This window comes from Lynx rufus, unplaced genomic scaffold, assembly GCF_022079265.1.
Source record: "Lynx rufus isolate CCGP_SWC_20201006 ecotype Redwood Valley unplaced genomic scaffold, mLynRuf1.p SCAF_3, whole genome shotgun sequence".
In the NCBI taxonomy this organism is placed as follows: Eukaryota; Metazoa; Chordata; class Mammalia; order Carnivora; family Felidae; genus Lynx; species Lynx rufus.
Window position 1 is genome coordinate 184813237 of NW_025814845.1, and position 72089 is coordinate 184885325.

Consider the following 72089-nt stretch of genomic DNA (forward strand, 5'->3'; position numbering starts at 1 on the left):
CTTCATAAGAGACTTGTGTATTGCTTCTGGACTAATTCCTATGCCACATTTTTGCTGTCATTGTCCGTAGTATCCTTTATTTAACGATTTCTAAGCACTATTTGCTTAGAGGTACTAAAGTACTAAAAGTGACTTTAGTACCTTAAGTTTTTTATTCAGCAACCTTGTTAAACCACTTTATTAATCCCCACTTTGTAGATTTCTCTGGGTTTTCTGTTTACTTTAAGATAAAGATGGTGTAGTAGCACACCCTGGAAAGGGTTGGGAGAAATGTACAACCAGTTTAGATCTGAGATGTATGTGATAAGCAGTCTAACAATAATATAGAAAAGTATGAGAACAGTGCACAGGCCACCCAGGCATCCTCAAACTGGGGTGTCTCTGAATGTGCTTGTGTAGAACACATCTCAGTGATTTCTTTCAAGTTGTCCATTTCATTGCTCAGTTTTGAATCAAACGATCCAAGAGCTTTTTCCATAGGTTTGTTACTCTCTGCTATCTTCTGGTTCAGATATTAATGTTGAATAATTAATTAAAAACATATTTTTACCTTATAAAGAGTAAATTAAATATAATAGAACATTAAACAAACATTATACAATAGATATATGATGGCATTTTACATGAATACAAAATGTTTTGAAACCATCCCTACATTAAATTCATTTTTCTGCCACAAATATTTATTGAGGACCTTGTATATGCAAGACACTGACCCATTAAGAAAAGTATTTGTTTGGTCATCCCTGTCCTAGGAAAATTAAGAAGATAGTAAGTTCAACTAATTTAAGCCATCAATCTTAGAAACAGAAACAACCCCCACCCCTATCTTTATTCTGTAATAGGTTTTTCACCCTGATTTATTGGATAATTGCCTAATCCATCTTGAATATGTAGACAAGAATTCATCAACCTGAAGTACTTAAATGTATTCATCTTTGAAGGAAAATTCCAACTAGCTAACCATTATGTCCTAATTCATTAGTTATGGTCATCACTCAACACTTTCTAAGGAAAAGCCATACAAAGAAAATACTCATGAGAATTCTTTTTCTTACTCAGTGAGCATTCTCTATTTTTCAGTTCATATATAAAACATGAAAATACTATAGTAATGTGTAGTCAACCCAGAACCAGAGAGTTCTTGGGATATAATTTCTGACTCTACCTCTTATAGTATGTGAATTCCTGTAAGCCTAAGAAACCCTTGTATGTAGTGTGGATCTTCAATAGTTGTTATCTTCTCACTTTCCCTCTCCTTTCTTCCTTTTAGTTGAGGGTGCAGGTGGGGAAATAGTTTTCAGAGGAGGTAATACTTTGAAGACTCAATTAGATGTTAGGTATTAAAAGATTTGAAATGTTAAATATCCTTCCATTTAATTCCATATTTATTTGAGTTATTCAAGTCTTTTATACTTGTTACCTTTACTAGTAATACAGGAATATGCTTATATATAATAAATGCAAACAGGGGGTGCCTGGGTGGCTTGGTCGGTTAAGCGTCTGACTTCAGCTCAGGTCATGATCTCACGGTCTGTGAGTTCAAGCCCCGCGTTGGGCTCTGTGCTGACAGCTCAGAGCCTGGAGCCTGTTTCGGATTCTGTGTCTCCTTCTCTCTCTGCCCCTCCCCTGTTCACTCTCTGTCTCTCTCTGTCTCAAAAATAAATAAACGTTAAAAAAATTAAAAAAAAAATGCAAACAGTATTATTTGTGGAAAGTTTGAATTATTTTGCCATGTTAGAATTTTGTAGATATCTTTCTCTAATATTTCAGTGCCAGTTATCAAGAAATTATTCCTATTTTGCTTGTTACTTTCCCTATTTTTACCTACATTTTTAACTCATTCTTAGGCAATTATGCCCACTCTTTCATTTTTGATAGAGAAATATTAGAGTAACTCAAATGTCAAACTAAAGTGGTGAAAGAAAGAAAGAAAGAAAGAAAGAAAGAAAGAAAGAAAGAAAGGGAGGGAGGACAGGGAGGGAAGGAGGGAAAGAAAGGAAGACAGGAAGAAAATGAAGGAAGGAAGAAAGGAAGAGAGAGAGGAAAGAAAGAGGAAAGAAAAGAAAGAAAGAATTAAGCATACGACTCTTGATCTTGGCTCAGGTCATGAACTTGTGGTTTGTGAGACTGAGCCTAGAATCAGGCTTTGTGCTTACAGCACAGGGCCTGCTTAGGATTCTCTCTCTCCCTCTCTGTCTTCCCCTCCCCTGTTCATGCACACGTGTACTCTCTCTCTCTGTCAAATAAATGAACTTTAAAAAAAGAAATAAAAAAGAAAGCAAGCCATGTTCCATTTTACCCTTGCACAAAAAGGAAATATACCCAGATAAGCAGAATAGGCATAATAGGTTTTGAATTGACATTTTTAAAGTAGAAAAATCCCATCCTTCAAAGTTTCAGTTCTTTTTTTAATTAATGATTATGTGCTTCTCTTTCTACTTTTCCATGTTGGAAGAGATATTTGTTTTATTTTAAACATAAAAAATATGATTAATAAAATAGGAGCAGGAAAAAAACTAGAATTATACCTTTCTAAACTTTCCATTAACTTTTTTATTATCTCAACTTATGCTTTCTAAAGTGTAAAGTATGGTTAGTATATGTTATATAAATCTATGCATCTTACTTGTCAGCAGAAGTGAGATCACATCATTATTTTGTAACTTAAGATAATTTATTTAGGCACCTTATTAAATGTTAGGTATTTATTTTATTCTAACATCTTTATGAGTGTGCAGGAATAATTTCTATATCAATTATAAATGTAAAAACAACAAGGTAAGAATAAAAGAAATAATTGGTAAAACATGAAAAGAACATGACTGAACATTCTATTAGGTATTAAATGGCAAAAGTAGAAAAATACCTCTATATTGGAAAAGAATATGTAATGATGTATGAAGGTCTTCAGAGTGCCCCATGGTCTACCAAAGATGACTAATACTAGAAAAACCAGTGTCTAGGAATTTTCATTTAAACCCCATCATCACTTCAGCCAAAATGACCTGTTGACCAACTTGCTTTCAACTAAATTGCTTTCAACAAATTATGTTCTATGAAATTGCATTTGTTCAAGTTGTTTTTCTAAGGTTATTTTTAAGTGGTTATCAAATCATATGCTGCTATCAAGGACAGAACTAGAAATCTAGAAGCAGTTTTTGTCTCATGCTTAGTTCCTTTTTCTAGCTCAGTCTCCGTTGGTATTTCTCTCTCTCTCTCTCTCTTTCTCTCTCTCTCTCTCTCTCTCTCTCTCTCTCTCTCTCTCTCCTTTCTCTGATCATCTTTATCCGTATATTTCATGATGAATCAATCCCTATCCAGGGCCATGTGGTTATTTTTGTGAATGTGGAGACCCTTTGGAAGATGACCTTCTTCACACCATATCTTCAGAAATACTGTAGAGTATTTTGGCTTTTTGACCATACTATGTCTAAGTCCAACCTTCACTTTATCTTCTAGTTTGGAGGCATTCCTTTCAGTAATATCAAACTAAATTTCATGTATCGTATTTTTGTCTCTCCTTATCAGATAAAGACTAAAATTTCCAGTAAACTCTTGAATACAACTTCTGGTGCTATATAACCAGTGAACAAAATCAATGGACTATTCCATTGTGCATTGCAAAATTTTATGATAGCACGCTCTTTCCACATATACCCAGATTTCTCCATTGTTATAGCTTCATCCTCTCGTTCCCAAAGCTATCTGCACAATGTGATTCTCATGATAGCAATGTAATAGAAAAAAAACAAGTTATTCACAGCTTTTCTCCCCTCAATTCCAGGGATTCATGTTTGAAAGGTCATTTATTGGCTTCTTCACTGTGATCCCAGATCCAAATAGCAGGCCCCAAATCTCAGTAGTGTCTGAGACTGCACTGTCCAGTGGTTGCACAGGGCAAGGCAGTGGTGTAGTACGATAGTCTGGAAGAGATATATTGGACATTGTTCATGAGAGTGTGTTGAGTGAGGGTTAAGAAAGAAGTAGGAACAGGGGTGCCTGGGTGGCTCAGTTGGTTGAGCGTCTGACTTTGGCTTAGGTCATGATCTCACGGTCTGTGGGTTCGAGCCCCACGTTGGGCCCTGAGCTGACAGCTCAGAGCCTGGAGCCTGCTTCCGATCCAGTGTCTCCCTCTCTCTCTGCCCCTCCCCCGCTCTCACTTTGTCTCACTCTGTCTCCCAAAAATAAAGAAATGTAAAAAAAAAAGAAAGAAGTAGGAACGAGTGAAAAAGTATTGAATGGCATGAAGGAATAGGAAAATATTTTATTATATGTATGCATGATGTTCTTGAATGTATGATACAGAAAGAGGACATTTTGTCTAGAAAGCAGGCAATGTGAAACTTCCTGTGTCATACACAGAGCAAAATGCCTGGGCTAGAATTCTTCAGAAGGTGGAAAGCAAAGATGATGCCTCACAGCTTCTGGAGTCAGACCTGTGTTTCCTTTTAATGTGACTCTGCAGAGACTGGGTGTCTGTGGCGACATAGCTTGTATATATGATCACCTGGTCAAGAGCTGAATAACATGTCCTGACCACTTTCACACAAGTGAAATTAGAATAAAAACCACCCTCAGGGCATCTGGGTATCTCAGTTGGTTAAGTGTCCAGCTTCAGCTCAGGTCATGATCTTATGGTCGGTGAGTTTGAGCCCCGCATCAGGCTCTCTGCTGACAGCCCAGAGCCTGGAGCCTGCTTCAGATTCTGTGTCTCCTCTCTCTTTGCCCCTCCCCAACTCACACTTTATCTCTCTCCAAAATCAAATCAAATAATAAAATAAAATAAATAAAATAAAATAAAATAAAATAAAATAAAATAAAATAAAATAAAATAAAAATCAACCACTCTGACCTGATGACAAGCTCCCAGGGAACACTCCAGTACTAAGGGGCAAGTCTGGCTCCCTTGCCATAAGTTTTGCTCCATCCATCTAACTAAAATTTGCATAGCAAACACCAACTATATTCTATCTCAAATTCCTCTTAACTCTAATGTAATCCCGTATCATGTTTTGCATTAATCCATTTTAGCCTGACCACAGCACCCTCAGCATCTCATTTGACTATGGAACATAAGTCTGTCATCTGAGCAATATTAAAGTCTTGTCACAACAATGCTGGTTACAGTATTTATGAAATTGCATGGTTCTTAAGAGAAAGCCTGAGAAAACATGATCCGTCTATAAACTCCTCTATATCTCATGACATCCTTTTACCACCACCATGCCAAGAGCACCAGAACTCACCCTGGCAGGAGAATGAAGGGGGTAACCCTGGAAATATAGCAGATGTTTAATTCAAATGCTATGATAGTGGCAGCAAGATTTGCACATATTTTCAAAAGAAACCCGGGGGTAATGGGTTATATAGGTGATTGAGGGGATTGAGGAGGGCACTGGTGATGAGCACCAGGTGATGTGTGGAAATGTTGAATCACTAACATGTACACCCGAAACATATTACACTGTATGTTAGCTAACTGGGATTTAAATAAAAACTTCGAGAAAGAAGGCTATTTTCAAGAATTCCCCTGGACCTGCTATGTAATCTCCTTGTGTTTCTCACTTTCCTTGACACCCTTGTCTGCTTTTATCCCTCAGAAGGATATCCTCATGTTGACACTTATTTCATTTGCTGTTTCCTATCTTGTGAAGATTGGACTGGTCCCTAACTTTGTGTTTCCCCTAAGTGTGCCTGTTTTGTTCGCTGTTGCATTCCTGACACCTAGAACAATGTTTGGTATATAGCAGGTGTCCACATGTGGCCTTCTGTATCTTTCTGACTTCTGTCTCTGTCCCAATAGCTCAAACTGTGCATCTTAAGGAGGCATAAAGAATCTGCACTGACTTGAATCATCAGAGGAGAAAAATGTGTTCATAGTAGTCGAGTTAAAGATAGGAAAGATAACATCTTTGGAAAGAGCAGAGAATCCTTTTACGAAAAATGGCTAAGAACCAAATGATGTTTTGTAATTGTTTGCAGTGTTCTAGGAGCCAAAGTTTAGGAAGAACCCAAAATTGTGTGTTTTTTGAAAATACAAGTATTTTATTTATTTGTTTGACAGTTCTGATTATGTACCTGGCCATGTTCTAAGCACCGGATACAGTGGTGAAATGAAGAGATTGAGTGTCTTTCATACAGCACATTATTTAAAAAGCAGAAAACAGAAAATAGATACGCAAACAAATAAATAAGACCATTTCTCATGGTAGTAATTGCTATGAAGTGATGAAAAGGGTAACTTTCTAAGAAGGGAGGTTGCCTGTGTGTGGTCAGGAAAGGCCTGTCTGAGGGTATTTTGGTTGAGAACCAGATAGTGAGAAACAGAGAGCCATGTGCAAACCTGAGAGATCATTCCAGGCACAGGAAAGGGAGTGAGTTCAGAGGCCCTGAGGCAGGAAGGAGCCCAGCATGTTCTAGGGGTAGGCCCAGGAGATGAAGTGACAGTAGAAGGTAAGGGCACCAAGTAGGCAAAAGTCTGACAGATAATGTAGGGAAGTGTATGTTGTAGAAAGCAACGTTTTCATCCTAACTTCAAAAAGAAGTCGTTAGAAGGTTTTTAAGCGAAGAACGTTATGCTCTGATTTACACTTTTAAAGATCAGCAAAGTCACTTTTGAAAAGACTCAGTGGGCCCTGTCTGTCTGCAACCCAAAGTCTATGCCCAATAGTGTGGGATTCCCTAATAGATATCCAGCTGTACAGGAGAGTTACGATGAATGAGAGAGACTCTCATTTTAGATAGCTAACATTTTAAAAACTCATACAGAAATGTAAGGAAAAGGCAGACAACTCAACAGAAAAATTTGATAGCACATTTCCAATAAATGGATGGCACTTCACAGAAATGGATATCTGCATGACCAATAAATTTATGGAAAAATGCTGTACATATCTGTTGTCGGATAAATCCAAATTATAACCGTAATAAGTATCACTATATACTCACCAGAATTGCTAAAACAAACAGAACAACAAAAACAACGGTAAAAGCCCTTGTCAAGTGTGGGAGTAATCAAAATTTTCATACAGTGCTGTGCACTTCTTTGAAAACTTTGGCGGTATCTGTAAGGTATGCTGAAGCAGACTTAACTGGCTTGTGAGACCCACCACTGATTGACTGAAACTGACAAAGGTGATAATATTTACACCACAGAAGTTGACAAATGCCACAAATCAGAGTTTGCTTGTTTCCCTCACCCCAGAGACCTAGTTGTTTAATATTCAGCACATCATTGACTGAAGTTAAGCATACCTGTTACTGGCTGGGAAACTCATACTCATATTCTTGGTCCAGGAATTTCTATCTATGATAAAGTGTGGAATATTCATAAAATAGTATGCTATATAGCGATAAGAATAGCACGAGGCAATGACATGGATGGATCTTACAAAGATAAGACTGAAGAAACTAAGCCAGAAAAAGAAGAGCATATAATATATGATCAATGTATAAAAATTCAAATTTAGCCTGAACTCATCTGCGGTATTCTGTCTATAGTAGTCAGAAAGGGAGATGGCAGTGACTGATAGCGGGAGAAAGTGTTCCAACTACGTTTTCTTTTTGATATGTGTGCTGATTACATGGATATGCTCACTTTTGAAAATGTATTGAGCTTACTCTTGGGCCTTGGATACTGCTGTATATGTATGCTATCCTTCAGTATGTGTTTTAAAATATCAAATTAAAGAAACTCACATATCGAGTCATGCTCACTTATATATTATTATAGGTAAAGGAACTAAGTTTCTTTATTTCAAATCTCGGGGCAGAATATTTAACAACCTTCATTATTGGTGTAGAAAAATAATTTCTAATTCATCCTTAAATATTTCTTATTTTAAAAATATTCTCTAATTTGGGTAATACAACTCTTACTATATTTGGCGTTGTTGAGATTAGAGAAGGAAAATATCTAGAATCTTGGTTTTCACTTTTTATTGTATATGAGAGTCCCCAGGGGGACTTGTTATGAATTCAGATACCGGAGGCTCCACCACAGAAACTAATTCACGAGGTTTGTTGGACCCACATATCTGCATTTTAATAACCATCTCATGTGATCTGAAGCAGGTAAATGCATGGGGAAAAACTTCAAAAAAACTGATCTAGATGGTTAATGTTTACCCCAGGACTATCTAGAGAGGGAGAGATGGAGAGAAAAAGAGAGAGATGGAGAATACTCTATTTTGTTCTGGTGGGTAGTTGCCAGTGAAATAGAGTCCCAATATTAAGGTTAATGATCAAAAAATTATAAGTTCTCACACTTGAAAAGTTGTACACTTAAGTGTTTATGCAGTTGAAATTACCCTGGTATAAAAATAATTTTTAAAATATATTTTCATGTAAATTTTGAAAGATACATTATAATGGAAGGAATAGTACAGGAATTACCAAGTATAAATACAAACAGAAACATATAAATTAGTAGGGATATTTATTTATAAATTTCCGATTAAAAAAAAACTTGCTTTAACTCATTTTCATTGGACAAAATACACCCTAGAAAATGGCAAATTAAGCCTAGAGACGTCAGGATTATTTGTAACCATGGTGGGAAAGTACGTTACTTCAGTTTATTTTTCTCTGTAGATGACTTTCTCATGTTACATGGAGTTGCCCACACTTCTGTTTTGATAAAGGCCTGTGTGAATGAGGAAATAAGTGCAGTATTATTAAGAAAAGTATCATCAAAGGAAATATCGCCAATGAATGTTTAGATATATAAAAATGGAACTAATTCTGATAAATTATAATAGGGTAATGACACCTGTAAATGACAGGATATATGTCAAATAGAGCTGATAAAAGCTTGATCTCAAACACATACGCACACACACAAATATATAAAGTTACCAGGCACAATCTGTTGAATAAGTAGTCGTGATAGTTAAAAACAAAACAAAACAAAACTTACCCATAAGGAAATAGAAATCACAAGCACTACCAAATAAAATGCACAAAAACATAAAAACAATTTTGTTACCATTTCAAATTGCAGTAAGAGTTAAAAAATAAATTTCAGTGTTGCCTAACCCTATAGCGCTCTGTACTGGCTCATTCCTCCCTCAGAAAAACTATGCATTTTATCACAACTATGCATTTATTATAACTATGCAATTATCACAACTATGCATTTATTATACTGTTAATAAGGGAAGCAATTGCAGTGGTATTTCAGAAGCTATATATTTTTTAAAATGTAATATTCGCTCATAGACTCTAAACAGTATTTTAAAATATACAATCTCTCCGAAAGAAAATATTCAACTAAAGATAAGATAGATAACTTTTAATGTAAGTAAATGTTACAAGATTTTAAGATTAAAGTCATCATCAGATTTTCCACAACACAATGTACAGAAATTTGCAAACTTCCTGTACACAGCAGAATAACCTTTACTCTTGAGCGAGGCGTTCAATTACACGTCGGTAATCTTCCACAAGTTCCTGAAAGCTTTCTTCCAGCTGTTCATGTTGCATGCTTATTTCTATTTGGTTCATCTGGTTTGTCAGTTCTTCTGGTCGGAGACATTTTCTCATTTTAGCAAGATCTCTCTGCTTTTTCTTATATGGGCTAATTAGTCTTCTTTTAATGTCCAGTCTATAGCTTCTGTACTGTTCAGCATCACTCATGTCAGTTACCAGTAGTCGAAGAATTTCATAAACTCGTCTAGCATGTTGCTTATTTATTTTGAACTTCTGTTGTGCCTCTATTGCCATCTCTTCATTGAATCCTTGCATCAACTTTTCCCGGGAAAAACAGGGCAAATCTTGACAGAGCTTCACAAGCACAAAGTCTCTTAATTTCACGTAACTTTTGGATGGATCTTCCGCTGTAATATCAAGAACAGAAGGAGATGCAATGTAGTATCTATGAACTGTTTCAAGAAGTTGAGCACCATGGCCTTGACCTTGAAATGGAGTCAGTATCAGCATCTGACTTACACGTGGCCGGGTTTTGTCTGGGTACACATAGTAATTATAGACTGTCATGTAGCCTACGGTCGCAATAATACTGTTGAGGATCAGACTACATGAATCATATAATATTTATATTAAAATGCTTTATAGAATTATGCTAGTATTTGGAAGCATAAATATTTTGTGAATTGCAGAAGTCACAATGAGATAAGAAATAACAAGGAAACAAAATAATTTTAACAAATTATAAGTGTGTAAAATGAATATTAGCAAGAATTGAAGTAGAAATTAATATTTTTGCTTTTCATGTTCACAAGTGTTTTGTTTTTTTAAAGTTTCTTAAGCATCTTAGGCAATAGATATTTTAAATTCCCTGACACACTTGTATCAATAGTAAAAGGAGGCTTATCTTAGGTAAGGAAGGGTTATTTTTGTTTCTCTCTGTTGATGAGCCCAGAATCAGCTTCTTATGACAGTTTATGTCTCTGTGAATGATACAGTCTCTCAAAATAACTTTTACTTCTTGTCTTCCTGGCATCTCAACCTAAAATCTAAGGTGATAAGATCACATTTCACCATTTCTCTTACTAAGGATTGTATTTAAATGTTTATTTATTTATTTTGAGGGAGAGAGAGAAGAGAAGAGAGGAGGGGAGGGCAGGGCAGTGCAGGGCAGAGAGAGAGGGAGAGAAAGAATGCCAGGCAGGCTCCGTGCTGTCAGCACAGAGCCCAACACGGAGCCTGACCCCACAAACTGTGAGATCGTGACCTGAGCCGAAATCAAGAGTCAGATGCTTAACCAACAGAGCCACCCAGGCACACCAGGATTTTTTATTAGTCAAGGCACTTGCTGTTTTCAAAACAACTAATGACACTAGGTATGGAATGCTGTCCACCATTTTCCGGATTTGGGAGTCCCATTCTGCTAGCTCCACCAGAAGCTGTGCTCTTGCCTTCACTGGACTTACAGACCTATCCCCTTACCTGTTGATTACTCTTAAGTTCCCAAAGGAGAGGATAAAGAATATGCCCCTACAAATACAACTATTTGTTCCTGGCTGGGCTCCTGCCACAATCCTGTTTGCCAAATGTTCGTTCAGCTGGCCAGCTGTGGAAGCCTTAAGAACTGCACCTGTTCTTTTCCTTAAAGCCTAAAGCAGAGCTAACAAATCTAGGCTTTTCCTTCACAGTACTTCTACCCCAACCTGACTTTTCTAAATTTTCCGTAAGGAAAGAGGCCTCAAAAGCAAAGGAAAAAAATTTTTTAAATGTATGATCTCAGGGATGCCTGGTTGGCTCAGTTGGTTAATTGTCCAACTCTTGTTTTTGGCTCAGGTCATGATCCCATGGTTCTTGCGTTTGAGTCACGCATCAGGCTCTGCATTGACAGCTTGCACCCTGCTTGTGATTCTGTCTCTGTCTCTGTCTCTCTTTCTCTCAACCCCTTGCTTCCTCTCTTTCTCTCTCTCTCTCTCTCTCTCTCAAAAATAAGTAAAATAAACTTTTAAAAATTAAAAAAAAACAAATAAAATGTATGATGTCAGATAATCTTTCAAATTCTTTCATTGTTGCCTGATGACCTGGGGCTCTCCAAGGGCAGGGTCGAAATAGGACATTGTTCAATGACCAGACTACCTAATATTAGCATTTTAACTCACCCTGAAGATATACATGTGGGAGAAAGTATGGTCGACATTTGAAGTCTGAAAAATATTTTCTGAACATATGTGTAAAAATGCCTGTTAACTAACTGAGCTGCATCTCTAAGTTTGTGTCCAGTATTTTGCTTTCCCCCTTTTCTTGAAAAAACAATTAAAGATATTCAAATAGTTTCTTTTTTTAATGTTTATTTTTGAGAGAGAGAGAGAAAGAGAGCGAGCGAGCACACAAGCTGGGGCAACACAGAATCTGAAGCAGGCTCCAGGCTCTGAATGGTCAGCACAGAGGCCGATGTGGGGCTTGAACCCACGAACCATGAGATCATGACCTGAGCCAAAGTTGGACTCCCAACTGACTGAACCACCCTGGTGCCCCAACATTTAAATAGTTTGTTAGTGTGCTCTAGTTTATTAAGAAACATTTAGACTTGAGTAAGGGGAAAGGAGGTAAAACACAATATTGTAAAATACCTGATTGGGAAAGTCACCTAGAGAAAAAAATTTAAAGTACATGTGCAGATAACATTTATTTGAAAATTTAAAAAGACTTTCATCATTTTTCCAGACCATTTTATTGCTCAGATACATAATTTCTATTGGAACATAAGGAAGTGGACAAGCAGAGCGAAAACTTGAAACTTGAAAGGTAACTTATAACTTTGCACTGATAGTTTTCAAGAGGAAATTAATTATGTCTCTCTTAACAGAGGGATAATAAGGGGAAATAGAAGTCTACAGAAGATAGAGAAAAAGGCTATAAAATTTTTGATACTTGAATAAGGTATTTTAACTCCCACATGAGGAGCCAGTGATAAGTACCATAAAATCAGTATGACCGAGTAAAGACTAGGGATGAGCTAATTTTCCTCAAGAATGAGAGAAAACCTGCATGAATAATAATTGAAGATTAGGGAAAAATGTATTTAATCACACTTAACGTAAAAAAAAATCTGACCTAAATTATGTATTATTCATTTAAATGCACATTATTTAAATGCACTAGATAATAATTCTAGTAGACACTAAGTATAGCTCTTTAAGCACTCTTGGTGTTTTAAAAGACTAGAAAAGGAGCATTGCTTTAAATCTTTCAGTTAATCATTCTTACAGGAAGTCTAGAGGTTAATATGAGGTCTTAGCCCAGCTATCTCCATACACCTGGTAGACAAATGTAGACATTTGAAATATACTTCCCATAAGATAGTTTTTTTAAAATTCTTGAGTTGCTGCCTACAAAACACATAAAGATATAGCTTTTTAAAAATATCAGTAAAGGGGCGCCTGGGTGGCTCAGTCAGTTAAGTGTCCAACTCTCAATTGCAGCTCAGGTCATGACCCATGAGCCCACATCAAGCTCTGTGCTGGGCCAGGAGCTTGCTTAAGATTCTCTCTCTCCCTCTGCCTCCCCCCCATTTGCGCGCTCTCTCTCTCTCTCTCTCTCTCAAAATAAATAAATAAAAAATATATAAAATAAAATATCAGTGTAAGTATATCCAAGCTGTTCTTTCAGTTTTTAGCTAGGTCAGTTTTGCCAACTGGTAACTTTGGAAAACTTAGAGAAGGCTACCTAATATTTGCTATTATTATGTGTCTTCATCTTTGAAGCATATTTTTCAGTGAATAATATACTAAGCTTTATGTCAGATTGGGAGAAGAAAGATGATTGCATTCTTGAACCTTCCTGCATAGATTCAGATGTTACAATCTTTTTTTTTTGCTTCATTGTTGGGACCAGAGAAAATCAGAAATATGTTCTCTGTGAGCAATTGATATCTTTCCAATTTCTATTTTTAATAATGTTATTAATACTAAATAATAATTGGCCTTCCGGTATGCTCCCACATATGTATATGCAATTTTTCTCCACTTTGCAGCCATTTTTCATCTAGAGTGTACCCCATGCTTCGCTCTGTAAGTGATGTTTCTATGCATTACAGCTGGAGTTCTAGTCATAGAGCAGAAGCCTTGTTTTCAGAGAAAGGACAACCAGCAGTGAGTTTATTTGCCTTGTGGTGTGATTTTTTTTTTATAGAAGAATCTATCTTCCCTTAGAGAACATATCCTATGCATACAACACTAAACATTTGCTAATTTCAGAGGATAAAATCTTCTTAGATAATCCACATACTCTCCCCTACATCTTGTGTCCATTCTTCTACTTGAAAACCTGTGCTTTCATATTTACTGTTAACTGTTCGGTTATAAATTGTAATTTCTGCCATGAAAATACCAAAGACAGAATTTCTCCTGCACTTTGGACTGCATTTAGGGTGTTACTACTCTCCTTTTAGCTGAATTGTGAAAGTGTTATTAGCAGGTTTATATTGAACTTTGAGTACTCTGGGATCTTAGTAATCAAAATTATGTACCCCCGTGGTCTGACCAGAGAATTTAGTTTCGTTCTTTTATTTTTTTTTTAATTTTAAATCCACATAATAAAAAATGTGCATTTATTAGTTTCCGTTGATAAGTGATTGAGTATATTTGGAATCTTTCTTTTAGATTTTTTTTTTTAGCAAGATTTTCTTCCAACTGTAAAACCAGACAAAATTCTAATCCAATTCCATTTCTTCTATTTACTAACAGTTGACTCTTAAGCAGTATTTGAACTCTCTCACTTTATTTTCTTTTTTAAAGTTTTTATTTAAATTCCTCACTTCTCTCTGTCTTAAAAATAAATAAAACATTTAAAAAAATTAAAAAAGGGGGGGGCATCCAGATAGCTCAGTCAGTTAACCATCGGACTTCAGCTCAGGTCATGATCTCACAGTTTGTGAGTTCGAGCCCCGCGTCGGGCTCTGTGCTGACAGCTCAGAGCCTGGAAGCTGCTTCAGATTCTGTGTCTCCCTCTCTCTCTGCCCCATCCCCACTCATGCTCTGTCTCTCTCTGTCTTAAAAATAAATAAAACATTAAAAAAATAAAAATAAATAAATTCCTCACTTTCTTAATCTGTGTAATGAATACAATACCAATGTCATGGCTGTTACAAAGATTGAACGAGAGGCTATGCTCAGTACTACTTCCCCTTAATCTAATTTTCTCATAATTAAAAATTTTGAGATAATTGTAGATTCCCATGGAGTTGTTAAAAAAAAAGGATAAGAAATTTCCACATAACCTTTAACCAGTTTCCCTCAGTGGAAACATTTTGCTAAACTATAGTACAATATTACAACCGGTTTATGATGTTGATACAATTTATTGCTCTTCTTCAGATTTCCCCAATTTTATCCATACTTCTGTGGGTATATCTAAATTTTTATTTAAAAATAATTCAAAACTTAAAAAAGTTGACAGAAAAGTACCAAGTGCTTTTTTATTTTTCTTTTTCCTAAATCATTTTATGTTAAGATTCTGACTTGATGCCCTGTCACCTCCTACATATGAATTTCTCACAACGACATCATTCTACCTAACTAAAATATAGCCATCAAAATTAGGAATTTAAAATAGATACATTTCTACCACTTAATCCATAGACTTCATTAAACTTTCACCGTTTTCCAATGATACCCCTTATAGAAAAGGATCCAGTTCTATTTAGTTGACGCGTAGTCTGTTTAGTCCAGTTCACCTTGGATCCATTCCTTCATCTTTACTTGGTTTGCATGACTTAACTTTTAGAAATTACAGGCCAGTTGTTTTGTAGTATGCTTCTCAATTTAGGTTTGTCTGATTTTTCTTCATGTCTAGATTTAATTTAAATATTGTCAGGAATATCAGAAAACAAAGATATAGCAATATTCTCATTGTACCTCAGCAAATTATAAGCAAGTTATAAGCAAATTCAGTTTGTGACATTCCTGGTGATATTAAACATAACTACCTGATTAAGGTAGTTTCCTCCAGGTTTCCCCATTGTAAAGATTCTCTCTTTTATCTTTCTAATTAAGTGTTTTGTGCAGACGTTCACCAAATCTATGTAAAATTCCTGTATATCATCTAACTTTCACCCGAATGTTTGACATGCATTGATATTTTTGCCAAGGTTACTATTACTGTGATGGTAGTTCTTTCTGTATTTATTAATTGGCATTTGACTATTAAAATCTTTCACTTCTCATTCATTCATTCATATTTGCATGTACTTGTGGATTTCTTTTATTCAATTGGTTATAATCAGTTACTATTTATTTTGATGTTTAGATATCCCAGATTAGACTAGAAGGAGTCTCACGCTGGTTCATGTATCCTTTTGACATTTGGTTTCATCATTTATGGAACATTTCCTTATTTTATGGTACAACAAAATATTCCTTCTCTTTCTTCTCTTCCCCAGCCGAAGAATCAGAAATTTCTCCAAGGTACCCTGGTTTCTTTTAGTGGAGAATGGTATTTATAAAGCAAGAGCTGAGCGAGAGATATGCTTATTGCCAGTGGGGTATTTCTGCATTCAGACTGTTTCAGGACAGAGCTAGGATATATATATATATATATATATATATATATATATATATATATATATATAATAAATTACATATAATTATATTATCTGTCTATATATCTACATCCATATCTATCTATGATCTATCAGTTGAAAACTATGAATTCACATTAATATTTGCATTTCCAATCCAACATTGCAGAGTCTATTCTAGTTTTCCCTTTTTCCACATTTGTAACTTCCTTCTCCCCCAGCAAAAATCTGACTCAGTTACTCTCAGTGTATATAATTGATTATTTCCTTTCATAATGTACCCAACTCTTATTATAGCCATCATCATTCTCCTATCCACCCTCCTCATCCTCCATGACTGCTGTAGACAAACTCCTCAATCTGCTAGGTTCCTCAGTACCTTGTAACAGCAACTAATTTTGTCATTCTCTCACATGGAAGACATCTTCACCCAACCCAGTCTCTAATATTCCACACCAGATTGCCACTACCCACTTCCCCTGTCAGATATCTTCCCCAAATTGGGCATGCTCCACTGCTCAGTGCCAGGCTGCCACCAGTGCACCAACTCTCCCAGACACTCTCTTTACCTCATTCAAATTCTGGAAGCCCCTGCCAGGTTGCTGTTCCTATAACTATGAGGATGATAGTTTTTCACATCTTTATCTAATGGTTTGTCTACTAAATTAGGAAGAAAGGAAAGAAGGAATGGAGGGAAGAAAGAAATGGAGGAAAGGTTGGAGGGAAGGATGGAAATGAAGGAAAGAAGAAGCAAAGAAAGGAGGAAAGGAAGGATTTTGTTGTTTTAAATCAAGGAATTTATGGACCCTTCTTTTACACTACACACAAAAATCAACTCAAATGGATTAAAGACTTAAACGTAGGACCTTAAGCCATAAAAATATAATGAAAAAAATGTAGGGAAAAGTCTCCCTGCGATTGAGCTTGGCAATGATTTTTTGGACATGACACCAAAAGCTCAGGCAAGCAAAGCATAAATAAACAAGTGGGATTATGTCAAATTAAAAATTATCTGCAAAGCAGAGGAAACTATCACAAAATGAAAAGGCATTCTATGACATGGCAACCTATGGGATGGAAGAAAATATTTGAAAACCATATATTTGATAAGGTGTTAATATCTAAAATAAATCAGGAACTCATACAACTCAATAGTAAAACAGACAACCCAATTTAAAAATGGACAAAGAATCTGAATAGGTATTTTTCCAAAGAAGGTATACAAAGGGCCAACAGGTATATTAAAAAGTTGTCAACATCACTAATCATCAGAGACATGCAAACCAAAACTTAACGAGATATCACCTCATACCTGTTAAAATGACTATTATCGAAAAGACAAAAGATAACAAATGTTGGTGAGGATGTAGAGAAAAGGGAACATTTATACACTATTGAGAAGTTTGTAAATTGGAAAACAGTATTCAGCTTCCTCAAAACATTAGAAATAGATCTGCCGGGGTGCTGTGGTGGCTCAGCCAGTTAAGTGTCCAACTCTTGGTTTCAACTCAAGTCATGATCTCACAGGTCATGAGGTCAAGCTCCTCATTGGGCTATACCCCGAGCCTGCTTGGGATTCTCTCTTTCCGCCCCTCCCCTACTCATGCACGCTCTCTCTGTCTCTCTCTCTCTCTGTATGTGTGTGTATGTCTCTCAAAATAAATAAACATTAAAAAAATAGAACTATCATATGATCTAGCTGTCTGTCTTCAGGTTATATACCTGAAGGAAATAAAATCAGTACTTTGAAAAGATACCTTTACTCCAATATTCATTATAGCAGCCTTCACAGAAACAGTCTGTCCATTGGCAGATGAATAAATGAATAAGAAATTTGGGTATATACATACAGTGGGATATTGCTCAGCTTTTAAAAAGAAGGCACTGCTGCCATTTGTGACAACACGGATGAAAATGGAGAACATTATGTTGAGTGAAATAAGCCAGGCACAGAAAGAAGAATACCGCGTGATCTCGTTTTTTTTTTTAATGTGGAAATCTAAAAAAAAAAAAATTGTTTGAATACCTAGAAGCAGAGAGCAGAATACTGTTTACCAAGGGCAATAAGGTGGAAGAATGGGGACACGTTGGTCAAACCAGACTGTAGTAACCATTTTACTGTATATGGGTATCAAAACATCATGTCACACACCTTACATATATACAATCTTTATGGAAAAAATGAAATAAAAATAAAACTACCATGTGAAGTAGTAATCCTGCTTTTGAATATTTACCCAAAAGAATCAAAATCAAGCTCTTGAAGAGATATTAGTGCGCCTGTGTTCACTGCAGCAATAATCACAACGGCTGTGGGAACAACTTAAAAATCCATCAGCAGATGAAAGGACAAAGAAACTATGGTATATACATATAGTGGAATACTACTCAGCCTTAAAAAGTCAGAAATTCTGCAATATGTGACAGTATTGATGAACTGAGGACGTTATGCTAAGTCAAATAAGCCAGTCACAGAAAGATCCTGAGTGATGTCACTTATATATCTAAAATTGTCAAATTCGTAGAATCAAAGACTGGAATGGTGGTTGCCAGAGGCTGGGCAACGAGGTGGAAATTGGGAGATAACTAAGCAATGGGTATAAAGTTTCAGTTAAGCAAGATGAATACGCTCTAGAGATCAGCTGTACAACATCATGTTTATAGTCAGCAATAATATATTGTACATTTTATAAAATTTTTAGGAGGTAGATCTCATGTTGTTTCCACAGTAAAATTTAAAAATTAAATTTTAAGAGTAAGTCAATTCTAAGCTTAGTGTCTTGCACAGGCCTGCATGAATTGAAGACAAGTTTACAAATATTTGATGAATAAGAAAAAATTAAAAAATAAACCAAGGGATTTATTTATCACCCCTCCCAGTAGAGATATGACAGAGAAATTGTTCTCCATTTAACTGGCAGTGTGCCTGTATCAAGAAGAAAATGTGGTAAAGGAAAATGCTAATTTGGGATATTTAAAATAGGCCACAAGTCATTCCCTGAAAAGTTTACAGAATGGTTAAAGTTTGGCTTTCATGCCCATGTCCTCCTCATTTTGTGTTTTTCTTCTTTTCTCACATATTGTGGGCACCCAGTACTGTCATAGACTCTCCTCACCTCACATCCAGCAAGGATCTGGAACTCATTCACATACTGTAAACAAACAAAAGACAGTTTCTTCTTTGGTAATCAATCCCCAGAGACTAGGTGCTAAGTATTCTTCATTTACTTCAGATCCTTTTCTAAACAAATGGCTTCCCTAGGCACTCAGTAATTCAACCTTGTCGTGCTTGCTTCCTCATTGTGCTTAAAGCCCAGGTCATGACTCAGCTCTTGACCTATTTAATCCCATATGTAATTCCTCCTTGTCTTGACCAGACCATGGGCTTGCTCTAGATAGTTTCCATAACTAGTTCTTGCTTCTCTGTAAATAAGAAGATAGAAAGAAATGGCTTCTCACTTGCTGATTGGAAAAACTGATTGATTGTAGATGAGATGAGAGATGTATGGAAAACCGAATCAACCATAGGGCCATTTGTACTCCTTCTTTCTGACATTGAAGAGGTGGGCAGACTATAGAAGCCGAATGCAAGTAAGACGGTTTGTGTGACAAGGAATCAGAGTTGCAAAAGGCAGCCGAGTTTTTACACAGAGACTAAGGGGAGACCCTAGAGAAGTGTTTTTCAGAAACCTGAGTATATGCTCCTGCCTGCCTTCACTGATCATTGTGGTGAGCAGACGCTCAGAACTTCTGTCAGACTTTCTTTAGATTTTCCTTGCCTCATGCTTCCTACGTGGTGAGGTGTTTTATTGAATGTCTGGAGTAGCAGCATAGGAAAGTGTCATAAAAACGGAGGAAATTAAACGAAACATGCCCAGTAGGAGCCGAGCACGAAAGCGCCAGCTCCTGTTCTTCATTGCTGTTCTTTCCAGATGTGCAGAATTTTCTTGAAATGGAAGAAAAGAAAAAAAAAAGAATGGTTAGTAGTGTCTAAAAATATATAATTGGATTCGATGACTATTGTGCTGGAAAGGTGTTTTTCACAAGAACTTCCTGGAGGGAAAAGTCAGAGGAGAAATTATATTTTGGCTTGCCCAGCGACATTATTTTCCATCTGAGGGTTGTGACTGTTTTATCTGGCCATCATCCGCTTTGCTTCACTGAGTATTAACCCTCGGAACACATATTAAGAACTCGGTTCCAAGGTAGCTGTTCAACATCTCCACCTCCACTTCTAGGTGGCTGGCAATGGGCTACATGTTAAAAAAAAAAAAAAAGATATATTGCTGTGGAATACGGGAGAATATTTCCCTTATGGATAGAGCTTAAGTGGAAATGTGGAAAAGAGTCACTAATGTTTTAAAAAGCTTTTTCTTTGTGTTTGAGTTGCTTGAAATCTTCTTACCTTCCCCACACTTGGTGTGTTGACTGAGGTTTACCTCATGCTGTTGACAGGGTTTGCCGTTCTGAAGGAAAGTCATTTTCCCAGTACCTTTCTCAATGGTCTTGTTTTATTGCCTTTTGTGATGAGTGACTGAACTTCACTTGGCCTTTTCCCTCTTTTCAATGCCACTCACACACTGTGCTCCTTATCTGAAAGGGGAAAAAATTGTAAGTTGATCTTTAAAACTGATATTTCATGAAGTTACATGTGCCCCTGACAAACTTCCCAGCTCTGTACCCCTCGTATTTTCTCAATTCTGTTGTTTTCCAGCACAAAGTATGAAATAAAAGAGCATGTAGGGGAGATCTTAGGAATGGGATGGAGGTGTCTGCAGCAAGAAGTCAACTTTGCCATTTTCCCTCTATACAGAACATCCTGTTCATTAACCCATTCGTTTAATATCTTTTGAGATTTACTAGGTTTAGATAGGGAATTACACACATTAGGTGATATAAGGATCGATTAGACACAGTCTTTGTCCTCAAAAATTTAGATTCTAGTAGGTGAGGGAAGATATTTTTAGAATAAAAGTAATAAGTACCTGCTAAGCGCTAAAACCAAATAGAGGAAAAGACATATGGGAAGCATGTAAGAGGAGATTATGGTGTTTATTTTATTTTATGAATCAGTAAATTACTTTATGGGGGAAGTCCCATGTGACTTAGGACAGGAAAACATGAATTTTCATGGGTAGAGAGAGGGTGGGAGGAAAAGAATTCAAATGAGGAAGAACGATAAACACAATCCCTGACGAAGTCCTTATGGGGACTTTTGTTTGTGCCACGTGTTTTTCTCATGCAGGGAAGACTGCAAGAGTTTCCCACACCAGTGATGCTCACTGAAACATTTATGCCTTTTATTTTTCCTCCTTGTTCCAACCCTGACTCCTTGAGAATGCTCTATGGAGTCAAAGAGCATACGAGAGCCTCCACTTGTCCCCCTCAACTTGTCTGCGTCAAGTGAAGTGTAAAACCAATTCATTGACCCTTGAGGCTGGAGAATCACATGCATGACAAGGATGTATACAACTTTAGCCCCCAAATGAATTTTCAGAAATACAGACTCTTAGTACTGGAAAGTCACTGAGGCCTTATGAATGCTTTTACAATTGTTTGTTTGTTTGTTTGTTTGTTTACAACTACCCAACCCCTGCCTGAATACCTCTAGTGACATGGAACTCACTATTTCTGAAGAGTCCACACTTCCTTCTGAAATCCTCACTACTAGAATTTTATTTTCACATGTTAAGTAGAAATGTTATCTTCTGCTGCCTTCTGACTTTTCTATCCAAGAGGACTGCTCCCCATAGCAGTGAGGCAAGGTGAAAATCCTCTTCTGCTACAGTGGCAAACTCTATTCTCCTTATATAAATTGGCTTCAGGTTTCTCTCTGTAGGGTGACACACGTACAAAATGCTTCCTACTCTCCAGCCCATTATTTACAATATCAGATGGATTATTTTCTGTATTTGCTACTAAATTCCAGGAATCTCAAAAATATTTTCTGGAAATAAAACTCTTCCCATTTAGAATGAATCATGAGGAAAGAAAAGAATACATTCAATTATCTTGGCCAAAAAAAAATAATGCCTTTATAAACCTTTTCTTTTTTAATGACATGTTCCCTTATGGAAGCCAATAGCTTGGGTTTATAGAGTCTTCATTTCAGAATGTTTACAACATGAGCTGGGAAGATGGCAAAGCAGTAATTGAGGAGGCAAGAGTGGCAGTGGTTATTACGCTTTCAGGAATTGTTTACCACAGGCTGGCTGCAGGAGCCTGGTTTGCGAAGGGAGATAATGTTAGCTAGGACTTGGGGGAAAACCACTGATTGTCAAAAGTACTGTTGACTCTTTTATTAAACACAAAAGTAAACCTAAGCTCAGAGACCAAAATCCAGAATGGTTCCAAGTTTTGCTTTGGCTACAGGAACATGTCTGCGTCTCCAAATAAAATTAAAATAAACAGCATTTTTGTTTTTCTCAATGGCTTGACGAGAAAAGCTTGTTTGTTGCCAAATGTTTGGTGAAGGTGAGTCCACACCTATAGTATGTCCAAAATGCTCTGGGTGCTTTTAATACCCCCAGCTGGCTAGGGGTATTAAACTTACAAACAAGTTACTGGATACCAAATCTAATGGCCTCTTCGAAACCTATTCTCTTTACTTTTATAGGTTTGGACACTCTCTCTTTGAAGATCTAGCCTCTTCTTGAATGTAAACATGCTAAACAGAGCTAGAATAATACAATTCAGAGTTTGAGGATTTATGACACTATTGGATGATGATATTTTTTAGAAATCTTTTTATAAAAATTGGTAGATATAAAGGCATATCGCTCATTAGCATTATAGATTTGTTTGTAATATATATCTCAACAGACCATCAGGACTTTATTTTGTAATATGATGTGAGGTAGGCTCATTATTCTCTACATAATGAAACCATTTCTTCTATTATGATTTAACAAATATTCCATTCTTTATGAATGATTTTTTTTAATGCCAGCTCAATTCTATATCAAAGTCTCATATATAAAGCACTGGTTGCATACACTCCTCTTTTTTCTTCTTCTTCTTTTCAAAATTTTAAATTTTAAATTCCAGTTACTTAATATACAGTGCAATATTGGTTTCAGGAGTAGAATTCAAGGATTCATCACTCACATAAAATACCCAGGGCTCATCATAACAAGTACCCTCCTTTTTTTTAATTATTTTTTTTTATTGAGAGAGAGAGAGAGAGAGAGAGAGAGAGAGAGAGAGAGAGAGAGGAAAGGACAGAGGGAGAGGGAGACCCAGAATCCAAAGCAGGCTCCAGGCTCTGAGCTGTCAGCACAGAACCCGATGTGGGGCTCAAACTCACAAACTGTGAGATCATGACCTGAGCCTAAGTCAGACACTTAACTGACTGAACCACCCAGGTTCCCCAAGTGCCATCCTTTTAAAAAAAATTATTTTTGAGAGAGAAAGATAAAGCGTGTGTGGAGGAGGGACAGAGAGAGAGAGAGAGAGAGAGAGAGGGAGACAGAAGATCCAAAGCAGGCTCTGTACCATCAGTACACAGCCCACCACAGGGCTTGAACTCATGAACCATGAGACTGTGACCTGAACCAAAGTCTGATGCTTCACTGACAGAGCCATCCAGGCTCCCCAACAAGTGCCCTCCTAATACCCATCACCATCTAGCCCATCCCCTGACCACCTCCCCTCCAACAACCCTCAGTTTGTTCTCTAAGAGTCTCTTATGGTTTGTTTCCCTGTCTCTTTTTTCTTTTTTTCCCCCCTCCCATAACTTTGCTTTGTTTCTTAAATTCCACTTATGAGTGAAATCATATGGTATTTTTCTTTCTTTGACTGACTTATTTTGCTTAGCATAATATACCCTAGGTCCCTCCCCGTCTTTGCCAATAGCAAAATTCCATTCTTATTCTTGGCTGAATAATATTCCAGTGTGTGTGTGTGTGTGTGTGTGTATGTGTGTGTGCGTGTGTATTCCATTATATATATATATATATATATATATATATATGTATATACACACGCACACACATATATATGTGTATATATGATATATGTGTATATATGATATATATGTATATATCATATATATCACCTCTTCTTTATCCATTCAACAGTCAGTGGACATTAGGACTCTTTCCATAGTTTGCTGTTGTTAATAATGCTGCTGTAAACATTGGGGTCAATCTGTATTTTTGTATCCTTTGTGTAAATACCTAGTGCAATTGCTAGATCGTAGGGTTGTTCTATTTGCAACTTTTTGAGAAACCTCCTTATATTTTCCAGAGTGGCTGCACCAGTTTGCATTCCCACAAGCACTACAACATGGTTCCCCTTTCTCCACATCCTCACCAACACCTGTTGTTTCCTGTATTGTTCATTTTAGGCATTCTGACAGGTGTGAGGTGGTATGTCATCATGGTTTTGATTTGTATTTCCTTAATGATGAGTGATGTTGAGCATCTTTTCATGTGTCTGTTAGCCATCTGGATGTCTTCTTTGGAAAAATGTGTCTGTTCATGTCTTCTGTCCATTTCTTAACTGGATTGTTTGTTTATTGGGTGTTGAGTTTGATTAGTTCTTTATAGATTTTGGATGCTAACCCTTTATAAGATATGCTGTTTGCAAATATCTTCTCCCAGTCCATAGGCTGATTTTCATTTTGTTGATGGTTTTCTTTGCTGTGCAAAAGTTTTTATCTTGATGAAATCCCAATAGTTCATATTTGCTTTCACTTCCCTTGCCTTCAGAGACATGGCTAATAAGAAGCTGCTCTGGCCAAGGTCAAAGAGGTAGTTTCCTGTTTTCTCCTCTAGGATTTTGATGGTTTCCTGTCTCACAGTTAGGTCTTTCATTCATTTTGAATTTATTTTTGTGTATGGTGTAAGGAAGTGTTCCAGTTTCATTCTTCTGCATGTTGCTGTCCAGTTTTCCTAACATCACTTGAAGAGACTGTCTTTTTTTTCCACTAGGTATTCTTTCCTGCTTTGTCAAAGATGAGTTGACCATACAGTTGTGGGTCCATTTCTGGGTTTTCTATTCTGTTCTGTTGATCTATGTGTCCACTTTTTTGTGGCATACCATACTGTCTTGATAACCACAGATTTGCAATCTAGCTTGAAATCCAGAATTGTGATGCCTCCAGTTTTGTTGTTCTTTTTCAGGACTCCTTTGACTATTTGGGGTCTTTTGTGGTTCCATACAAACTTTAGGATTCTTTGATATACCTCTGTGAAGGATGCTGGGCGTATTTTGATAGGAATGGTATTAAATGTGTAGGTTGCTTTGGGTAGTATAGACATTTTAACAATACTTGTTTTTCTGATCCATGAGCATGGAATGCTTTTCCATTTCTTTGTGTCCTCTTTAATTCTTTTCATAAGTTTTCTATAGTTTTCAGAGTACTGTTCTTTTACATCTTTGGTTAGGTTTATTCCTAGGTGTCTTATGGGTTTTGGTGCAGTTGTAAATGGGGTTGATTCGCTTATTTATTCTTCTGCTGTTTCATTATTGGTGTATAGAAGTGCAACAGATTTATGTACATTGATTTTATATCCTGCAACTTTGCTGAATTCATGTGTTAGTTCTAGGATTTTTTTGGCAGAATCTTTTGGATTTCCTAGTTGGAATAGCCTGTCATCCACAAATAGTGAAAGTTTGACTTCTTCCTTGTCAATTTGGATGCCTTTTATTTCTTTTTGTTGTCTGATTGCTGAGGCTAGGACTTCCAGTAGTATGTTAAATAGCAATGGTAAGAGTGGACATTCCTGTCTTGTTCCTGACCATAGGAAAAGCTCTCAATTTTCCCCATTGTGGATGATCTCAGCTGTGGGTCTTTCATATTTGGCCTTTATGATTTTGAGTTAGGTTCCATTGATGCCCACTTTCTTGAGGGTTTTTATCAAGAAATGATGCGTTTTGTCAAATGTTTTTTCTGCATCTATTGAGAGGATCATGTGGTTCTTATCCTTTCTTTTATTAATTTGATGTAGCATGTTGATTAATTTGTGGGTATTGAACCAGCCCTGCACCCGAGGATAAATCCCGCTTGATCCATGGTGAATAATTCTTTTAATGTATTGTTGGATCTGGTTTGCTAGTATCTTACTGAGAATTTTTGCATCCATGTTCATCAGGGAAATTGGCGTGTAGTTCTCCTTTTTAGTGGGGTCTTTGGTTTTGGAATCAAGGTAATGCTGGCCTTGTAGAATGAGTTTGGAAGTTTTCCTTCCATTTCTATTTTTTGGAGCAGCTTCAAAAGAATAGGTATTAACTCTTCTTTAAATGTCTGGTAGAATTCCCCTGGGAAGCTGTCCGGCCCTGGACTTTTGTTTATTGGAAGATTTTTGATTACAGATTCAGTTTCTTTACTGGTTATGGGTCTGTTCAAATTTTCTGTTTCTTCTTGTTTCAGTTTTGGTAGTTTATATGTTTCTAACAATTTTTCCATTTCTTCCAGATTTCCCAGTTTGTTGGCATATAATTTTTCATAATATTCTCTTATGATTGTGTTTCTGTTGTGTTGGTTGTGACCTAACCTCTTTTGTTTAGGACTTTGAGTCCATTTTCTTTTCTTCTTGATCAGTCTGGCTATGGGTATATCAATTTTATTAATTATTTCAAAGAACCATCTCTTGGTTTCATTGGTATGTTCTACTGTTTTACTGTTGTTGTTTCTCTTTCATTTATTTCTGCTCTAGTCCTTATTATTTTCCTTCTTCTGGCTTTAGGCTTTATTTGCTGTTCCTTTTCTGTCTCATTTAGGTTTAATGTTAGGTTGTATATTTGAGACTTTTCTTGCTTCTTCAGTTAGGACTGTATTGCAATATATTTCCCTCTTAGGACTGCCTTTACTGAATCCCAAAAGGTTTAGACTGTCATGTTTTCATTTTCAATTGCTTCCATGTACTTTTTAATTTCTTTTTTAATTTCCTGGTTAACCCATTCATTCTTTTGTAGGATGTTATTTAACCTCCATGTATTTGTGGTCTTTCCAAATTTTTTCTTGTGGCTCAGTTCAAGTTTCATAAGCTTGTGGTCTGAACAAATGTATGGAATTATCTCATTCTTTTTGTACTTGTTGAGAGCTGATTTGTTACCCCATATGTAATCTGTTTTGGAGAATGTTCCTTGTGCACTTGAAAAGAATGTGTATTCTGTTGCTTTAAGATGAAGTGTTTTGAATATATCTGTTATGTCCATCTTGTTCAGTGTGTTGTTCAAAGCTATTGTTTTCCTTGTTGATTTTCTGCTTAGATGATCTGCCCATTGCTGTAAATGGGGTGTGAAAGTACCCTATGATTATTTTATTATTATCAATGGGTGGGTTTCTTTATGTTTGTTATTAGTTGATATATATATTTGGGTTCTTTCAAGTTGGGGACAAACATATTTAAAATTGTTACATCTTGGTGGGTAGACCCCTTAATTATGATATAATGATGTTCTTCATTTCTTCTTACAGTCTTTGTTTTAAAAATAGTTTTTCTGATATAAGCATGGCTATTTTGGCTTTCTTTTGATGTCCATTAACATGATAAATGAATCTCTATTCCCTCACTTTCAATCTGCAGGGTCTTTAGGTCTTAAAATGAGTTTCTTGTAGGCAACATATAGATGGTTCTTAGTTTTTAAACATTCTATTACCCTATGTCTTTTGATTGGGGCATTTAGTCCATTTACATTCACAGTAATTATTGAAAGATATAAATTTACTGCCCCTGTATTACCTAAAAAAGCTGTTGTTTCTGATGATGTTCTCTGTTACTTTCTAGCCTTTGTTGCTTTTGGTCTTTTTTCACCACTCAAATAATCCCCTTTAATATTTCTTGTAGTGCTTATTTAGTGGTCATGAACTCCTTTAATGTTTGTTTTAGAAAATCTTTCTCTCTCCTTATATTCTGAATGATAGCTTTGCTGGAATGAGTGTTCTTGGCTACAGATTTTTTTCCTTTTAGCACTTTGAATATATGATGCCACTCCCCTCTGCCTTTCAGAATTTCTGCTGAAATATCAGTTGATAGCCTTATGGGGTTTCCCTATAACTGTTTTCTTTTTCTTGCTGCTTTTTTCCTTAAGTTTATTTATCTTTGAGGAGAGAGAGAGAGAGAGGGAGGGAGGGAGGGAGGGAGGGAGGGAGAGAGAATGAATGAGAATGAGCTTGGGAGGGGCAGAGACACAGGGAGAAAGGGAGAATCCCAACACGCTCCACATGGCCAGCACAGAGCCCAATGCAGGGCTCAAACCCACGAACGTGAGATCATGACCTGAGCTGAAATCAAGAGCTGGATGCAGAACTGACTGGGCCATTCAGGTGCCCTTTCTTGTTACTTTTAAAATTCTCTCCTTATCACTACTTTTATCCATTTTAATTACTGTGTGTCTTGGTGTGGACCTCCTTGGGTTGATTTTGTTAGGGGCTCTCTGTGCCTCCTAGATCTGAATTTCTGTTTACTTCCCCAGATTCAGGAAGTTCTCAGTTATTATTTCTTCAAGTAAGTTTTCATTTCCCCCTTTTCTCTCAATCTTCTCCTTCTGGGATCTCTGTAATGTGACTGTTATTATTCTTAATGGAGTCACTGAGTTCCCTGTGTCTATTCTCATTTTGTGTATTGTTTTTCTCCCACCTGCTCAGCTGTTTACTTTTCATTACTGTCTTCTCCAGGTCACTGATTTGTTCTTCTGCTTCCTCTAGTTTGCTATTTATTCTGTCTAGTCTATTTTTTATTTCAATTGTTGTGTTCTTCATCTCTGATTGGTTCTTTTTTTATCTCTTTGGTAAGGGTCTCACTGCCTCCACTTTCTTCTCAAGTCAAATGAGTAGCTTTATGATCATTAGTTTAAAAAAAAAGGAGGGGCGCCTGGGTGGCGCAGTCGGTTAAGCGTCCGACTTCAGCCAGGTCACGATCTCACGGTCCGTGAGTTCGAGCCCCGCGTCGGGCTCTGGGCTGATGGCTCGGAGCCTGGAGCCTGTTTCCGATTCTGTGTCTCCCTCTCTCTCTGCCCCTCCCCCGTTCATGCTCTGTCTCTGTCTGTCCCAAAAATAAATAAAAAACGTTGAAGAAAAAAAAAATTAAAAAAAAAAGGAGGTTAGAGTGAGAGAGAGCAAAAGCATAAGAGACTCTTAAAAACTGAGAACAAACTGAGGGTTGATGGGGGTGGGAGGGAGGGGAGGGTGGGTGATGGGTATTAAGGAGGGCACCTTTTGGGATGAGCACTGGGTGTTGTATGGAAACCAATTTGACAATAAACTTCATATATTGAAAAAAAATTCTTTATTGGATATATTACTTGTCTCTGTTTTGCTTAGGTCTCTTGCTGTAATTTTGTCCTGTTCTTTCATCTGGGACACATTCCTCTGTCTCCTCACTGTGTCTAGCTAGCTCTCTGTTAGGAAAGTCAACCATGTCTCCTGTTTTTGAAATAGTGGGGTACACACTTTTAACAAGGTGGTACTGTTCGTCTGCCCAAGGGGAGGCAGAGGCCACTCCACAAAGTGTGGGAGGGTAAGGCATGTGGTTTTGAAAAGGTATGCATGTCCTCCAGCAGGAGGTGACCAGCCACTATCATCACCAAGGAGACCAAAGCACTGCAGTTGCACAGTTGGGAGATGCAGTGTTGGTAAGGTTCATGCCAGTCTTCTGGGGAAAGGGACCTACATTGCTGGGGCTGAGACAGGTCAGACTGGAGGGTGCAGAGTGCAGCATAAGCAAGTTAAGTACTGAATGCCTGAACTACACTGGATCCCACAGATGGTCAGATGTTTATGTTGGAGACAGGGGAGGGTATTGGCACTTGCCATCTCCTTTGTTTTTGGAAGAGTTTCCCAGGGATCTGTGTCCCGGTGGGACATGCTCTGTGATTAGTATATAACTCTCCCTCCAGTATGCTCCAGGCATCTTTCAAACTGCTGCCTTTATGCTGTGGGCTGATTTTTGTGCTGTCTTTTTGGAGATGGGGATTCCATTTCCTATCACCCTCCCAGCTGTCCCAGGGCCAAGTCCACTGATTTTTAAAGTTCCAGGCTATAAGTTCCGCTGGTTATAAGAACTTACAAAATTCAGCCCCTCTGTTTTTCAAAGCCAAATGTTATGGGATTTGTCTTCTCTGTGTAGGCTTCCTGGCATGATACGCTGTTTCTCTCACCTCCCTTGGCCTCTGGGTCTCTCCTTCCAGTAGACAGACCCACAGGTCCATTTAGCTTCCCCCACCTCTGCCCTTTCTACCCTCTTTGATATGATTTCTTTTCTATATTTAATTGTTGGAGTTGGTTCTGCCAGTCTTTGGGTTTTTTTCCCCTTGGGTCATTTATACTGATATGAATGTTATCTAGTTGTATCCATGGGAAGATATGACCTTAGGGTCCTCCCATTCCACCATCTTTCTCCAGAAGTTCACAACATTCTACAATTTGAGATCACTAGTAAGCACATCCAGTCTTCAAGAAATTTAAATAGGCCAGCAATTTAAAAAGTTAGCTTAAAAAATTGAAACAATGCAGAGAGGATTAATGTGGCCCCTGACAAGGATGACACGGAAATTGGTGAAGCATTAAAAAAAAAAGTTTAGGGGCGCCTGGGTGGCGCAGTCGGTTAAGCGTCCGACTTCAGCCAGGTCACGATCTCGCGGTCCGTGAGTTCGAGCCCCGCGTCGGGCTCTGGGCTGATGGCTCGGAGCCTGGAGCCTGTTTCCGATTCTGTGTCTCCCTCTCTCTGCCCCTCGCCCATTCATGCTCTGTCTCTCTCTGTCCCAAAAATAAATAAACGTTAAAAAAAAAGTTTAATATAGTACTAAGAATTTAAAAAATCTAAGACATTCCTTACTTTTAGTAAACTTCATATAATTTTTCTGAATATGCAAAGATGACTGGGAACTAACCCATTTTATGTAACCTTGGATTTCATTTTCCAGAGTCACATATTTTTGTTTTTGATGGAGGGGAATTGGAGCAATCAGCTCTTCACATAACCCCTAATGGTTTCTACCCACTGATATTCATACCTTCATGTAATCTCTTTCATTGAGTCTGGGTAGGATATAACTTGCTTCTAATGAATAAAATATGGCAAAGATGATGGATATCACTTCCACAGTTATGTTGTATTATATGAGACTCTGTCTTTGCAGACTGGACTGAAGTCCATCTTTGTGGGCTTGATGAATTAATGACTATTTAGGAGAAGCCACATGGCAAGGAACTGTAAGCAACATCTAGGACTTGAGGGTACCCTTCACCTGACAACCAGTGAAAAGCCAAGGAATGCCATCCAGTCATAGAGCCTCAAGAAAATTATGCCAATAATCTGAATGACCCTGGAAGCAAATCTTCCCCAGGCAAGCCTCCAGATGACAATAAAGCCCAGCCAAGTCCTTGGACCTCTGAGCAGGGGACTCAGATAATCTCTGCCCAGACTTCTGACCCACAGAAACAGATAATAAATGTGTGCTCTTCTAAGTTGCTAATTTTGTGATGATTTCTTATGCAATGATAGAAATTGCATATATACAGATGTGATAAATGAATGAGACAAAAGTTGAGGTATTTATTTAATTTTTTTAGCATAGAGAGTCCTAAACACAGAAGACAGTCTTATGATCTGTTGAAATGAATATGGTAATAGGGACTGTAGAGAATTACGCAATTTGCTGATCCAAAATGAAAGTGAACTGCTTGACTTCGATGGACTTCAAAATTGGAATGCATTGAAAGCTGTTCACACATAAAGATGACTCTTGATCACTGGTATTTGATAAAAGCCCTTTAAAGTACATCCATATAAAAGAGACAGATAGTACAATAAATATTGGAGGGTGGGGTAGGCCAAGGCTTTACTGAAATTTCCTCCATAAAAGTCAGTGAATTGTAGGGGAGCTTGGGTCACTCAGTCAGTTAAGCGTCCGACTTGGGCTCAAGTCATTGTCTCATGATTTGTGGATTCAAGCCCCATGTCGGGCTCTCTGCTCACAGCTCAGAACCTGGAGCCTGCTTCGGATTCTGTGTCTCCCTCTCTCTCTGCAAAATTATAAAATAAGTTTGTTTCATTTTTAATAAAAATTAAGTTAAATTGTGTTCTAAGAATAAAAATTAATCAAATAATAGCAGATTGGACTTTTATTTTTCCTCATGATATTTATTATATTCTAGAGGTATCAGATTTCCTACTTCCCATTTGAGTTTTTTTGTTTTGTTTTGTTTTGTGTTTGTTTTAAATATGAAATTTCTTGTCAAATTGGTTTCCATACAACACCCAGTGCTCATCCCAAAAGGTGCCCTCCTCAGTACCCATCACCCACCCTCCCCTCCTTTCCACCCCCTATCAACCCTCAGTTTGTTCTCAGTTTTTAAGAGTCTCTTATGGTTTGCCTCCCTCCCTTTTTTTTCCCCCTTCTCCTCCCCCATGGTCTTCTGTTAAGTTTCTCAGGATCCACATGAGAGCGAAAATATATGGCATCTGTCTTTCTCTGTATGACTTATTTCACTTAGCATCACACTCCCCAGTTCCATCCACGTTGCTACAAAGGGCCATATTTCATTCTTTCTTATTGCCACGTAGTATTCCATTGTGTATATAAACCACGATTTCTTTATCCATTCATCAGTTGATGGACATTTAGGCTCTTTCCATAATTTGGCTATTGTTGAAAGTGCTGCTATAAACATTGGGGTGCAAGTGCCCTTATGCATCAGCACTCCTGTATCCCTTGGGTAAATTCCTAGCAGTGTTATTGCTGGGTCATAGGGTAGGTCTATTTTTAACTTTTTGAGGAAACTCCACCCTGTTTTCCAGAGCAGCTGCACCAGTTTGCATTCCCACCAACAGTGCAAGAGGGTTCCCATTTCTCCACATCCTTGCCAGCATCTATAGTCTCCTGATTTGTTCATTTTAGCCACTCTGACTGGCGTGAGGTGATATCTGAGTGTGGTTTTGATTTGTATTTCCCTGATGAGGAGTGACGTTGAGCATCTTTTCATGTGGCTGTTGGCCATCTGGATGTCTTCTTTAGAGAAGTGTCTATTCATGTTTTCTGCCCATTTATTCACTGGATTCTTTGTTTTTCAGGTGTGGAGTTTGGTAAGCTCTTTATAGATTTTGGATACTAGCCCTTTGTCCAATATGTCATTTGCAAATATCTTTTCTCATTCCGTTGGTTGCCTTTTAGTTTTGTTGTTTCCTTTGCTGTGCAGAAGCTTTTTATCTTCATGAGGTCCAATAGTACATTTTTGCTTTTAATTCCCTTGCCTTTGGGGATGTGTCAAGTAAGAAATTGCTGCGGCTGAGGTCAGAGAGGTTTTTTTCTTGCTTTCTCCTCTAGGGTTTTGATGGCTTCCTGTCTCACATTCAGGTCCTTTATCCATTTTGAGTTTATTTTTGTGAATGGTGTGAGAAAGTAGTCTAGTTTCATCCTTCTGCATGTTGTTGTCCAGTTCTCCCAGCACCATTTGTTGAAGAGACTGTCTTTTTTCCATTGGATATTCTTTCCTGTTTTGTCAAAGATTAGTTGGCAGTACTTTTGTGGGTCTAGTTCTGGGGTTTCTATTCTATTCCATTGGTCTATGTGTCTGTTTTTGTGCCAATACCATACTGTCTTGATGATTACAGCTTTGTAATAGAGGCTAAAGTCTGGGATTGTGATGCCTCCTGCTTTGGTCTTCTTCAAAATTACTTTGGCTATTTGGGGCCTTTTATGGTTCCATACAAATTTTAGGATTGCTTGTTCTAGCTTCGAGAAGAATGCTGGTGCAATTTTGATTGGGATTTCATTGAATGTGTAGATAGCTTTGGGTAGTATTGACATTTTAACAATATTTATTCTTCCAAACTATGAGCATGGAATGTGTTTCCATTTCTTTATATTTTCTTCCATTTCCTTCATAAGCTTTCTATAGTTTTCATCATACAGATCTTTTACATCTTTGGTTAGGTTTATTCCTAGGTATTTTATGCTTCTTGGTGCAATTGTGAATGGGATCAGTTTATTTGTCTTTCTGTTGTTTCATTATTAGTGTATAAGAATGCAACTGATTTCTGTACATTGATTTTGTATCCTGCAACTTTGCTGAATTCATGTATCAGTTCTAGCAGACTTTTGGTGGAGTCTATCGGATTTTCCATGTATAATATCGTGTCATGTGCAAAAGTGAAAGGTTGACTTCATCTTTGCCAATTTTGATGCCTTTGTTTCCCTTTTGTTGTCTGATTGCGGATGCTAGAACTTCCAACACTGTGTTAAACAACAGTGGTGAGAGTGGACATACCTGTAGTGTTTCTGAGCTCAGGTAGAAAGCTCTCAGTTTTTCCCCATTGAGGATGATATTAGCTGTGGGCTTTTCATAAATGGCTTTTATGATCTTTAAGTATGTTCCTTCTATCCCGACTTTCTCGAGGGTTTTTATTAAGAAAGGATGCTGAATTTTGTCAGATGCTTTTTTCTGCATCAATAGACAGGATCATATGGTTCTTATCTTTTCTTTTATTAATGTGCTGTATCACATTGATTGATTTGCAAATGTTGAACCAGCCCTGCAGCCCAGGAATGAATCCCAGTTTATCATGGTGAATAATTCTTTTTATATGCTGTTGAATTCGATTTGCTAGTATCTTTTTGAGAATTTTTACATCCATATTCATCAAGGATATTGGCCTTTAGTTCTCTTTTTTTTTTTACTGGGTCTCTGTCTGGTTTAGGAATCAAAGTAATACTTGCTTCATAGAATGAGTCTGGAAGTTTTCCTTCCCTTTCTATTTTTTTTGGACTAGCTTGAGAAAGATAGGTATGATCTCTGCTTTAAATGTCTGGTAGAATTCCCCAGGGAAGCCACCTGGTCCTGGACTCTTCATTTGTTGGGAGATTTTTGATAACTTATTCAATTTCTTTGCTGGTTATGGGTCTGTTCAAGTTTTCTATTTCTTCCTATTTGAGTTTTGGAAGTGTGTGGGTGCTTAGGAATTTGTCCATTTCTTCCAGGTTGTCCAGTTTTGGCATATAATTTTTCATAGTATTCCCTGATAATTGCTTGTATTTCTGAGGGATTGGTTGTAATAATTCCATTTTCATTCCTCATTTTATCTATTTTGGTCATCTCCCTTTTCTCCCAGGCTTCTTGAGAAGCCTGGCTAGAGGTTTATCAATATTGTTTATTTTTTCAAAAAACCAACTCTTGGTTTCATTGATTTGCTCTACAGTTTTTTTATATTCTATATTGTTTATTTCTGCTCTGATCTTTATTATTTGTCTTCTGATGGGTTTGGGGTGTCTTTGCTGTTCTGCTTCTATTTCCTTTAGGTGTGCTGTTAGATTTTGTATTTGGAATTTTTCTTGTTTCTTGAGATAGGCCTGAATTGCAATGTATTTTCCTCTCAGGACTGCCTTCACTGCATCCCAAAGCATTTGGATTGTTGTATTTTTATTTTCATTTGTTTCCATATATTTTTAAATTTCTTCTCTAATTGCCTGGTTGACCCATTCATTCTTTAGTAGGGTGTTCTTTAACTTGCATGCTTTTGGAGGTTTTCCAGACTTTTTCCTGTGGTTGATTTCAAGCTTCATAGCATTGTGGTCTGAAAGTATGCATGGTATGATCTCAATTCTTGTATACTTATGAAGGACTATTTTGTGACCCAGTATGTTATCTATCTTGGAGAATGTTCCATGTGCACTTGAAAAGAAAGTATATTCTGTTGTTTTGGGATGCAGAGTTCTAAATATACCTGTCAAGTCCATCTGATCCAATGTATCATTCAGGGCCCTTGTTTTGTTATTGATCCTGTGTCTAGATGATCTATCCATTGTTGTAAGTGCAGTATTAAAGTTTCCTGCAGTTACTACATTCTTATCAATAAGGTTGCTTATATTTGTGATTAATTGTTTTATATATTTGGGAGCTCCCCTATTCGGCGCATAGACATTTATTATTGTTAGCTCTTCCTGATGGATAGACCCTGTAATTATTATATAATGCCCTTCTTCATCTCTTGTTACAGCCTTTAATTTAAAGTCTAGTTTGTCTGGTATAAGTATGGCTACTCCAGCTTTCTTTTGAGTTCCAGTAGCATGATAGATAGTTCTCCATCCCCTCACTTTCAATCTGAAGGTGTCCTCAGGTCTAAAATGAGTCTCTTGTAGACAGCAAATAGATGGGTCTTGTTTTTTTATCCATTCTGATACCCTATGTCTTTTGGTTGGAGCATTTAGTCCATTTACATTCAGTGTTACTATAGAAAGATATGGGTTTAGAGTCATTGTGATGTCTGTAGTTTTCATGCTTGTAGTGATGTCTGTGGTACTTTGTGGTCCTTGCAACATTTCACTCACAGAATCCCCCTTAGGATCTCTTGTAGGGCTGGTTTAGTGGTGACGAATTCCTTCAGTTTTTGCTTGTTTGGGAAGACCTTTATCTCTCCTTCTATTCTGAATGACAGACTTGCTGGATAAAGGATTCTCAGATGTATATTTTTTTCTGTTCATCACATTGAAGATTTCCTACCATTCCTTTCTGGGCTGCCAAGTTTCAGTAGATAGATCCGTCACTAGTCTTATCGGTCTCTCTTTATATGTTAGAACATGTTTATCCCTAGCTGCTTTCAGAATTTTCTCTTTATCCTTGTATTTTGCCAGTTTCACTATGATATGTCGTGCAGGAGATCGATTCAAGTTCCGTCTGAAGGGAGTTCTCTGTGCCTCTTGGATTTCAGTGCCTTTTTTCTTCCCCAGATCAGGGAAGCTCTCAGCTATGATTTGTTCAAGTATACCTTCAGCCCCTTTTACTCTCTCTTCCTCCTCTGGAATCCCTATTATACGGATATTGTTCCGTTTTATTGCATCAGTTAGTTCTCTAATTCTCCCCTCATACTCTTGGATTTTTTTTATCTCTCTTTTTCTCAGCTTCCTCTTTTACCATAATTTTATCTTCTAATTCACCTCTTCTCTCCTCTGCCTCTTCAATCGGAGCTGTAGTCGTCTCCATTTTATTTTGCACCTCATTTATAGCATTTTTTAGCTCCTCTTGACTGTTTCTTAGTCCCTTGGTCTCTGTAGCAATAGATTCTCTGCTGTCCTCTATACTTTTTTCAAGCACAGTGATTAATTTTATGACTATTATTTTAAATTCATGTTCCGTTATATTGCTTAAATCGTTTTTGATCAATTTGTTAGCTGTCGCTACTTCCTGGAATTTCTTTTGAGGAGAATTCTTCCGTTTCGTCATTTTGGACAGTCCCTGGAGTGGTGCGGAACTGCAGGGCTCTTCCCCTATTATGTCTGGAGTAACTTGTGTTGGTGGGCGGGGCTGCAGTCAGACCTGCCCCCAGCCCACTGCTGGGGCCAAAGTCAGACTGGTGTGTGTCTTATCTTCCCTTCTCCCAGGGGCAGGACTCACTGTGGAGTGGTGTGGCCCCTGTCTGGGCTACTTGCACACTGCCAGGCTTGTGGTACTGCTTCTATGGGATCTGGCATATTAGCCGGGGTGGATCTGCAAGGTGCACAGGGGCAAGAGGGGCAGGCTTAGCTCACTTTGCCTTTGGTGGTCCACTGCGGGAGGGGGCCCTGCAGCACTAGGAGGGAGGCAGGCAGACCCATCAGAGGGATGGATCCACAGGAGCACAGCGTTGGGTGTTTGCGCGGTGCAAGCAAGTTCCATGACGGGAACTGGTTCCCTTTGGGATTTTGGCTGGGGGATGGGCAAGGGAGATGGTGCTTCCCAGCACCTTTGTTCCCCAGCCCAGCTGAGCTCTATCTTCCGGGGCTCAACAACTCTCCCTCCCATTGTCCTCTAGCTCTCCCCCTCTCGGAGCAGAGCTGTTGACTTATAACATTCCAGATGTTAATTCCCACTGGCTGTCAGAACTCATGGAGTCTGGAGCTTCCGCCTTTGCAAGTCAGACTCGGGGGCTCTGCCTTGCTGGATGGGCTGGCTGCCCCTCCACCGCCCCGGCTCCCTCCTGCCAGTCCGTGGAGCGCGCACCGCCCCTCCGCCCTTCCTACCCTCTTCCGTGGGCCTCTCGTCTACACTTGGCTCCAGAGAGTCTGTTCTGCTAGTCTTCTGGCGGTTTTCTGGGTTATTTAGGCAGATGTGGGTGGAATCTCAGTGATTAGCAGGATGTGGAGAGCCCAGCGTCCTCCTACGCAGCCCTCTTCTCTCTTTAGTCCCCATTTGAGTTTAAAGCAAAATTTAAATATTTATAATTTTTAAAATAATTTCTAGGTTTTATCTACTTTCCCCATAATCTTTCTTAATTTTTTAGTGGTTAAGTCATTCTATTTTATTTACTACTATTTGTTAACTTTGTTTCCTTTCCTTTTCTTTCATTGTTAGCTCATCTAGACTGCTAGTCTTTCATTTGCCATTGAGTTTGTCGTGACCTGAGCAATCCTTTCACTGTTATTGGCCACATGAAATATTGCATCTTTTATAATATTCACCCTTTCATTTTACAGAAGTTTTATATTATTTTTCCATTGTATTGTTGAATATCGAACAATTTTCAAAACCACTCCCTGTCTCATGGCAAAGACAGATTGTAATATTAAATCTTAAATGTGAAATCTGCAAGTGCAAAGATTTGTCTGCTTTGTCTATAATAGTCCCTTCTGAGGTCTTAATGCAAAAACTTTGATTTTTACTGTGAAATCTGATTTGCCTTCTATTTCTAGCCTCATTTGGCCCACAGTTTCCTCTTCTTTTTACCTCTAAGAAGATAACTCTAGTCTAAATGCACAGATAAAAGTCCATGAACTAGACTTTCTTGTAGGAACTCATAATTGGGGGAGATTACTTGGTACCTTCTTGTACTTTCAACCCATCTTATGGAGTGGCTTCTGTGAACCAAGAGAGAAGGAAAAGCTTCAGTCCTTTATTTTCAAGTGCTAACTAATTAAAACCAACAAATGTGCATATGTATCTATTTGTTGTCTCTTGATGTTATAGTTCAGATGTATTATACCTGTAAATCCATCAAGGTAAATTAATACATGGTGAATACAAAGTTATTCATCTTTCCTCTGCAGTCTTTCCCTTTGTCTCATTTCCACATGTACTATCTTATCTACTCTTATCTGCACAGTGTCTGGTACAGAATAGCTTCATAATAAATGGCCATTGAGTAGAAGAGTCACATCCCCAAGCAAGAAACCTAGTAATACTTTTTTAAGTTTTAAAATACAAAATTATGTGTAAATGTGGGTAGTACTAAACTTCATGCTATCTTGATCAAATGCAAATGTAAGTATAAGAAAGACAAGGACTTGAGGGAAAATTTTCACTTTACACTGTGTTGAAGCAGGTCAATGTGGCATAACTGTGGGATCCATTAGCATTTAGCAGGCAAATGACTGGCATACACATGGAATCAAAGACCCTTTGTTTTCCTGACATAGACATGATTTTCTGATGATCAAGTATGAGCAATGACAAGGCAAAGTTGGTTGCCATTTGAAATATTTGGCTGTAGCTCTGGGAGAAATCCAAGGCTTTCTAATAGATAAACTTACAGTATATACAGTTGATTAGTTTCCCTGATTAGAACACTGATTAGTGAGGCTCAAATTAGAATCTGAATTCCTGTGGAGATCAAATTATCTTCACTCTATACCATGGCCAACTCTTAACTCCAACAGCAGTTCAGAGTTGTTGGTCTCACAGTAATCTGAGTGAGAAGGAGCAGTTTTAAATTAAACCTGTCATTACGACTGGAGGAACAATTACAGTTGTAACAGTTGTCATTCTGGACTATGAAGACTTTTTTTCTGCAGTTACAGCTAATCCAAAAGAACAAAGCAAAACATTAAATAATCTTTTAAGTAAGTAAGGTATTGAGATAGGATTTTTCTTTGTTGTAGTTGAACTGAAAATTCATCCACCAAGGCAGACTGACATCTTTGTTAGAATCTAATTCTAACCCATGAGATTTGCTGCTATGGTAAATAAAATAGATTCTGGTGTCATATACAAAATGAAAATGGCGACTATCAGACAGAATAAATTGCAGAATTGGATCCTAAGCCCAATATATAGAAAGTTTCAGTGTAAAAAGAGAGTTACAATATAATGACTCTTTTTCTTTTTTTGCTTCTATGTAACAATATAATTATGGTCAAATATGTTTCCTCTGTATTTGTGTTGTTTCTTTGCTTTGTTTTTAGTTCAACTACAAATGAAGTTTTCTCTTCAAATAATCTGAAATCATTAAATTCTAGTTTTAAATTTTTTAAATTTTTTTTTTCAACGTTTATTTATTTTTGGGACCGAGAGAGACAGAGCATGAACGGGGGAGGGGCAGAGAGAGAGGGAGACACAGAATCGGAAACAGGCTCCAGGCTCTGAGCCATCAGCCCAGAGCCCGACGCGGGGCTCGAACTCACGGACCGCGAGATCGTGACCTGGCTGAAGTCGGACGCTTAACCGACTGCGCCACCCAGGCGCCCCTAGTTTTAAATTTTTTAATGTTTTATTCGTTTTTGAGAGAGAGCAAATGGGGGAGGGGCAGAGAGAGAGGGAGACACAGAATCCGAAGCAGGCTCCAGGCTCTGAGCTGTCAGCACAGAGCCTGACGTGGGGCTTGAACCCACAAACTATGAGATCATGACCTGAGCTGAAGGCAGATGCTTAGCCTAGACTGAGCCACCCAGGCACCCCAAATTTTAATTTTTAAGAACAAAGAATATCCCTTGATTTCTAAGGGCTAATTTTTATTAAGAAAAAAGAATATCCCTTTTTGTCATTGTAAGTTTAATTATTAAAAATTTAGTTTCACTAAGCCATGAAGAAAAGCAATATAATGACTAAGTACTTGTCCTTGTTAGACTACTGATATTTTGTCTTTTCCTGGAATATTGACAGGGATATCAAAGATAATTAAACTTTCTAACAAATATAAGCAACGTAGAAAAGCAACTTCAAGAAATTTTTATTATAAAATATTGGAAAGGCAAATGAAAAATATAGTAAGACTTTTAAAGAAAATTCAAATTTTTATAATAAAAAGTCAATAAAATACTCACTGAAATTTAAAGCTTTACTTTTTTATCACTGATATTTACATATTGTATTTAAATATTGAATTTTTACTGTAAAATAAAGTATGTGATTATTTATTGAATTATTTTCCACATGAATGTTTTGTGATAAGTGGCCGTAGGCTAAAATTGCAATCATTTTTATTAAGAATGAGTTTTCTTTGAAGTTAGCAAATATATACGAGTCCTAATAGAATCTATTATAAATTTTTTTCTAGCCCAGGATCACACATTGCTTTTAGTTTTAAATGTCTCTTTAGTTTCTTTAATCCAGAATGGGGCATCATTTTGTGTGTGTGTGTGTGTGTGTGTGTGTGTGTGTGTGTGTGTGTGTCTTTCATGGGTTTGAAAGTTTTGAAGAGTAGAGGCCAGTTATTTTAGAGACTGGCCCTCATCTTGGCTTTGTCAGATGTTTCCTCATGATCAGATCTACTTCATGCGTTTTTCACAGGGTATTAGTATAACTGATGCCATATTCTCAGAGCATCATATCAGGAGACACACAAACAAAGAAATAATATAACCATTCTGCTATCTTAATGACTAGTTTCTTTTTTCAATAAATGTACATTTTCCTAAATTTTAATACTTATAAACACAAGTATATGATTTTTATCTGCTTCCTTTTCCATTTCCAATATTATAGCATTTTTATATCTCTTTATAACTCATAATTTACTTAACCAGTCTCTCATTGGGGATTCAGGTTATTTCAAATGCTTCACTACACTTCTTATTAAATAAATAAAAACATTATATGCTACATACTGTTGATGTAGTCATTAGGTTCAACTGGACAAAACATTATGGTAACGTAAGTCAAGTTCTTTTCTATTCTCAGATATTTGGCAACCGCTCCCCTATTCTCAACCAATAGACTTACAAATGGAAGCTTTGCAGCAAACGGGATCTGGCAGGGAATGAAGGTGGGACCAACATACATTCATTCCCAATCCTAGAAGATAATTTTAAATGTAAGCCTGTTGACAGTGACCCAGCCATGTCATTTTTGTTCATGGGCCATAGAATGCTTTTGTATATAAATCTGCTTGAGCGAAAATATAATGTAAGTTAGCTTAACTATGCTTAAAATCGTCACTTAAAAATCATTTATTATAGAAAGCTTAAGTATGTATATCCAGAAATTTTACTCATGCCTTCTCCAACTTTTGCACTAGAAAACACCTAAAGGGAACTTTTTGCACACTTACACAAATGGAGAGAGAACAGTGTTTTATATAAGGAAGCTGTGGTGAATGTAACCAAAATACTGTCAAGTGACGAGAAATAGTGTGTTGATGTCCTGCAGTGAATCCTGACAGGAGCTCCATACAATATGAGATTTTTCTATTTGCGCCAGCAGTGGATCATTTGGAATATCTCAGAAACTAGAACTTGAATCAGAATGCCAGGCATCTTAACATGATGCCAAACTCCCCAGACAAAAAGATAGAGGGAAAGAAGAAGAAGAAGAAGAAAGAAAGAGGGGAGGATATTCGTGATCTCTACGGAGGCTAAGTTGTTGCCTAGGTTCACGGCCATTAATTGTGACTGCGTTTCTAAAACTTTCCAACCATCAGCCTGGTAAAGAGCCTATCTGAGAATCACCTGCTGTGTGGGATGGAAAGGATTAGCGTGGCTCTCACTGGTTACATCACCGCTTAATTTGGCTCTTCCCTATATCAAGTCAACTCATAATTATCTGCTCTAATGGGCCTCAGAGGGAGGGGTGGGAATGGGGAGCTGTGACACAGATAATACTGAATAGCAAAGCCAGCAAAATATTTTCGATTAGGCTTATGCATATATCATATGCTTAAGAAGGAAGTATGTTTATCTTTCTAATTATGTTTTGCTTAGAGTAATTTTTTTTAATTCCCATGCCAGTGAAAAAGCTATTTCATATTACACAGATAGAAGAGAAAGCAGCCTAGGTTTTAAAATCTTCAAGATAAAATTCATGAAATTTGTAAACTACAGATCTGAAACATATTTTTCTGAAAATGTGGCCTCTCTGGTGTCCCTGTGTTCTGGCTCAGGCCTCCATTACATCTTAACCAGACTCCCCATGGCTTTCCCCCTCTCCAGTCTTCCTCCTTTTCAACCCTGTAGCCCAAAGAGAACCCAGTGGCCGTGGAGGGAGTGGGCGCTGCGTTCCTTCCACTGTCCCGACTTCCCATAGTGAGTCAGGTGCTAGGGGAGCAAGAGTGTTCCCTTCCATATCACCACTAGTCCCTCAAAAATTGCACACTTTGTGTCAAAAGGCCTATGAGTATTTCAACTCATTGGAAGAATAGTTTCAGGTAGTCAGTGAAAATGGCAATGGAAGGGTGGGTGAGCTTCAAAAAACTATGTTGGAGAAAAAGAAACATCTACTTGTTTTTTTTTTTGTTTTTTTGTTTTCTTTCCTTCCCCCTCTCCCCCACTCTGCCTTTCTGATGTAGTAATCTGAACTCTCCTGTGGCAGGCAATTGACTCGCTCTGTTCATCCAGGAGATAGGGAGTCACTGACAACAAACTTTAAAAAAGCATGGATATAAATACTAAATCCGTTACTTTAGTGGGGGGATTGCTCTACAACACGGCTATGCACATGTTTAAACCTAGCATCCCTGTCATATAGACTGCATGTCTCATAGCCCCAAAATTACCACTGGCCTTTCCAGTTTAGTCTGTGCCTCTCCCTAACTGCACCAAACACAACAAACTATTTTCCATTCACCAAAGATGGCATGCTTTCTGGTTAATATATTTTAAGTGTTAAAAGAATATGGACTTGTAAGCCTGAATATAGGCTCCAGGCCCATGTCAACCAATGCAATACCTTGGTCAAGGAATCAAAACTTTATTACCCTTGGAAATAGGCAGAACTGCTTGTCACCACTCACCCTGACTTTCAGTCTGTTTCACTGTGAATTAAGGACAGTGCTGTCCCTGGAAATTGCATAATAATGAAGTACTGCCCCTAAGTTTTTTTGTATGCACAGTTTACTGGGTCTGTGGTCATAGCTAACATGGAGGAAAAAGATTACTACATTTCTCTCCCTGTGCCCCTTCCCTAGGACAAAGAAAAGAAATGTTTTATTACCAGACCAATTCATATTTTTTCTTTTGTTTTCATTCTAATTCAACAAAACCACTGAATCATCTACAATGTGCTGTGCTCTGAGAGGCATACTGGGTCAGGTGCTTTCAAATTTTTTGACCTAAATCCATAGTAAGAATTACTTTTAATCCCGATCTATTATATGCAAACACTGCTTCCTTTATACATAGATATAGATATATAGATATAGATATAGATATAGATAGATACAGATATTTAAGTGCATACAAATATGTAAATATGCATATTTTCTTTATTATATGTGATGTTCTCTGATACCTTATATTTTGTTTCCATTCTATTCTTTTTGTTTTTGATGCTTGTTGCAAACCATGGCATATCATGCCCCAGGCTCTCTGCCTCCACATGATCACTGGGTATAACTTCCTAAAAGGTGCCTGACTGTAGCTACTCTGGCTGGTTCTACACGGCTAGTTTGCCTGGTACAGATGAAGAGATCCTGTTCCCAAAATTACCACGGTCCCAGTTAGGGCAAAACTAAGTTGGACTTCTTTTTACCTGTCACCCCTCACATATTAGAACATCCTGTTGGCTTCTCTCCAAATTATTTTCCAGCTGACCACCCCTCACCATCTCCCTGACCATCGCCCCAGTCCAAGCCATAATTGGCTCGAAGCCCCTAAGTCTTCCCTTTTACTCCATTGCCCCCTTAGAGTCTTCCTCACAGAGAAGCCAAAGTACTCCAGTGAAAACGTCAGTTACATTCCATCACTTTCCAGTGGGCACCCTCCAGTAGCTTTCTCCCACGGCACTCTACATAAACCAAACCAGATCCTGGCCCATATCTCACCCTGCACTGTGTGGCTTGATCCATCCTGCCACCTCTTCAGTCCCATCTTGTATTTCATTTCCTGCTACTTGCACCTGCCCAAGCACTCCACCCTTAGACCAGTCACTTTATTTTTCCTCAAAACACCAAACCCTGCCATGGGGCGTTTTCAGTTGTCTGGAGTCTCCCTCCAAACTTAAGCAGTGATTTACTTATTTGTCCTGCTTGTTGTTTATTGTTCATTTTCCATCTGTTAGAAGTGAGCTTCCCAAGGGCACAGATCTTTGTTTTACTCACTGGTGGTATATCCAAAGTATCTAGAAGAGTGCTTGACACATTTTGGGTGCTTCTTTTTTTCTTTTTTTTCTTTGAGAGAGAGAGAAAATCATAAGCAGGCTGCACTCTCAGTGCGGAACCCCACCCGACATGGGCTCCTTCTTGGGACTGTGGGATCAGGACCTGAGCCGAAATCAAGAATCATATCCTTAACCGACTGAGCCATCCAGGCACTCTAGATTTTGGGTGCTTCTTAAATGTTGATGGTTGAATGCAAAAAGTGCTAACTATCATATTAATACTGTCAATAACATAAGCTACTCTTGCCTGAACACATATACAACAATCACACTGCTCCATTTTTTTTAGCAGCAAACAAACCACACCAGTCATAGATTTAACATTTTGAATACCAACCATATAAAGTAAGAGTGAGAGAAAAAAAATGACAATCAACTTTAGTATCTTTGTATTGGGTTAGTTACTAATCTTTTGTAATAAATGTTTCTCAAAAAAACACTTAGTTATGAAGTCTACTATCTATGTTTCAGGCTGTTTCCACCATAATCCAACTGAATATTTACGAGAGGTATTCAGTGCACGTTTTCTAGAAAAGAAATTTTTAAAAATGCCTACTTCAACATTTCAGAAAGTCATTTCTATACCTCTGAAGGTACAGAATGGAATAAATTCGATTCATCTAACACTGATGCCAGAGAACCGGTTTGCAATGTGGGGTCTTTTTGTGCCCTCCTGGATTGTCATTTTTCATTCAGAATATTCAGATGAGCCCCTTCAAAATCATGTAGGTTATGTATTTGATTATTAAACTTGCAGACCGGGTAAGCGCAAGAGTTGACAACCTTTAATGATAATTCTCTGCCCATATTAGCCATTGTTTTCCTATTCCTGCAACAGTCTTCAATTGTGTAATCAGTTAGGAGTTAATTCAGTTCAGGATTAACCTCTAAGCCCAGCCTGAGCATTTCTCTAGTGTAACACCACTGGGGATTAGCCAATGCTGGATTCTGAGTTCAGAGATCAGGAGCAACGAGGAAAGAAAGAGGGTAAAAGAAGATTGCCAAAATAAAGGTTAGGTCGCTTGGGTATGTCTGCTTCATCCCCTTCACATCTATAAAATCTGGAAGACTAGTTTATTTTGGAAATTAATCTTTCCTTTAGTATACATTTCATTTTGCACAAAAAAAATGGTTTATATAAAAATGTCTATACAAAAGTTGCCATGGTGTACGTTGTAGGTGCATATATGCTATATAAGGCATAAGGGGTAAAATACAATCTGGTTCATATTTCTTCCCTTGGGCAGATTCCAGCATCCACCCTGCCAAGCAATAGGCCATCAATCTCTTCTTTGTTTAGCTCCTTTTGGAAGCAGTAAAATTTGTATGATTGACACTTAGAGAAGTCTTCAGGTGGTCATGTGTGAAAGCATTTCAAGTCCCATTATTAGATGCTAGTTAGCTCTTCCTATGAGTGCTACTTAATTAAGTGGGAAGCCATCTTTACCGTAAACCAGAGAAGAATGTCACTGTAACCTGGTTAAGGGCATGACCCTGAGTTAGTTTGCCTGGGTTCAAACCCCAACTCTGCCACGACAGAATACTACAGACTCAGTGGTTTCAACAGCAGACTTTACCCCAGGAGTGTAAAATCGATGTGCCGGCAGTGTTGGTTCCTGGTGAGGGCTTTCTTCCTGGCTGGCAGACAAGCAGGCTTCTTGTGACCTCTGTTCTGGGCACACACACTCCTGGTGTGCATTTTTCTTAGAAGGACACAAGTCCTATTGAGTTAGGGCTCCACCCTTCTGACCTTATTTAACCTTAACTACTTTATGGGTCCTGTTTCCAAATACAGTCACACCAGGGATTAGGGCTTCAACACATGAATTTGGCAGGGGCCGGGGGGACGCACAATGCAGTCCATAAAAGTCACATATATGTTGCCCGGAGCACATTTGCAATAAACGCTAGCTCTTATTTGTGATACAGTTTTACTTTTCTCCCCGATGTGTATAGGAGTCCTAGTTTTGCCATTGATTGTTTGGGTTGGTTAAAATTCCCATTTATAAGCAGAGGCATATTAACATGAGTAAACCCCAATTAGTGCATTTATTTAAAATGATAGTAAATGAAGTTTCGATTCTAGTGAGGTGACTTAAATGCAGACGTCAACACTTCACCCATTATTTTATGTAATGGATTTTAAAAGGCGCTTAACTTGAATCCTGTACAGGACATCACTGTCAGCAAAGTGTGGCCTGTGGGCTAAATCCAATCTGTGGTTTGCTCCTGTACAGCATGTAAATTAAGAATTTTTTTTTTTTTACATTTTTAAAGTGTGGCAAAACAAACATACACACGTGAAAGAAATTATATGTAACTGAGGCCTTCTGTGGCTCACAGAGCTGAAAATATTTACTATTTGGCCCTTTACTGAAAGACTGCTAACCTCTGCTCCATGGATAGAGTTAACCCAAGCTCTTTGGGTATATCCATTTCTTGTAAGGGGGCACCTCCCCTTTCCTCTACCCTGAGCAAAGTTTCCCAGCCCCAACATTTTCTATCTTATTTATTTTGGAGAGATGTAGTCTACAGTCCCTGTCCTGTCTCACCAACTTCTGAGAAAGATACTGAATATAATTTCACCTTTTCTTGGTTACTGTGACCCAGTGATGGCCTTGGAAGTGAAGAAGGATCCTGGTGGTTTTGAGTTATTTTTCCACATAATATCCTTTCTGGTCAGGTTAGGTCTGTTATTTCTTGTCACTGCTATCTGTCCATCTTTGAAACCTCCTCGTCTTCTGCTTCCAGTCTGCCTTGGTCTTGGAAAAGGAGAAAAAAGAACTCACTATTAAATACATTTTTATCTATAAGATTTCATTAGATTCTTTTCATATGTTAGCTCCTTTAATTCTCATAGTATGACTTTGTGGTTAAATGTCATTATTTCTACCTTGCAGATTAAGAAAAGGGTTAAATTTATTTGAATCCGAGCCCAAGTCCTTCTGGCTCCAAAATTCAAGGCCTTTCACCAAAGAAACCCAAAAACCTGGCTGACTTGAACTGTAAGTAACATATAAACAGACTAAAATGATGCCTTTGTTGATAGTGCCCAGTTGTAAAGTGTTCTAAGACATCTGTTTTGTTTTCTTCTCAGTTCTTAGCTATGTTCTATGGTTCCATTGTGTGATAGACAACTTCCAAATTAGCGAGGTGCTGTGATGACACTTTGTTTGTTCAAATATATCCTTGGCCACCATTCATTCAATGAATATTGAGTGTTTTTCAATAGCAGCTCACATCTGAAAGTATGTGAAAGGATATTTATTGAGATGGAGATTTACTTAAGCTCCCTTTGTGTATTTCTTCCCCAGTGAGGAGCAGGTGGGCCTCATTGTTCTCTCTTGTCATACTTAGGGAAGGATGGGATTCCAGGAGGAAAGCAGAGCTCTTTTAGCATCCTTTGCTAGGATAAACCAGTGGGATGGGAGCGGGGGACAGTCCCAGCAGCTAAGAGGAAAGAGAGAAGATTCCCTGCTGTGTTGCGGGAAAGGGAATTAGTAGTTTTTGTTTGCACATGTTATTTAAAAGATCTGGACGGGGCGCCTGGGTGGCTCAGTCAGTTATGTGTCTGACTCTTGATTTTAGCTCAGGTCATGATCTCCTGGTTCATGAGTTGAAGCACCGTGTCAGGCTCTGCGCTAGGAGTGCAGAGTCTGCTTCCACTTCTCTCTCTCCCTCTCTCTCTGCCCCTTCTCCACTTGTTTTCTCTCATGCTCTCTCAAAATGAATAAATATAAAAAAAAAAAAAAAGATCAGGAAAAGCCAGACATTCATTCGTGTGTGTGTGTGTGTGTGTGTGTGTGTGTGTGTGTGTGTGAATTTAGAGTGAAGGGCTGAAGGCCACACCAAAGGATCCTCTTGGTAGACACATTGAAGCTCTAACGGGAATTAGAAAGCACACAGAGATGGTGGTGTTTTGTTTCGCTGGGCAGAAGAGATGGCTGCAGATTGGGGGCCACCCTGAGAAGTGAACCGCATCATTCAGGCAGTGGTGACCTTCTCTGGCATAAATCATGGCAGCGTGGGTTCACAGCAGCACTGGCCCCATCAGAGGTTGGAAGTGTCGTTTGATTTGAGCACGGGCGGGCACTCTCCCCAGCAATGTGTTTGTGTGGAATTTTGGCCCAGAAACCCAGAATGACAAGACAGAACATAGTCCTTTATTACTTTTAAATCAACGTATTTTGTCTTTAAGACTCCATCTCAGTTATTACTGGGAGCCTCTCTCCTTCCCTGGGTTCCACAAGATTATGAGAATTTTTTGTGGTATCTAGCAATTGGGAAAAGGACTCTTATCTTTAGGTTACCATGCTGATATACAGTCTCCTCTTCATCCCAACCAGTGGATCCTTTCAAGTAGCCAGTTTAGGAGCCTTCTGTTACTTTGAAGGCCAAAGATACTTTCGTAAATATCAGGATTTAAGAATTCAGATTCTACCATAATCACAAGATCAATTCTAAAAAGTATTATGTATTGGTCTTTATTTTTCCTATTTATAAACATATAATTGATCAAAGCAGATGAGTAGAAAAATCCAGAAAAGTACAAAGCGAATAAATATTAACATCTGCAATACATATTCTTCCAAAAATTCTTCCCTACCGAGATTTTTTTTTAATATGCAGAGGTAATATTCAAAACATTGAACTACCTGCACAGCTTAGACACCAACCAATCAGAATAAAGCCCTGAACCTTCCTTCCAAACTCCCCTTTCAGGCTTTACTTCATAGCTGCTTTATCTTGAGGAAGTCCAGATTTGCCATATTTGGGAGAAGCCTTGGGTGGTGGTGGCAGCAGAGGTTGTGGCAGTGGCAGTGGCATTGGTGGGCTTGCCGGTGCATGGGCTATTTACCAGCAGATACAGAATTCCTTTAATAGTTTGACAACTGGTATGGGTTTATGGCTACCTGTACCAATATGTACTGATGGAGTTATTAGCCTGGAATGTATTATGATTCCTTATAGTTAGCATTATCTTCATTTAGCAAAATCTAGTGAACTTTTGCCTGTAGCATAACATGTTCCTACAAATGAGTACTTTGTAACTAATCTTTGGGGATGCACTACAGACATGTCAAGATAAGATTCCATCACCTCTTGCAGTGGCTGGCTGGACATGTGCCACCAGCTTCCAGAACCAGTATTCTCCAGCCCCCTTGACTGTTTGCCCTCGTGTGATATAAAAATACTGTCATTTTCTTCACATGTCATGATGTGAAAAGGGTTGGAAAGAATCGCTTTACAACAAGGTTTTTAATGGGAACATATCATCCCATCATATGATTATAACATGGTTAACTTAACCAACCCCCTATTAGTGGACTTTCATCTTGTTTCCCACTTTTTCAATATTTTATTTTACTCCTAATGGACATAAGTAAACATATATCTGATCATTTTCTTAAGACAAGTCCCAAAAGAGGAATTTTGACATACTGGGCCCTCTTTAAGACCTGGGCACACAATATCAAGTTTCCCTACCTTGCTGTGAGTACCAAAGAACACAGGCTCTAGATCTAGAATACTGGTATGTGCATCCCTGTCCCATTTCTTTATTAGTTGTGTGATTCAATGCCTCTGTGCTTTAGTCTCTTTGCTGAAAATGGGGATAATCACAGTATTTATCTCACTTAACTGTCATGAGGATCAAATGAGTTAGGAGTACTTAGAACAGTTCCTGGCTCATCGTTACCACTCATTAAATGTTAGGTATTTTCTTTAGTAGTTGTAGTTTTTGTTATTTTAAAGTTTGCCAATTTTCACTCCTCCGGGAATATATGAGCATGTCTGCCCTCTCATAATCCCAACGGCACTGGGAATTAAGTTCTTTGCAATCATTGCTATAATATAATAGGTACTTAAAGATTTTTCTTTTAGAAAAATGCATTTCAGTTACTTGTGAGATTGAATATGAGGTTACAGTCTTCGAGAGACATACATGTTTTGTCTTGTGCTCACTTTCTGTTAGGCTGTTTGTCCACTTCAGGGATATTTTTACAAATGGAGAATGTTCTGGGAGTCCTAGGCAGCCTCTTACCCCATTCTGTATACAATAAAAAGTAGAAATGCTAAGGTAATCAGAACCTCATGGATGTATCTAGATAGGGAGCTGCGGTTTTATAACCTTGGCTGCCCATTGTAATCACCTGGGAAACTTTAAAAGCTGCTCACGACTGGACCACACCCCCAGAGATGGTAATTTAATTGGTCTGATTTAATTACCTGGCATAGGGATTGTTAAAAGCTCCCCAGGTGATTCTAATGTGCAGCCAAGACTGGTGTAGGTGGGTACTGATTAATTCAGGGTCAGCTGGGCGTGTCTGTGAGGCGGGGTGCTGGAGAGAATGACGTTCATAATCAGTCAGCTCTCCACCCCAACTGAGTCAATTGCCGCCATGTAAATTGGCTAAGACTGAAAACAAAACATCCAATTCTGCTAGACTTTGCAGTATCGTAAAATTTTTGCTCTGCATAGTTACTTTCACTTTCAGATTTTTCTTTTTCTTAAAAATCAACCCAAATGTCACACTTACATTTTGGCGGTGGCAACGATCACTACATAGCAGATAACTTCACGCTCTTGACTCTTCCTACTATGTTGTGTTTGCTGTTGATGAAGCAAACAATCACAAAAGGACTACATACAAAACAGACTGGATAATATGCACCCTGTGTACAAGAGCTTTGATCTTTTGTCTTACTTGGGGGTATAAGTGACTTGAGATTCGGCATTTTAAGAAGACTTCCTTTAGACTAAAAACTACAAACTGAAATTGTCCTTGAACTGGGAATATTCGGTTACGATGTGTTTTTAAGGGAAAGCTTTAAGAGTAGCTGCAAAGAAGTCAGAAACTTAAGAGGAGGACAAGAAGATGCTGATGTGTTAGTAAAGTCTACATTATTTGCTTCTGTGGTTTGGAGATGTAAATAGAAACAGCTACGGCAAAGAAGTTCTATAATTAGCTTTCATCCTGATTCCAAAAGTTGCTTATTTTAGAGCTATTAATAGTATATAACAACCACTGTTTAAAACTCTGGGTTTGAATTTTCTGGCACTTTAATGAAAAAATTAGTATTTTCAAGTTTTGTGGTTTCTCTAAAGTCATGTGCTAAACAAGTCGAAGTCCTCTGTTACTGAAAGGTTTTTGGGAATGTTGAATGCTCTGGTAATTTTCTTCTTCCTGGGCATAGTTTTCTCTAAGAGTCAGAGCATGAGTTTAAATTAGAAATTAAATAAATTACTGATCTAAACCGTGGGCCTAGTTATAGACAGACACTGGAATTTAGACACAACAAATATGCTCTTTAAACACAGTGACCTTACCCAGTTGTTCTTCCAAAACCACAACAGAGAACAATCTTGCTCAGTTAATCATGTCTCCTTAAAGAAACCACCACCTAGAAGGGTGTCTTTCAGAATATATTTGGCAGCAGGATGAGGCAACCACATCCTACCCTGAAAAGCGAATCCTCAATATTTCCCTTCAATCCAAACCGCCAGTCAGCATCAAATCCCTTCCCTGAGCTCACCAAATGTGTTGTTTCATTATTTGTTTTTATACTTGGGTGAATTTCTTATAGTTCTAAATCCTATAGGATACAAATTGAATCTGGAGAAAGACTTCGAATAACCGCCAACCATCCGCAACCAAATTTTACCCAGATGCAAAGTAGACGAAGTGGGCATAAGAGACACTAAGCCACGTCTATAGAAGAAAGAATGGAGTATTAATAGAGTCAAAGACCATTTATGGAATCCTTGAATTCCCATTTAACATGTTGCTAAGTTTCAGGAAAGAAATGTTAAGCAGTGGTGACTGATAAAAGCAAGTCAGGTTACAATTATGTTACTCTTTACATACCAGGAAAAAAAAAAAGTTCTGGATTAGCCTCCTGGACACTATGGGGGAAATCTAGCCTGGTATACCCCCTAATAGGCAGAGATGGCAGTGAGCTTTGGATAATATCTTATAGAAATCAGTCAAATAAAATTAGTTCTGGGTTCCTCCAAGAATTCAGGATGCTGTTTGATGATCACTGTGTGATCCCCCTGGATTCACTAGAACCCACCCAATAGAGACCGAAAACTTCCCAGTGGTGGTTCTCAGTCTTTATTTCTCAGAATTATATGTAGGGAATTAAAAAAAAAATACCCATTCCTATAGCCTATCACAGAATGTCTGAATCATAATCCCTGGTGGTATATATTTTAAAGAAATGTCCATAAGTGTTCCTGATGCACAGCAAAGATTAACACCTCTGAACACAGGCAAATAGATGGGGTCAGGTTTCCCACAAGAAAATTGCTTTTCTGAAGACTAGAGATTTTTGAAGATTGGTTTAGATCATCTCAGCATCCTCTTCAGGGGATCTTCGAGATAGTCTAATGAACAAGATGATCACAGAAAGGACACTCTTTAATTGTAAGGGGTCTTTGAACATCAAAGTGCTGTGCACTTGAAAGCATTGTTACAACCAACTTTTTATGTAAGAATTAATTTAGGAAGTGACTTTTGTTTGTACTGTTTGCAATTCTACTTTTAAAAAAGTATGGTAACTCCTGTAGTTAACCTAGACAAGCTTCTATTTTCTATAAATATACATTTCATGTAAATATTTTCATATTTTTACATTCTATTATAGGCATTCCCAAGAATGTTTCCATTAGGAATTAATTGCCAACATAGCATACAGTTCATAAATAAATTTCATACAATTTATTTGATGAAAAGGAGTGTATATAGGAAAAGAAAGTTAGATCAGTATTTGTTAAGCTTCTCATATGCACTCTTTTTTTTTTTTTAATTTTTTTTTTCAATGTTTGTTTATTTTTGGGACAGAGAGAGAAAGAGCATGAACGGGGGAGGGGCAGAGAGAGAGGGAGACACAGAATCGGAAACAGGCTCCAGGCTCTGAGCCATCAGCCCAGGGCCTGACGCGGAGCTCGAACCCACGGACCGCGAGATCTTGACCTGGCTGAAGTCGGACGCTTAACGACTGCGCCACCCAGGGGCCCCTCGTATGCACTCTTTTAATAACAGATTGGTTATCATACTTTTTGCTGTTGAAAAAACTGAAGTTCATATTAAGAGATATCTCCAACACCATACAGTTAGTAAGTAATAGCATCAGGATTTAAAATCAAGTCTGCTGATATATTTTCTAAATTGCATTATACTAGGACAATCAGTAGAGAAGCAAATGTCCTTATTTGGTCCTTGAAAACATTTCATTTAATAAGTTATATCCTGGAGGACTATTCTGTATTCACAGTATGGCCATAAAGATTACACAATTGGGTATCTAAGAAGACTTTTTCATCTCTCCTATTTTCCATGAAGGAGAATGTAGACATTTTAATGAATCTTTAAGGGGGTCCAATATTTTAAAATATCTACTATCTTCTTAAGCAACTAAGAAATAAGGTCAAAGGGTGAGGTAGATGAGAACCTAATTATTGCTTTTATTATGGATGAACTTTAGACCGACGTGTTAGGCTTAAATCTGAAGCAAAGTAGGCATCCTAAATTTAAATCCCAGTTTTAAACAGACTTACCTATCCAGGCTACAGGCAGTTCCCGTAACACCTGAAGCTTGAAGGACTAGAGATATATGTGTTCTTCTCTACCCAATCTTCCTGTTAAGAGAAAATAAAGAGAAAAAGTCTGGATCTCTCCAGACTCACCTATCAGATGGGTCACTCCACCAGCAGTGGAGAAAGTCCAGCATTGCTGCAACTCAGGATCTGCCTGCACCTGGGAAAAAAACATCAGAAGTAAAAAAAAATTGTGCTTCTCCTGGACAGAAAACTATGCCAGGAAGTTTTTCATATACCTAACAAAAACGTGTAAGGACAGACAGCTAAAGTTAGAGTTTGTTCGCTGAGTGTAAGGAAGAAACAAAAGGCTACCATTTAATGTCATTGTTTCTAGGATACACAGATAAAACAAATATTGAAATTGAGGGTTTGAAACAATAGTGTTCAGTGTCAGAGGAGTTAATAATTAGGACATTGTTACTTAAAAAAAATCCCATGCTTGCTTTTTATTTCCTTCATCTCTTCTGTAAACTTTGCTTTAAATAAGTATCTTTGAAGAAACATACTTCACAACAGAAACTGAAATTCCTTTTCACCCTAAACCCTCAGTTCTGTGTGAAGACTGAGACCCTGCAGAACCGACAGCATTGTCTGCTTACCTTTAGATGTTTTTTTTGATTCTTCCTTCCGTGGTGTGTTTGAAGGCATTAGTTCCATTTAATATTTATAAACATGTGGACTGTTTCTTCAGCTGATAGTCCATTTATACCAGGACACAAAAATAATTCATCATTAATATGCACTTAATTTGTTTCTCAAATGTAATTTCTAACAACATCTTACTCTTCATGAATTTTTAGCTTACACTTTAAAAATGATGTATAATATTGAGGCAGATTTCTTTTTTTAATGTTTATTTTTGATAGCACACACAGAGGAACAGGGAGGGGGGAGGGGAGAGGAGAAGGTGGAGGGGGGAGGCGGGAAAGAGGATCTCAAGCAGGCTCTGCACTGACAGCAGCAAGCCAGATGTAGGGCTCCATCTCACAAACCTAAGCCTCAAGTCGGATGCTCAACCAACTGAGTCATCCAGGTGCCCCAAAGCAGATTTCTAAATTATTTAGGTCAACCTCCGTGCTGCCTCCTCCTAAAACATTTTGTATCAGTTTGCCTAAATTTGAGCCAACATTTTTGTCTGATTTAACATTTCAAAAATTATAGCAAAAACTAGAGCTGGAACACAGTAGATCCAGGGCCCTCATTTCATAGGTAAAAAACAAAGAAACAAAAACTTGGACTTAAAAAGATTAAGTAATATGACAAAGACTGTGAAATAACTTACTTAGTAGAGCTGGAAGTGGAAATACATTCTTGTCACCCCTGAAAGGGTTTTTCAATGGGAGTTGCCTTGTTTTCCAGTTTACTTCTGTATTACTAATTTCCAGTTTAAAAACTCCAACTCCCAGGACAATATTTCTCAATCCTGGTGGCTTTGTTTAGTTTGATAGTACGGTTTTTATTTTTTAAAAAAATCTGGTGTGATTCTACAGAAGGAAAGGAATGGATTTGTGTTGTCTTTATTGCTGTCTTTATAGCCACACACACACACACACACACACACACACACACACACACACACAGAAATCACATGGTATCAAAAATCTCGCAAAGCACTGGGTGTAGCTCCACTGGCTCTGATTTCAATACGCATTCTAACTTTCATGAAAGATGTGCGCGAGCACTTTCCACTCACTGAATGTCTTGGTGCTTGGGTTTCTTTTCCCAGACTTGCTGCTTTGTTCGAGTTTGACTCTCATTACCCACATTTTGCGGGGGTCCCTTTGCCATTTCCAAAGGTACACTTCCGACTGGGAGAATCAGCTCAGCTTACAGAGTTGGGTATGGTTATGTTTATTTACTGTTCTTTGGTAAAAAGCTAAAGTGTCCCAGCCTGTTTATTACATTAGAAGATGTTTAAGTGCATTTCCTAAATAAGAAGCCCTTGTTTTCCACTTGGCTTCAGGTAACTTCGAAATCCCCGGGGGTGATCATGTCTGTTCTTGGAGGTTCTCCTTGCAGTCCGATGATGTAAAACAAATCTGCTTCTTCTCCAGCCCCATTTGGGTGTCTCTCCTTTCTCTCTTGTTCCCACTTGATTAAAAAAAATTCCCACTAAGCTGCTCCAGATCAGAAGGAAAACATGACTTTCCTAGCCAGAGATTTTTGCATTGACCAAGGCTATTTAGATAGTCAAATTTATCTTTCCAGATTTGAAATCAGGTTTCGTCCATCTCAGCAACGATGTCCATCAGTGTGATGCAGCCATTATTCTTTTCCAATAGATAAACCTGTGAATAAGGGTACCCGTGTTCAAAACTATCTTGATGCAAAATGCAACATAATATAGCATATGTCAATGCAGTGGGAAACCACTGCCTCTGAGAGAAATAAATGAGCCTGATTTTCTGAACCACTGGCGTGAGAGTAAGTGGACTTGGATGAAGTGCAAAAGAAGCCATTAGAGGAAAGGGATGTTCTAATAATCCTACCCTTCCCAAGAGCACATCTGCTTTGATATGAGAGCACAGAGGAGTGCTGGAAACGGACTGTCAGTTTCCCACCACTCCTTAAATGGCTGGAGCACCAAAGCCCTGTGTACAGAGCAAGTGGAGGCTCAGTCCGCAACCTCCAGGCTCTCAGGGCAAGGAAAAGTTGGAGTCATCATCTGTGAGCCAGATCTACTCTGGCTAAAATAATCATGTAATTGAAGTGAGATTACATTGTTAACATGGAATTACTGATTCATGGCTCCCTTCCTTCCACATGTATGGTCCCAGCCTAGCCATCTGAATTGGCAATCTAGATGCACTTTCTAAATGTCCTCCCCAACCTTTCTTTCTTTTGTATTTTTTTATTTTTGGCTTTTCACGACCTTCAGCCAAAAAAAATAGAGTGGAATTTTTCAGGAACTGTTAGAGAGCCAAAATGTGTGCTAGATGCATTAGGTTTATGCCGGATCTAGGATCTAAGGGAAACAAGAAATCCAGGAAAAGTTTAAAAATCAGACTGCGTCTAAGAGGAAGCAGTCTTTGGCTTCGTGCCTTAATGGACAGCAGGAATGATGCAGAGAGGATTATAAGTCACTCATTCCCCAATTAGATCTCATTTTCCCTGACGGCACAATAAAACCATGTCTCCACACAGCAGTAAAATTCATATTCCACTGATCAGTCAGGTTCTTTATTGCTGAATAGGTTTCCCGAGTAAAGAAGGTTCAGTAGTGGCCCTAATGAAAAAGCTTCAAATGTGATAGATGGAGAGAGTTGAGCCTCGCTTAATAGTACTATTTCAGTTAAGGTCTTTAAGACTGTTGCCAAATTGAACTTGAAATAGAGTTTCAGCATATGCAACCTGGCCATTTTTGCAGCACACCAGCTCTGGGACCTGAAGCTCCACGCACGGAGCAGAGTCATACGCAGAAGGTCACTGGCAGCCTGGCGTGCGAGAACAGTCGACAGGTCTGGACCATGGCCCTGATCTGTCCAGAACCATTCACGTCATTCCGTGGTGGGGAGTTTCCCTCTCTGTCCAGTGGGAAGGTGAACTCACGTTCTTTTCCAGGTGAAAACTGCTATGCCTGTATGAACGCGACAAACCAGATACTCTAATCACATGGAATCTGGCTTCTCTCCTGGGGGCACTTGAGCCAAAGCGACAACAAATGAGCATTTTGGGTGCCGCCTCTCATCACACATCCCTCCTCTCCTCACTGCCAGCAGGTCCCAAGGTTTCGCTGTTCCCATGGCTGCAGTGTCATAGAGGCCAGGTGAGGAAGACACTGGACCAGTTACCTTCTGCTTAGACCCATAATAGCCCTCTCCTGAGAACAAGAGAACGGATAAAGAGTTTTTCAGGAGAGCAAAGGTAAAAGAGCCACAAGAATTTAATGTCAGATTTCTTCAAGTTCCTCTGCCTATTTTCCTGGAAAAAGCTGTGTTTCCAGTAGAAGAGATTGAGATTCCAAAGCTTCAGATACTTGTTTCCCGTGTGTGTGTATTGGGAAAAGATGAGATAACCCTGTTCCTCCTAACGGATGTGTGTGGTGGGGAGGAGAGGACCCTCAGTGGTTCTGCACATAAGCATCGAGGAAGCGGGGACTCTCGTCAGTCTTAGAAAAATGACTTGGAGTCGAGTTCCTAGAATCCAGGCCAACTGCAGGATGACCACTACCCACATATAAAGCCTGCTGGGCCAAGAAAGACCCACCAGCCATTCCAGCCAGGCGCTGGCTGCGGTGCGGAGAGGGGGACCCAAGGGCGGCCTGCACAGGTGTGAGTGGTGCTGGTGGCACCCCAGCCTCGGACACGCGCAGTGGGGCAGAGCTCCTTCCTGGTCCCTCCGGCTTCCATAGGAAATCTACCCTCTCGCTCACTCAGTGCAAAACACCCAGATGCCAGTTCCAAGAAAATCTGCTTCCCCTGTCACCAGGACCTCAGGCTGCCAGCTACCACCCCCCTCCTTTTTCATTATAAAACATTCCATTTGGAGATCCTATGCCAGTTATGGGTTCATGTCATAAAAATAATTTGCCCATGGGAATGTGAAAAATAACCTTCTAGTCAGCGGATGTTTGTATCCTACAGGACATCTGGTGTTCAACTCAGGAGGAATTCTCATTTGTAGTGTGCGGGGGTGGTACCGTGGAGCGTTGGATTTTATGGCACCAGAGTCTCCCATTCCCCCAAACTCTGGTAGGGAATGAAACATAATAAAATAAACCGGCTTTATTTATCTCATTTCATCTTTGCAAAGTGATGAGGTAGACTTCATTCTATTTTTATAATAAACTAAAATTCAGAGACGCTAACTGACTTGCCCAGACCTCAGTAACTCTAGGTTCCAAATGCTCTATATGTTTTTTTACTTCATCACACCATAATCTTTTTTTCCTTTTCTTTTCTTTTCTTTCTTTTTTCTTTTTTTTTTTTTTTTTTTTTTTTTGAGAGAGAGAGAGAGAGAGAGAGACATGAATAAGGGAGGTACAGAGAGGCGGGGAGAGACAGAATCCTAAGCAGGATCCACACACAGCACAGAGCCCAATGCAGGGCTCAATCTCATAACCATGAGACCAAGACCTGAGCCAAAATCAGGAGTCGGACACCCAACTGACTGAGCCATTCAGGTGCCCCAAGGATGTAAGACTCATACCTAAAATACCAGGTGCTTTTAAGCTAAAAAGAGAGGAGTTTGAATCCCACCTACCCAGTTCTGAGACTAAGGGAAAAGGCCTTCAAAGGTCCTGAGAATCGTTCTCACCTGTCCAGTGAAGGGTGATGGACATTTAAATGAATTGCTGTATTTAAAAGCCTGGCAAAAGTAGACATAATCCTTATTTAATGTTTCATATTTTTGAGAAGTGGAAAAATATCCCATCTTTGAAAAATAATCCAGATATCAAAAAGTGATAAAAAGGTGTTCACAACTATTATTATAAGGACCTGCTTATCACATCTTCATTTTAAGAATATGTACCACTTGCATCAGAGTAATTTTTATAATTCCTTTTGGAAACCTACAACACATAAGAATAGTGTGAAAAAAAATAAATGTCTTGCTCTATAATTGAGAACGCTCTCCTAAATAAGAATAGTAATTGTATCAGGATTCAAATACAGTTCAAACCCAGAGGCAACATGAAGGAAGTGTCGAGCCCTTTGGGTTGACATGGAGTCCTACCTTTCAGTCACTGAAACTGTGCCTAAAATTTTACTTCCTTCCTACGGTTCCCCACAAATGGCATCAATTGTCTGATACATAGAACTTCTGAACAATAAAGTTCACTACCTAGTGGGTTTAACTGTTTAATGAAAGATCATAATTCCAGGGCACCTGTTGGCTCAGTCACGTAAGCATCCAGCTTCAGCTCAAGTCGTGAACTCCCAGTTCGTGAGTTGAAGCCCCGCATCGGGCTCTGTGCTGACAGCTCAGAGCTGGAGCCTGCTTCAAATTCTCTCTCTCTGCCCCTCCCCTGCTCACACTCTGTCTCTCTTTCTCTCTCAAAAATAAACAAACAATAAAAAAAAAATTTAAGATCATAATTCCCTCCCAGATAATTCATAAATTTGGAAATCCACCCCACTAAGCACATATTCCTCAGCTCCTTCTGTGCTTACAATCTTTGCTAGATATCAGAGAAGATGCAAGAATGATTACGTTAAGGTAACATCAGGGAATTAAAGTGTGATGGGAAAGTTAGCCTAGCAATAGCAAGCCGTCAACCTGGAATGGATGGTGTAAGTAAGTGGTGTAGGAGGATAGAGGAAGAAGCTTTGGTTCTGCCTGGGCACTTGAAACAGGCTTTGGGGAAAATAACAGTTGAGTTGAGACTTCAAGGATATATAGAGAAGGGGAGGAAAGTGTCGTTCAGACGTAGAGACAACGTGAGCAGCGTGGAAGTGTAAATGTGAATGATTCTTCCAGTAACAGCAAGTTCTCTGGTTTGACTGGAGCATAAAGTAGGTGGTAGCAAGAGGCACCATCGTGGTAGGCAGAGTATTGCCCCGCAGTGACGTCAACGGCCTAAAACCGGGACCTGTGAATATGGTACATTTCATGGCAAAGAATTAAAGTAGCTAATCCACTGACCATAATGGAGAGAGACTATCGTGCATTATCTGGGCGGGCCTCATATAATCAGAAGGATCCTTACAAGCGGAAGGGGAAGAAGACGTCAGTGATACAATGTAAGAAGCACGTGACCAGCATGGCTGCCTTTGAAGACAGAGGAAGGTACCACAAGCCAAGCAATGCAGGAAGCCTCCAGAAGCTGAACGAGACTGGGAAATGGACTCTTTCTCCAGCCTCGAGAATGTGATGCAGTTCTGATGACACCTCAATTTTAGCTGAGTGTGATCCATAGCACACTTTCAACCTACCTAACTGCGAGAGAGGAAATTTGTGTGGAAGCCTCTGAGTCTATGGTAGTTTGTTACAGCAGCAATAGGAAACGAATGCAGAGGTGAGGAGTGGACAGCTGAATTTGGAGGCAGTGTAGACGGTACAATGGAGGAGAGTGAGGTCAGGGGAAGGGGACCATTTAGGGGGTGTTGCAATAACAGAATGGTGAGTTAGGGCCATAAATCTGGAGATGGAGATAGATCAGAGGGGGTCAGAATAACCAGGACACTGAATTAGTGCCACAGACCTAGGGTGCCATCCATCTAGAGAGGGAAGTAAAATCTTGGTAGCCAGTTTGATGGCTGGTTTAAGCCGATTTCTCAAAGTTCAGGAATTGAATTCAGGGAACCAATTAGAGTCTCCTCTTTCAGGTTTTATCAATGATCGCTTTCACATGACGTTTGTCATTGATTTATTAACATTTTGTTTTATTTCTCTCAAGAGGAAAAATCATGCTGAAGGGCAGGTTAAGAAAAGATTGGTTTGGGGGCGCCTGGGTGGCGCAGTCGGTTAAGCGTCCGACTTCAGCCAGGTCACGATCTCGCGGTCCGTGAGTTCGAGCCCCGCGTCGGGCTCTGGGCTGATGGCTCAGAGCCTGGAGCCTGTTTCCGATTCTGTGTCTCCCTCTCTCTCTGCCCCTCCCCCGTTCATGCTCTGTCTCTCTCTCTGTCCCAAAAATAAATAAACTTGAAAAAAAAATTTTAAAAATTAAAAAAAAAAAGAAAAGATTGGTTTGTAACAGGCAGTTTGGTGTGACTGAGCCCCTGGGTAGAAAACTCACAGCAGAGGACTGGATTCAGAAACCTCGTGGTCCAGTGGTTGTGCCGAGAACTCAGAAGGTATTAGAGATTTTCCCTGTGTGATGACTTCCTCAGGCACTGCCCACCTGGATTTGTGTCAGTGCAGTGATTCATCTAATCTATCTGAATAAGTGATAAACTCGGTTCCTTCAAGAAATTTTGGAGTAAGTAGATAACATACTTCCATTTATTCCCGCCTCCAAAATAAAATAAAATAAAATAAAATAAAATAAAATAAAATAAAATAACAATAAGACCCACTAACGTCAGGTCTTCGCTGTGGCTTTGGAGATAGCATGTCCCTACCCTGGAGTTGCTTAGAGTCCTCAAGGAGGGAAGTCAGAGTTCATGACTGCAGAATGACTTAACAGGGGCATGCACTGAATACAGTGGGAACACAAAACCAAATTACGACTAGCAAATCAGCAACGGCTTCTTAGAGAATTTTTGAGAGTTGCATAGGCACTACCAAGATAAAAGGGAAGGCAGTAGAGATAGAACATGGGCAAAGAAAGGAAGAGTGAGACAATGTGGCATTTGAAAAAAAAATAGCAGTGTTCCCTGGGGAATATGAGAACTCTCTGTATGTATCTCTCTCGTATGTATATGTTCCTCCACTCTGGACTCTATCTGGAGGAAACAAAACCAATGGGATATATATATATAGAGAGAGAGAGAGGGAAAAAAAAAGCTTTCTTCTTTTTTCAACTTTATTGAGCTATATATAATTAACATACAAAATTGTAAGATATTTAAAGTATACATCATGGTGATTTGATATATGTATACGTTGTAAAATAATTCCTCCCATGTCAAACACATCCGTGACTTCTCATATTTACCTTTTTTTTTTTTTTGGTGAGAACATTTAAGTTCTACTTTCTTACCAAATTTCAATGATACAATACAGTGTTATCAACTCTATTTAGCACATTTTATATTAGATCCTCAGACCTTATTCATCTTGTAGCTGAAAGTTTGTACCCTTTTATCAACCTTTCCCTATCTCTCTCACCATCCCCCTCCTGAAAACCACTTTTCTACAATTTATATGATTTTGACTTTTTTTTTTTAGATTCTTTGTATAAGTGATACCATGAAGTGTTTGTCTTTCTCGTTTTGGCTTATTTCACTTAGCATAATGCTGTCAAGTTCTATTTATGTTGACACAAATGTCAAGATTTCTTTCTAGTGGCTGAATGATACTCCATTGTATATATTTATGAGATTGTCTTTATCCATTCACCAACACTAAGGTTGTTTCCATATCTTAGCTATTGTTAATAATGCTGAAATTAACACAGAAGTGCAGATATCTCTTTTATATCCTGTTCATATTTCCTTTGGATATATACCCAGAAGAGAGATTACTAGATTACAAGGTAATTCTATTTTTGCAGGAGCTTCCATACTGTTTTCCATAGTGGCTGCATGACTAACTGCACGGTTTCCCTGAACAAACAGCACCCTTAATAATATTCCATCAGAGATCATACTGTGTCTGAAACTAGTCACCTCTTGAATGACCCACTTGAAGCGCCTATACATTTCTTTTTTTAAGAAAAGCAACATTAGTTTTATTTCTGCTACTTGCAATTGAGGGATTCTTGATTGATACATCTGTAACCCAAGCAAAAAAAAATTGCCAATGGTTTATTCTTTCATAAAATTCTTTAAAAGCACTGAAGGTGTTAAAGTCAGAAAACCATGCATAAGGGCAGAAACAATACTCATACACACATACACCTACATAAACACTACTTCTAGATTAGAAGCTGCCCAAAATTCTAACCAAATAGGACAGGTACCCCTAGGCCTTATGCACCAGAATTGTTTCAATTTGTTGCTTTTCATAAGAAAGGTTTTATTTCCCCAGTTGATCAGAGAGCACACTTGGTTAAAAAAAAAAAAAAAAAAAGTCTGTTGATATTCCCCTCGCTGAGTTTTAAATAGCCTGAGTATGTGTGATATATCTTTTGTAGTGAGTACTTTAGAGAAAAAGCATTGCTTTTAAATCTCATGCATGCCCCAAATGTAATGTGAAATAAATTCCACCCTGAATGAGCTCCTGCCATGTCTGAAAACTGAATTGTAATATGCAAGGTTTCTCCGAGACAGGCCATTTTTTTTTTGTGGTCTTAAAAGCAGCAAAGCTAAGAGGATTGATAAATTTTAAATCTCTCTGGCAGATTTCATGTAAAACAGGAAGTTTATATCTCATGCAACTCTAGTAGCAAAAGCACGAGTAATTCATTCCAAGGTTTCCCAGGAATTAAATTCCGTTCAATTAACAGGGTGCACTGTATTCAACATGGTAAAGTTGTGAATAATAATAGTTATTAATAATAATAAAACCAACAACCTTGGGTCTGCCCTCCAGGAACTTGTACTTAATCTCTGAGATAAACATAGTTTCAGAAAGTGGTGTCTGAATTTTTCCATTGTTTTCAGTATGCTTCTGAAACTATCAGGTTAAAATTAAAAGCTCCAAATTAATCAAATCCCTGTTCAGCTACTCACTTCTATAGGGAGTAAAGATGCAACATTTTCTTTGTGATTCTCCCTTCTCTCAAGGGTGAGGAGTCCTTTCTGAATTCTGAAAGAATATCTTACCTTCCCGAGACATCCTTCTCAAAATTAGTAGGAATAGAATTAAAATGGCAATACCAGCCATCATTTATTGAACACATACTACATGCCAGGCATTTCAGTAGCTTTTAATACGTCATCTTCTTTAATTCATGCCATAATCTCATAAGCAGAAGTCTTATTATTTCCAACTTAAAGATAAAGAGCCTGAACATCAGCGAGGTTAATTAACTGAACTAAAGGTCATAAAGTTCTTAAACTAGGAGCCAAATTCAAAACTCATGGTGTCATTCACCAAAGCCTCTATTCTTTCCACTGTGCTATGCTTGCCTGAAAAAAGTGCCTCCAGGGTCTCATACTGAAGCTGTGAAGCGGCACATTAGAATAAATACAGTAATAGAGGCTCTGGCTTGCTTTCTTCTTACACACCTCAGATCATTTCACAAAATACTAAAGCTTGCTGTGTAACCTGAGAAAAAACTTCCCAGAGGCACTTCACCTGCCATCACTGAAGATAAGAAAGCATTCCATACACCACACCAGTCTTAACTAAACCCACAGAGCCTACCCCCTTCACTGTTACCAGGGTTTCCTAGCTGAACAGAATGGTAACCAGTGGGCCACGGGGACATTCATGTTAATAGATCAGACTTGCCAATGTCAGCACCTGAGTAACAGTTACATGCCATGAACCTCTGCTGTGCATGCCCAGTCTGAACTGAAATATGCAAAACAAATAGTTGAACAGTTTTTTTTGTTTCTTTTTTTTTTTTAGAAAAAGTCATTTGCAAATGCAAATCAAGGCTGAGCAGGCTTGAACTGTGCAAAGAAAGTGTTAGGACATTCATGTCATCTTTTCAAGTTCCAAGAATTTTACAGCTGCTCTTAACGTGTGTGTGAATATTTTATGCATGTGTTTTTTTTTTTTACGGTTTTTTTTTTGGGGGGGGGGACAGAGAGAGACAGAGCATGAACGGGGGAGGGGCAGAGAGAGAGGGAGACACAGAATCGGAAACAGGCTCCAGGCTCCGAGCCATCAGCCCAGAGCCTGACGCGGGGCTCGAACTCACGGACCGCGAGATCGTGACCTGGCTGAAGTCGGACGCTTAACCGACTGCGCCACCCAGGCGCCCCTATGCATGTGTTTTGAAGGAAGTAGTGTATTACCTTTCTTAAAATTCCCTATGAATGGCAGATTTTCATAGGAATTTTTTCTCAAACACTTGTTTTCCTGAATCATTGAATCTTATTCTCAGAATCCATTGTGCTAGTAATGAGGTAACTCAGTGTCATTTAAGTTTTCGTTTTTCCTTTAATGTAATTTATTGGCTTCTGAAAAACATTTATGTCAGACATTAGATTTTATAGTTTTTTATTCTAGTTTTCTTTCCATGCTCTTATTGGTTACATGCTGTTAAAACTGACCAGGAGATTTTATTGGTTAAAATGACACAGGAGAAGAATGTTATCATAATGTTAAATTCCACTGTGGTAAGCCACGTATTTTTTTTTTAATTATGGCAAAATACACATAACAAAATCTGTCATCTCAACCATTATTAACTGTACAGTTAAGTAGTATCTAATACATTCACATTGTACTTAGTCACTCCTATCCATCTCCAGAACACTTTTCGTCTTTCTTTTTTTTTTTTTTTTTTTAAATATTTTTTTTCAACGTTTATTTATTTTTTGGGACAGAGAGAGACAGAGTATGAACGGGGGAGGGGCAGAGAGAGAAGGAGACACAGAATTGGAAACAGGCTCCAGGCTCTGAGCCATCAGCCCAGAGCCCGACGCGGGGCTCGAACTCACGGACCGCGAGATCGTGACCTGGCTGAAGTCGGACGCTTAACCGACTGCGCCACCCAGGCGCCCCGACTTTTCGTCTTTCAAAACTGAAACTGTATCCATTAAACCATGACTCCCCGTCTCCCCCGCCCCCCACCATGACTCCTCATTCCTCAACCCCTGGAAACCACCAGGCTACTTTCTGTCCCTGTGACTAGTGTAGGCACTCCGTGTAATGTTGGGTTTTTGTGATGGTTTATTTCACCTAGCATAATGTCCTTAAGGTGCATCCATTTTGGAACATGTCAGACTTTCTTTTTAAGGCTGAGCAACAATCTGTGGCATGTATTTATCACATTTTATTAATTCATTCATTCCTGGATACTTGGTTTGCTTCCTCACTTTGGCTGTTGTGTATAATGTTGCCGTAAACATGGGTGTACAAATACCTCTTTGAGATCCTGCTTTCAAGTTCTTTTCAGCCTATATCCAGAAGTACAACTGCTGGATCATACGGTAATTCTGTGCTTAATTTTTGGAGGAACTGCCATACTGGTTTCCATTTTACATTCCCATCAATAGTAAACAAGTATTCAGATATCTCTGTATCTTCATAAGCACTTACTGTTTTCTGTTATTTATAATTATTAGTATAAGCATCCTAACGGGCATGTGGTGGTGTGTGATTGAGCTTTTGGTTGCATTTCCCTTATGGTTGGGAATGTTGGACATCTGTTCATGTACCAATTGGTCATCTGTATATCTGTTTTCTAAGAAATGTCTATTCAAGTGTTTTGCCCATTTTTTGGGTGTTTTACTTTTAGTTGTTGAGTTGTAGGAATTCCTCCTATCTTCTGGATATGCAGCCTTTATCAAAGATGTGACTTGCATCTGTTTCTTCCATCCTATGTGTTGCCTTTTCATTCTCTTGATTCTGTTCTTTGTTACACAAAAGTTTTTAAATTTAAAATTTTAATTGTCCAATTATCCGTTTTTTTTCTTTTGTTGCCTGTACATTTGGCATCTTATCCAAGAAATCACTGCCAAATCCAGTGTCATGAAGCTTTTTTCCTAAGTTTTCTTCGAAGAGTTTTATAGTTTTAGCTAATCTATTCATGTTTTTGATGCATTTTGAATTAAATTTTGTGTATGGTATGAGGTAAGGGTCCAACTTCATTGTTTCATATGTGGATATATATGGAATATGTATATACAGGGAATATATATAAGGTATATATATAAGGTGTGTATATATATATATATTTAAGGTATATTTAAAATACATATATATACATATATATAAGGTATATTTAAAATACATATATGTGTGTATATATATATATATATATATACACCACTGATTCTCATTATTCATGGTAGTTGTGTTCTATACAGCCATTGTGAACACTGAATTAGGGAATACTGAATCATTGCTCTAGAAGGAATACAGTCTGTTGCAAACCTCTGGTCACATTTATGTCAACCATTCAATACATAACCTTATTTTATGTGTGTTTGTGTTTAAAGAAATCCTATTCAAGGTGCATTATTGATTTATTAATATTGAGCTCACAGCCAACAGCACTATAAGTCATGCCAGAACAAAGCTTATCTAGCATACTTACTTTCTCTGTAAGATAGCACAACCTTACACTTAGGAATACTGGACAGTACTCGGCATCCCCTGTTTAGGGGCCATTTTAAACAGCAAAATCACCAACAAGAAGCATAAAAGTGACACTAAGTACACCATCTAGAGGACACACGTTTATAGTATGAGAGGAGAAACAGGAAGGCAGAGAATCTCCTTGTTCCTCTTCAGGTGGGAACATGTGCCGAGATCAGCTCACGTGTTTGGCTGCTCTGCACAGGTCTCCACAGATGGCCATGGAAACTGCACAGGTATTGATTTGGGGAGTACAAGTGCATTTTAGTGAGTAGGCAGATTGACAAATATTGAACCTATGAGTAATTAGAATTGATTGTTCAAATGTATAAATACATACATACATACATACGTACATATTCTCCTTGCTTCAGGGATCCTTGTCTCTCTGGCATCCACGGAAGGAACAATGCGTGAGCATAATAAGCTGCAGAGAATAAAGATGCATGTGTTTGGTCTTAGTCCCCTGTCAGGGCCTTCAAAATAATTTATTTATCCCTGCCCTCCAAACTAACCTACTCTCTCTCACCCATAGATATAATTTCAGAAATCACTTAGAAAAATGTTTATTCTAATTCTGAAATTACATTCTCCATGGTTAATTTGGTCCAAATCATTGAATTTTCCAAAGATAGGTCAGGCTGACTCAAGTATCTAGACCACTTAACACATACCTACTTATTGTGTAGACGCATCTGATGAGCAAACCCCAGTGTCCTTAAATGTTTGCAACACGTGTAGCTGGCTGCTGCGTAACTTGCTGTAGGGTGAGACTGAACAATGACAGTGAGTTCTGGTCAGCCTGGCTGTGAGATGTGTTGCTGGAAATTAACAGGGATGCTATACCGCTATGTTCACTTCTTCCGAACTGTGCTAATCTGAGAGCGCACAGGGAGGGAGGCTGGCAATTCTGCAGTACTAGTAAGATCCCAGTCTTGGAGAATTCAAGGCTGGGTGCAGAGATGAGTCTATGGTCAGTCCAAGTTTAAGATAATTTTGTGAAGGCTCTTGGGTTCTCCCAAGTTCATTTCTCCTGTTGAGACTTTCTTCACACCTTCAAACAAATGAGTTGGTTTTATTTAAAACTAAAACAGAGTTATCTCTTTGTTTTATTTCATATTTATTGCATTCATAACAAATGCTAGTTTATGTCTGTGTCTACGTGCAGACTTTTGTGTCAAAAAATATACAAAATATTGGGGCACCGGGGTGGCTCAGTCACCTAAGTGTCATAAACTCACAGTTTGTGGGTTTTGAGCCCCGCAGTGGGCTCTGTGCTGACCGCTTGAAGCCTGGAACCTGCTTCGGATTTTGTGTCTCCCTCTCTCTCTGTCCCTCTACCACTTGTTCTCTCTCTCCCTCCCTCCTTTCCTCCCTCCTTTCCTCCCTCTCTCCCTCTCCCTCTGTCTCTGTCTGTCTCTCTCTCTCTCTCTCGAAAATAAACATTGAAAAAAATATGTATATATACAAGATATATTAAGACTGTGTGTCTGTTTTGCATTCTTCTATGTATAGAAGGACTATATCAATAATATCTTGGAGACTTGTGGCTCCTTCAGCAGAAATAGACTGTGCCTTCAGGTGTCCTTGTGGGTTGAATTGTGTCTCATTTGCAAATAGGATTCTTGTAGATGTGATCAGTTTAAAGTGAGGTCATAGGGGCGCCTGGGTGGCGCAGTCGGTTAAGCGTCCGACTTCAGCCAGGTCACGATCTCGCGGTCCGGGAGTTCGAGCCCCGCGTCGGGCTCTGGGCTGATGGCTCAGAGCCTGGAGCCTGTTTCCGATTCTGTGTCTCCCTCTCTCTCTGCCCCTCCCCCGTTCATGCTCTGTCTCTCTCTGTCCCAAAATAAATAAACGTTGGAAAAAAAAAATTAAAAAAAAAAAAAATAAAGTGAGGTCATAATGGATTAGGGTGTTATCCTTATAAGAAGAGGGAGATTCGGACGTAGAGGAACTGACACACAGGGGAAGAGATCACATGAAGACAGAAACAGGTTGGAGTGATGTATTGATAAGCCAAGAAAAACAGTGAGGATTTCTGCCAGCCATCAGGAGTTAGGGAGCAGCAAGAAAGGATCTTTTCCCAAAACCTTCGGAAAAGGCATGGCCCTGCCTGTACCTTTATTTCCAACTTTCAGCCTTTGGAACTATGTGAGAGGATGAATTTTTGCTGTTGTAAGCCACCCAGTTTGTGGTAATTTATTACAGCAGCCCTACAAAGCTAATACAGATGCCTTTTCCGAAAACGTCACTACGTGCACAATGTTTTGTCTTTTCTATTCCAGAGAATGTTTTCTTTTAATTGAGTGTGTCATAGAGAACATCTATATCATTTGCTCATTTTATGGATATAGAAACAGAGATCCAGTGACGTTATCTGTTTTAGATCACAGAGATGTAAAGAAGAGTCAGAAAAATAATACAGTCTCCTAACTACTTGTTTTGTGCTACTTTTTCAATGCACAGTCTTGCAAAGGAATTTAAAATTAATGGTTGAAAGAACACATAATTCTTTATCATCCTTTTAAACTCTAGTTATAGACTTAGCTGCAGTCACAAAATCTATTCCAAGCTACAGGAGCTAGCGTCTCACTATTCCAAATGTAGATGCTGCCTGGTCTAATAAATATTTTCTAAGAACAGCCTGTTATGTTGTCTTGGGTTTTGCCCATTATTATAAGACTGCCTGTAACTAGATTCAGGCTTGCATCATTTAACTCCTGACTCTACCAAATTAAAAATTTTCTATCTCCCTTTCCCCAGATGTACCCCTTACACACATACACATTTAAAACCACAGTAATACTTGGACCTTGATTGGTGTATCAGGTATGTGTGGAAAAATCCATACATTGATATATTGGTCAGTGAATAAGGTCTGTTTTCCCCCAAATTAATATGTGTCCAAGGAGAAAATATTAATATTGGAAAGCTCAGCATCAAAGAAGAAAAGTGGGGGGGGGGAAGGCAGGTGATGGCAAGAAATGCCACCTGCGATCACAGCAAAGACAGGAACTTCAGAGCTTATTAGTCATTTTATTTTCTTAAAACCAAACAATAAATCTTATTTCACAAGACTAATTGAAGATGAAATTTGAGTTATTGTATTAATATCTGAGATTAAAATATACAGCTACCGTTATTGAAAGTCCTAGAGTTATTACTCTTGTTTACCTGTTTATAGTTATGTAATAACAATCAATGATATGTTCACTTTGCTGAGTGCAAGACCACGGCATTTAATGTTCTTCAAAATCACTACTTTATGTATGCTTACTGTTTCTTTTTGATGGATTGTATTCATGAATTATGATTGTCTTAAGAAGAATTTAATCAAATTTATTTTACATGGCCTTTTTAGTTAGGGAGATTCATTGAAACGTAGTCCCACCTATACTTTTTTGGTATTGCATGGGACTTATTTGAAAGTAAATCTGTTGTGTTTTATTGCTACATATGTACCAATATTCACTGACCACATGTTTTTTAGCCATGTTACTTTATAGCACCATTTT

The 72089-nt window shown here is 38.4% G+C and overlaps 1 protein-coding gene and 1 non-coding gene across 2 annotated transcripts; one reads left to right on the top strand and one right to left on the bottom strand.

Moving 5' to 3' along the window:
• Positions 1–9280: 9280 nt before the first annotated feature.
• On the bottom strand, positions 9281–58300 carry LOC124521243 (histone acetyltransferase type B catalytic subunit-like). The gene is made up of 5 exons (XM_047092337.1): positions 58247–58300; positions 54919–54988; positions 49957–50077; positions 47828–47989; positions 9281–10036 (listed from the first exon to the last, which is right to left on the bottom strand). Exons 1-5 carry the CDS (start codon positions 58298–58300, stop codon positions 9403–9405), a joined length of 1041 nt encoding a protein of 346 aa, XP_046948293.1. The 3' UTR covers positions 9281–9402.
• LOC124521450 (U6 spliceosomal RNA) lies at positions 30424–30526 on the top strand. The gene has a single exon (XR_006964533.1). It is a non-coding gene; the product is annotated as a U6 spliceosomal RNA (small nuclear RNA).
• Positions 58301–72089: the final 13789 nt, after the last annotated feature.

Coding starts and splice junctions, on each gene's coding strand:
- LOC124521243 (XM_047092337.1), bottom strand. CDS start 58,300: ATGGTCCAGACCTGTCGACTGTTCTCGCACGCCAGGCTGCCAGTGACC. Junction 50,078..54,918: donor TGGAGTGACCCATCTGATAG/GTGAGTCTGGAG, acceptor GCTGGTAAATAG/CCCATGCACCGGCAAGCCCA. Junction 10,037..47,827: donor AAGGCCATCACTGGGTCACA/GTAACCAAGAAA, acceptor TGATTCATGTAG/TCTGATCCTCAACAGTATTA.